Source organism: Physella acuta, unplaced genomic scaffold, assembly GCF_028476545.2.
Source record: "Physella acuta isolate Inbredline_101_S28 unplaced genomic scaffold, ASM2847654v3 ptg001111l, whole genome shotgun sequence".
NCBI lineage: Eukaryota > Metazoa > Mollusca > Gastropoda > Physidae > Physella > Physella acuta.
Window position 1 is genome coordinate 242,848 of NW_026732628.1, and position 63,759 is coordinate 306,606.

Consider the following 63,759-nt stretch of genomic DNA (forward strand, 5'->3'; position numbering starts at 1 on the left):
CGGTCTGGAGTATTGATAACATAGTTCAAATCATTCAATCTTGAATGAACCGTGAAGGGTCCACAGTACCTTAAGGATAAAGCATTTTTAAGGTTAGGCACGAGAACAAGGACTTCCTCACCTGGATTGAATGTTCGTTTTCGAGAACTCTTATCATACAGTCCTTTCATCCTCACTTGGGCCTTTCTTAAGTTCTTGTGAGTTAATTCGCACACCGCTTTCAATCGGACGTGAAAATCGTCAAAGTTCTCCACTGGATGGTTACTGGTACCTGTCCAACGCTCGTGGATCAGCTTCAGGGGACCACGGACAGAATGACCGAACACAAGCTGAAAAGGAGAGTAACCTAGAGATTCCTGAACACAGTCTCTAGCGGCGAAGATAATCCATCGAACAGTTTCATCCCACTGGGTGTTACTTCTAACGAACGTTCTCAGCATGGTTTTTAGGGTCTGGTGAAACCTCTCAAGGGCACCTTGAGACTGAGGGTGATAGGCTGAACTGGTGACGTGGGTAACGCCTAGCTTGGCTAGCGCTTCCTGGAAATGATGGCTGGTAAAGTTGCTGCCTTGGTCGGTTTGAACGATTCTAGGTAAACCGAAGGTAGTGAAGAACCGGGTCATGGCTCTGACTACAGTCTTTGCCTTTATGTTCCGCAAGGGGAACGCCTCGGGAAAACGGGTACTTGAACACATAAAGGTGAGTAGGTACTCGTTGCCCGCCTTGGTTTTTGGCAAGGGACCGACACAGTCCATGATAATTTTGGAGAAGGGTTCTTCTAACACAGGAATCGGATCCAACGGGGCCTTAGGAATATTCTGGTTGGGCTTCCCGGCCAACTGACAGTTCGTGCATCTTCTGCAGTAACGCGACACATCATTTCTCATTTTTGGCCAAAAAAAAAACAGTTCTTTGATCTTCGCTATTGTTTTCGTGACTCCTGGGTGCGCCGACATCGGGTGGTCATGTGCCAGTTTCAGTATTTCCTGCCGATAAGGTAGAAGGACCCACAGCTGGTTTTTACCCAATCATGGTTCGGCAGGTAAGGCATTCACTGGTACAGAGCGACGAAAGAAGAGGTCGTTCTCGGAGAAATATTCCCCATCGTCAGCTGAGAGTGTTTTTTCGACCATCGATTTGAGTTCCGCGTCGACTACAAGACCTAAATAGGTCACAAATTAAAAATTAAATTAAGTTAAAACATTAATTTAATGCACTTGACTCTATTTTATTTCAACGGTCAAATAAACTATGGTTTACAGTAACGGATGTTACCGAAACTCAACAAACATTACCCAATAATTTCCGACGCTATATCGTGATTTGACCAAAAAAGTTTGATCTTTCTGCATAATCTGAAATGACCAGAAATGAGTCCCAATCTCTACTTAACTACTTAACTCAAACTTAACTAACTTCTAGATCTAGATTCTTAGATTCTAACTACTTTACTTTATTAGTATTAGAATCCAGTAGGCTACTAGAATAGATCTATCTTATCTGACTAAATCTCTAGATCTACTAATAAATTATAATTATAGAATCTAGATCGATCTAGTTCTAGAAAATCTATATTCTAGGGCAATATCTAGATCTAGAATCTAGTGCTAGGGAGGCCTACAGGTAAATCATCGTTTTAGGTACGTAAAATCGCCCGCGACTAGAAATGTGAAAAACAGGTGACTACTTAAATTTTAATAGTTCTTTCATATTTTGAGGCGGATTACGGTTTTGAAAAATACAAAAATGTTTTCTTGTTTCATTTATGTATCTGTTTTTAAATAATCAAATCAAAACTATTCAGTATTAGACGAAAAGTAGCGATGTTTCCAACAGATGCAACCATGCTCATTTACTATTGCAGCCATCTTGTTTATTTTTTCTTATTGTAAACTTATAGTGCAAAATTCAGGGGAAGCCACTCTAACTTTCAGATGGCCGCTTTTTATATAGCAAATCCTGCTCGCAAACACTGCTATTTAAAGTTAATTTCTTGCCTATATTTATATATTTAGCCATTGATTTTGGTTTATTATTCATTTCATTTATCTATACTATTTGACACAAATATAAATATATCACAATATACTTCTATTAAAGCCTTGACAATGAGGTAACTTTTTCGTACATTACTAGCCGCGGGCGATTTTACGTAACTTAAACGATTGATTACCGGCCTACTACTAGTACATCTAGATCTAGAACTTGTAGTGGACGTCCTACGAGTAGGATCCTTTATTTTATTACATTTACTATACTATAGGCCTGCTATTTACTATTTGTTTACAAACTTACTAAATAGTAACTATTACTAAATAATATTACATGACACATGAAGTATTTAATTAGAATATTACTTTTTATTAGTTTGTAATTGTAATATACTTTTGGGTAGGCTATAGGCCACTATAGACTATAGGGTAATTAATACTGCTAATAGTCTATATGCCTACATTTATAGTAGGAAACTTTATTTTATTACATTTACTATACTATAGGCCTGCTATTTACTGTTTATTTACAAACTTACTAAATAGTAAATATTAGGCTACTAAATAATACTACATTACACATGAAGTATTTTATTAGAATATTACTTGTTATTAGTTTATAATTTTAATATACTTTTGGGTAGGCTATAGGCCACTATAGGGTGATTAATACTGTTAATAGTCTATACATTTATAGGTAATCTATCATCATTTTAAGTAAGTAAAATCGGCTGGCTAGTAATGTGAATGGAAGGTGACTCATTAAATTTTAGTAATTGTTAGGAGGATTTATGTTAGTTCACATCCAGTGACTGATTAAAACACCCAGTGCTCTTGGTAGTTTTACGTTGAGTGCAATCTAAAAATAGGTAGCCTATCAGGAGTATAGTATAGATAGTATTGGTAACTATTAATTTTAATAATTTATAGGCCTAAATCAAAATTATAAAAATTCTAGCCTAAAAAAAAGTTTCATCACAAATACATAATTGAGTTATAGAGTGATAGTAAGTAATATAACTAAAGAAGAGTGTAAATTGTCAATATAGAATTTTTAAATTGTCATTATCTGTTATAAAAAATAACATATAGAAACTTAGATATCATGACATATATTAAATAATCAATTAGTAAACTAACTATTGAGCGTAAATTTAAATGTACAGATGATATTTATTAGGCTTTTAAATTAATTAATTTATTTTTTGAATAATGACCACATAGCATAACAACATAATTGGGCCTAAGCATTACTTGCAATTGCATTTATCATAAGGCAATTATTTACTACGAGCCGACCCACGGCATATCATATGCCGCTATTTAGTTGTTTTATTTTCTACTTTTTAGTAATCCATAATTTGTGAATTCGACAGTACCAATGCTGCCACTGAAAATATTTGCTTTAAAACACTATCAGTAGGTCGTTAAGAACGATACTACCCCCACCCTCTTTTCCCCCAACCCTCCTTTCCTCCAAACCCCTACCCTACACCCCCCCCCCCCTGTGAAAGCAGCCTCCTCACAGTTACCTCCCCTAAGTTTAAAATAGTTTCAAACTAAATTATCTGCCCCTAATAGCCGTCACTAAACCCGGCTCTACTAATGTAAACATTTAGCCTGAACCACAGCTCACCAGATCATGTAGGGGTGGGGTGGTAGGGAGCGCACTTACAGCTTGTTTTCTAGCGTCTCCCAGAAGAGAATTATATATATAGATTATAATATAATTAACCATGTTTATATTAAGCTGCTTATCTAAGAGTAACTACTAAAAATCTAGATCAGTAATGGAGCCCAACTATTGTAAAATTTAGACTGTTTAGCACTGAAGAAAGTCTTGTTGTTAAATATCATTGTTTGTGTTTCCCTGCAAGGACTAAAAATATTTCTCATTCAGACTTTTATTAGAAGAACCTTAGTTGTCAGTAACATTTTCTGTCATTTCTAATATTGCAAGAACTTTACATTTTTAATTTAAAGTAATTAATATTTCTCTTTCAGCTCTAAATGTTTGATCAAGTGGATACCTCTGATTAATTTAATAACTCTAGTGTTATAGAACAAACAGAAAATGAGAGAGCAAGTAGGTCACTGTGACATCTGTTCAAGACCATTTTCATCTTTTGAAAGATTACAAAAACATTGGAATAAAAAGCACACGGAAGTGCAAGCCATAAGCTGTTGCTTTTGTGATTTTATAGTTAAAGAGGAGCCATTGTTTGCTAAACATAAAAAAGAATTTCATCCAAAGGATAGGATGGCGTGTGAGTTTTGTGCATATACCACAGGAAAATGGAGTAAGCTGAAAAAACATCACACCCATGTTCATGTGGCTTTCTATAAAGAAAACATTGCTGCTGAATTACTAAAGAAAAACTTCAAAAAGAAAACAGTGTTATCTTCATGTAAATTCCCAACAGAATACAAATTAATTTCCTCAAATTGTGGAAATGTTGAAGTCAGATGCTCAATACTGAAGGAGAAAGAAAATGTATCATTAACTAATGAAAAGATAGCTGAGTTTTACCACAATAAATTCAAAACATGTGACAAATTGCAGTTAAATCATGAAAATAAAACAACAGCACCTCAAAAGTTACAGTTATATGAATGTGCCCTGGAGAATTGTAAAACTTGTCAACTATACCATAATGGTAAACAGAGAGGCAGCGAGCCTCCAGCAGAGAATTTTGTGTGTGACATTTGCCAAACAAGTTTTAAATCCTTATCTCATTTGGCTTCTCATAAAATTGTGCACACTCCCTTGAAATGTTACATATGTTGCCACTGTGATAAAAGTTTTAACATTGGAGATGAATATGATCTACACTTGACAAGACATTTTAGGTTTAAACCATTTAAATGTGAATTTTGTGAAAAATGTTATGCAAATAAACGTTATCTTAAAGATCACATGAGATTGCATACTGGAGAATCAATTCACAAATGTGAGAAATGCAATTACATAACGCCTCATCTGTCTCGGCTAAAGCAACATCAAAAGATTCATCTAAACCTTCAATCAGTTGTTGGTGTTGAAAATGTACAAACTTGTGATAATTGCCAAAAAAGCTTTGTTTCTATAGCTCACCTTTTGTCCCATCAATTGATACATACACCTTTGCAGCTTTACATATGTAGTCATTGTGACAGAGGCTTTAACTTACCAGATGAATATGACCTGCACCTTGTAAAGAGACATTTCAGGTACAGACCTTTCAGATGTTCATTGTGTGAGAAATTTTTTACCAGCCAAAATAATTTAAGAGTTCACATGAGCATACACACTAGGGATTTAATGTATAAGTGTTCAAATTGTGAATACACAACAAATGATAAAACTACTTTCTCAGAACATAGGAGAGTTCACTTGAACAGTAAGCCTTTCACATGCAATGCTTGTGACTATTCAACAGCTTCTAGAAGTTCTCTAAGAGGTCATTTAAGGACTCACTCTGGTGAGAAGCCATTTTGTTGCAACCTATGTGACAAACGATTCAGTCAACATGTAACTTTAATCTCACATAAACGGCATATTCATCTAGTTTAACCATACTACTGAAGACACACTACGAACAGTGTTATGATGTGTAGTTAATCAAGGTATGTTGGTGTTGGTGTGAAAGATATAATGATGACATAATGATGAAAGATAGTGACGTTTTGTGTAGAAACTGGTTGCTGTGTATTGTGTGTGAGTTAATCTTAGTCTTGGTGAAAGGGTGTATATGACCAGTGTGACTCAGTCAGTAGCGTGAATTGTGAGACATCCATGTGGATGACGATTATAAGCAGAATGTGTATAATAAATATAAAAAAACACCTATTTTCATCTTGTCAATAAAATGTCACCTGTGTCGTCTAGACTTGTAATGGTACAATGACTGCCTATGTTGTCTGATATTCTCACATGGTAATGAACCAAGTAGTTCAACCCTCTCACAATCGAAAAATATATTATAAAACTGATGTGCTTGAAGAAATGTAAATTTATGCTGAAATTTTTTTAAATTTTTTTATTGACATTGGTGTAAAAACACTGATGTTTTTTTTTTGCATGCCTCCAATTCTGTTTATACCCAATCACAGCTAGATGAGGGGGGGGGGGGGGTTGTAAAATGTTTAAGCTGCTCAAGTTACAGCTATTTCCAACAGTGGGCTTGTGTTTATTTCAATACCATCATACTGTAAAGTTTTTTTTTTTTTTTTTAACTTTTTAAAAGTTTTTTTTATATCTGCTTGTCACATATCAAGAAATGTATTGTGTTATTTATTGGAAGTCTGTGTTACCTTCTTTCTATTTGAAGCTTATCTGAAGTTTTGTTAACTGTATTTTCTTATATAACTAGTAATCTGATTTATGTAAACACATTTACTAGTAATAGTTAAGCCGTACAGGCTTTTATGTTTTTTTCTTTAACATATGATAAAGCTTTTCTATTGCTTATGATACACATTGAAATTTATTGGACACATAAGAAAATAAACTTGTTAATTAACAGTTCTTCTGAAATATCTGCAGCTATGTAACACCTCGTCAATCTCTGTTGAGGCTACATCATAGGATTAATTTAAACCCATAACAAGACAAATGGTGTTGAAAAATTACACACTATATTCTTTATGTCATCTTATCAACTTTAAATGTAATTATCAAACCAATACAGCATTTTGATAGTAGTGACAGTTTAATTTTGGATGATGACTGTTACACTTGCTTTTCTTTTAAACTCTTAATATTATTTAAGTTATTTATTTAAGTTCCTGTAAATTATCAAACTTTATTTAAATTACCACAAGTTCTATCAATTTTAAAAAGCATTAGTATTTTGCACAATTAAGGTCTTAATGTTTTGTACTGGGCTTTATGCATCAGTAGAAGTGATGTCACAATTAGCAGTCTTTTAACACTATCTTAACCAAATTCTCCTCTTTATTTCTAAAGAGCTAATTATTACACAAATATTTATTATTAATTTATTATTTTTTTTTTTTAAATTTACATTAATTTGGTTTTAAATTGTAAATTAAATAGTTAAATTCTGTCTAATCTGAAATATATGCCTATTTCTGTTTTTTTTATTTTTATTTACCTGTTGGATTCTTTAAATTTGTTAATTATGTTTATAAATTTTGACATAAATTTTTTTCTCAGCTGTAAACATTATTGTTGAGATTCATTCCTAATTGCGTTTGTGTTGAGGTTGTATTTTTCATATTGTATGTGGCCAGCTATTAACTCTTTTGTTAAATAAACTAATAGTATTTACAAAATTAAGTCTCAAACTTGAATGCAGGTTAAATTAATGTATGTGGCATGTGGTTAAATAAACTAGCAGTATTTACTAAAATAATTCTCGAGTTTGAATGCGGGTTAAAGTCAGTAGAACGTTCCAGAGTTTACCCAGCTCAGATGTGTACCTGACTCACATTATGGAAAGCAAAGACGGCTAGGCATAGTGCTGACCACACTATCCCTTTAGGTGCTGAAGTCTCTGAAAAATGAACTCTACTTCATGTTCTTGGACACGAACGGGAAAAGAAGATGATGATGATGATTCACATAAAGACTAAGAACAAATGACCATATTTCATTTGATGAGACTAAACCTATGTAATTGACCATATTATCTATCTACCTTCCCTAGGTCAGTGCAACCGTGGTGAAACCCACGGTGGTTAAATCTCATCCTTAACCTTAGTCTAAATAAAAACACAAACCACTAAAAATAAAACAAAAAAACGTTAACAATTTACAGAATTTATTGCGTGAAATAAAATGGAACAAAAAATATATAAATTAAGTCAAATTCAAAACATCCTAATGCAACACTAAACAATCACCAAACAAACAAAACACAACGTTCAATGGGATATTATGTACCTTCGGTACCTCGGAGTCTAGGCTCTGAAAACACAGACAACCATCCTTACCAGTATTGCCACCGAAACGCCATCTAATATCCGCACCAAACATCAAACAAAACAATCCATACAAATCAAGCCAAGTTGCACAAACAACTTCACTGGAAGGGGGAGGGGAGAGAAAAAAGAAAAGGAAAACATAATAAAATGCATGGAAAAATATATATACATCAATATACATATGTTTAAATACTACTGACTACTACTAAAGATATTTAAAGCCTCGAGTAAAATACTAATCCCTACTACTACCACTAATCCTAGAATACTAAATCAATTCTCAAAACCACAATAAATCACTGTCTAACCAAGAAATTAGCCAATTAAAAATAACGTGCAATTAAAATCATCATTATAGAACCAATTTATCCTACACAATGAGCAGCACGAAGCCATTGGTCTACCTATACAACATCCACATTGATAACAATAAAGTTAACACACCCCGCTAAGGCCCCAAATAGAGGTAGACACAAAGCAAGTGACTCAACAAGACGTTGTAAGAAACATCACACACATTAATTTTACAGCAACCTAAAACTCGAGGCAAACTAAAATACACTCATTACTGTCTAAGACAACCACAACAAAATTACTTGTGACTGAGCCCAACTTAGTCATTGTGGGGAACCCACAATAACAATACTTTAAAATAAAAAAGTAAAATACACAAACACACTCAAACCAGTTTGGGAAACCATCCTAAACATAGCGACCTAAACCACGTGGTCTAAAACACGCCAAGGGTTTTAGAAAATACCAAAATACATTTCAAATCTTTCAAAAAAAGAACACACCACGAGTATATAAGGCAAGCCGATGCCCACTATCTCTTTTTAGACGAAAAAGAAAGAAAACGAGAAACATCGGCAATCGCTTTCATACAAATCACACATATACAAATACAATAAAAAACACAAATACCTTCATGCACGAGGTGAGCCCACACAGAAACTGACCTGATCTACATCTCGCCTCGGGTCAAAAGAAAGAAATTATCCAAGCGGTAAGTTTTTATACTGACCGCTTCGTGCGGAACGGGAAACCCTGTAGCCGCTGTCAAGGGGACCATTCACGCAGATTCGCACACAATAAAATAATACAAAATAAGACATCCATTCACCCGCTCACACTGACATTAGTAACAAACAAATGTTGTCCGACACTGACCTTACCTAACTTGCAAGTACAGGCTTTAGAGCATCACAAGAGAGTAAAATACACCCCAGCATTCAAACACATTGGCCTCATTGGAATGTACATAGAGAAAGTGTTGTTAGAAAAACAATAATAATAAAATTTTACACACACTTTAGCCATTTTATTTCTTAAAATTTTCATGTTACAATTTCTAATGATTCACTACATTAGAATTTACTTTACAATGCTATTTTCTTAATAGTAATATTTTTAGTAAGGAATACAGAATCAAATAATAACTAGCAAAAACTTACATTATGTTGAAATTAAGATAACAAAATGTAACAATTGCAGCTCTAGTCTTTCTTTTCTTCAAATTTATAATTTTTATGCTGTTTTTGTAAAAATAATTAATGTAAATTTATGACATTGAAATGTGTGATTAATCTTAAAATGGTATGGCCTATATGAATATGTGAAGAAAATTATTTTATTATCTTTTCAATCACATAGTATGCAGAGAAGAGTCTGAGATTTGGCATAACGTTCATATTGAGGTGTGAAGAAAGATAAAAATCTATATATAACATGTTACAAATGCATTTAATTTAATAAAATAAAACATTTAGCAAAAGTAAGGAAGTGACCATAAGCCTTAGCAATGGTTGGAGCAACATGAAGCTTGGGGTTAGTTCCATAAGACATGTAAATAGTGGGGAGGGAGAGGAAGTTTTTACATGTGGTCAGTTTGAGTTATACATTGCATCCAGTAGAGTTTGGTCATAGGATTTGTGATTCTATACCTCTCAATATAATGATTAAAGGCATTTAGCAAAAGATGAAAAAGTTTTTACAAAAAAATTGCTGTCTGCTCAGAAGTTTTGTAAATAATACATTGAAATTGAACAGTGTGTTTTATTTTAGTTAGCTTCTGTTATTGTTAATGTGTAATTGGTTTGATCAGAATTGGTAAACTCCCTTGTACCAATGAATGTGCATTGTCAATTTTATAAAATTTGGAAAGAATAGGCAAATTAACAGTGTGCCTAAAAAAACCATGCGGGTGTAAAAATAAAACCCTGGGTCTCTAAAGTGATAGCTTACTTCTTCTATCATACATATTTACAAATAACACAAAAAGAAGTAGGATACATAAAGAAAAAAAAGTACACATGCAGCTGAAATAATAGAATAAGTATATTTTTTACAGTATGTATAATAATTGTCAAGGTATACTCTTTGACTAAAGAATCTTTTCATAATACAAATACAAAAATGTATTAACTATGACCCACTTTTGGTTAACCACTAGTTAAATTTATGTGCAGAGAAAAAAATTATAAGAAATTTTATAATAAAATTTGCTATAGATATTATGTTAAAAAATGACATTTAATTGCTTTCAAGTCATGATGAATTTCTTTGACAAAAAAAAGAAAACATTTCCTTACCAACATCATATTCCTCTGTCTTATTTATAGAATTAATTTTTTAGAGTATTTAAATTAGATATTTAAGAAAATCTTTTGAGAAAAACATAATTTAGACTACAACTTCAAGAAAATCTTTCATGACAAATACCACATTCATGTAGCTTGTATCCTGAATGAACTTTTTTATGTGCACTAAAATAAGAATGTTGAGAAGCCATTTATAGCCAAAAAAAGTTTTGTAAGTGTAGTTAAATAACTACTCTAAGTAAATCATTTAGGACAAACATCAAATTCATATGGCTTTTCTCCCAAAAGAACAAAATTCTCTCTTAACAAATCCAAGCAAACCTTATAGGACAAACATCACATTCATCATGATTCCTGTGGCCTTTCATCTGAATGAATCTTTTTATGTTTTCTTAAATTAGAACTTTGAGAAAACCTTTTATGACAAACATCACATTCATAAGGCCTTTCTCCTGAATGAACATTTTTATGTTCTCTTAAACAATCACTTCGAGAAAACTTTTTATGACAAACATCACATTCATGTGGTTTATCTCCTGAATGAACATTTTTATGTTTTTTTAAATGAGAATTTCTAGTAAACCTTTTATGACAAACATCACATTCATGTGGTTTATCTCCTGAATGAAACTTTTTATGTGTTCTTAAATGAGAACTTTGAGAAAACCTTTTATAACAAACATCACATTCATGTGGCCTTTCTCCTGAATGAACATTTTTATGATCTCTTAAATGAGAACCATGAGAAAACCTTTTATGACAAACATCACATTCATGAGGGCTTTCTCCTGAATGAAGCTTTTTATGTGTTCTTAAATGATCACGTCGAGAAAACTTTTTATGACAAACATCACATTCATGCTGTTTATCTCCTGAATGAACTTTTGTATGTTCTTTTAACTTAAAACTATATAAACATCTTTTCAGACAAATATTACATTCATATTCAGAATGAACAATTTTGTGTCGCAATAGAACATTCTTATCTGCAAAGATTTTATGGCAAACATCACAATCATATGCATGTTCTACTGTATGAATCTTTTTATGTTGATTTAAGTTAGAACTTTGAGAAAACCTTTTATGACAAACATCACAGTCATATGGCTTATCTTCAAAATGAACATTTTTATGCATATAATTTTTAGAACTTTGAGAAAATGTTTTATGATAATAAACAATTTTATTTTCGTTGTCCCCAGACAATTGTAGATTTTCTTCAAGTCCATTTTCTTGTTTATTCTCAAAAAATAAAAATTCTGTTGTGAAATCTTGTTTTAAATATTCAGTAGTTGGTTTTAAATTTTCAGATGTTGAAAATTCTGCTGATGCAGCAGGTTTTTTATTAATTTTTTCAATCGAAAATGTATTATCAGGCTTAACATCTTGATAAGTTTTAAATGACATGTTAGGTTTTATATCCTGGACATTAAAAAATGATAATTCTGGTTTTATTATGTCATTAGAAGAAGAAAATTCTGAATTAACATCAGGTTTAACATCTTGAAAAGTGTTAAATGACATGTTAGGTTTTATATCCTGGAAATTAATAAATGTCAATAATTCTGTTTTGATGTCAGCAGAAGAAGAAAAGTCTGGTGTAACATCAGGTTTAACATCTTGAGTGGTTTTAAATGTCATGTCAGGTTTTATATTCTGAGAATTATAAAATGACAATAATTCTGTTTTTATGCCAGCAGAAGATGAAAATATGGTCAATAGATCTGGTTTCAAATCTTCAGAAGATGAAAATTCTGTTAGTTCATTTGACTGTATATCTACAGTAGATGAAACTGCAGCTAACACATCTGTTTCCACCTCCATGCTGGGCAGCTTCTTAGATATGAACTGATGATTAAAAAATGTAAATTTTAAACTGGTGATAAAATAACCAAAACAACTTATTACTAATAACATTGCAAAATTTGCAACACATGCCAGACTTGTCTGATTACTAATGATTACTCAGTCAGATGTTATTTTAAAATAGACAACCAGTAATGCAAAGCAATCAGGACTGCAGATTAATATCTTGAGCTTTCAGTTTCTTAAAATTCTTTTTAAAAATAGAAATACTAAGATATTAATAATAACAAAATCTAAACATGATTTGCTTTTGTAATAAAAGTTTTAAAATTAATTTTAATTAAGTTCTAAACTGTCATAAACAGCTTTATAAACATTTGATTTCTTCAGGCAGCTTGGCACTAATTTGCACTTAAACTTAATGTTTTTTTAGTTTTTAGACAATATTTGTACACAATAGGACTTGTTCTTGTTCTCTCTCACTTAAATTCAAGTCCTGTTAGCCGGGGAGAGATAAAAAAAATTGAACTAAATCAATTGTTAAGAACAGGATTGATATTGATAACAAAAAAACATGGCAGCTTCAAGATTTAAAAATCAACAACAGCTCCCATAATGCAACAATTGTAAAAACTTTCAATGCTATTTTATTCGTATGGCTGGGAACTAATATATGTGCATGTATAAAGTTTTGTGTTTATGGATTTATTAATTTGTTTACAGGTAGTGCAATGAAGGCTAGGGGACGTTATTGTTACTCTACTCAACTGGCGCAGCTGCTTTAAACTACGGAAAGAACACAACACTAATAGTGTCATCTTCCAATTTTACAGTATGAAGAAATGAACTATTTGATTTAGATCTAGATTCTATAAATCTACTTATCAAGATGTACACTATGAAATATATAAAATTTTCTATGTCAAAAGAATACAAATTACTATAAAAAACAACATAATGACCATTGAACAGCAGGATTTTTAACAGAATCATTTAAGTCTCCTAATCAGTGTGTGCATTTAATATGGTGTTGTGTTGACTAATAATGTATATAATTTGGTTTTAATTTTTCTAATAGGTATTGGTAGCGTATGTTATTTTAAATGTGTCGGATTTTTAGCTATTTCTTTGCTTTGTCACTAATATCGTTCAAGGTTACATTAAAATAAAATGATAAAAAAAATCAATTAATAGACATTTTATTATAGTATTAGACATTAGATCAATATCTTTCTAGATCTAGATCTAATCTAGTATGGTTAAAGAATCTTGGGTTATTTCATTATTTGTAGTATTAGTAATTTAGTATTGTATTACACTATTTGGCATTAGGACAGTAATATTAAAAATAATTAGATAATTACTAGAACTAGATCTAATTACTAAATTAGTCTAGTATATTTATTAGTTAAAGATTAGAGGTAATCTATCATTTTAGAGTAATTAATTCTGCTGGCGCTAGTAATGGTAGTAATGTAGGGATACGGTAACTAATGAATATGAATATATTATTGCATAATGATAGTGTACTAAAATACTTAAGATAATTGAATATTAAACCACAGTTAAGGGTTAAATCAATAAAAATTTCCAGAAATTAACGTTTAACAACGATGTTCCAGATACTAAATTTGCTAATAAAAACAGCAGCCATCTTATGAAATGGAGGTGTTGAGAAAGATGACGTATTTCTTTTTTTAACAGACGAATAAGAAATAGATTCTATTTCTCCGACAAACTTTAGGTTGATCTAGGGTTTTTTTAGAGGGAGATCTCATTATAGAATGGGTGTTTTTTGTTGTTATTATAATGGATGGTGGGGATGGGTAAACATCGACCGCTGAACAAAAAAATTGGAAACTGATGAAAGAAGGAAGCAAACAAAGCAAAAATGCAACAACCATGTAGTATACTAATGTAACTAATTAAACCTATTTTATAAACACATTAACCATACTCAGAAAAAGTGGAGGCCTAAGACTAAGCATATTGGGAAATTTTTCCTAATTATCATAGAATGATAAAATGGACACAGATTAATTCTATACTATACCCCATTGATAAAAATACCAAATTTATCATTCTAGGCCTAATAGTTTTTTGTATATGAATTTTCAAAGTTATGTGTTTAACTTGTTATGTTTCATTGTACACTGAATTTGAAATGTGTGATTGGCTTTAAACTTGCATACCAATGTTGCTATTAAAGATATAATGATAAAACTTTGCACATTTGTGCTCAAGGATATAGGCAATAGAAGTCTACAAATAAAATAAAAATTAGAAAAAAGATAACTAGAAATAATGAAGTAAAATTAAGGGGTGTGGCACTGTTCTATAGTGACTGCCATAAGAGGATTTCCAGACTGCACAGCAAGGTTGCTATTCCATATACCATCATGAAACTTTAAATATTAGGACTAGAGAATGTATAAAATACAAACATGCAAGTAAAATAAACAGAGCTAGAGGAAAAGTATAAATAGTGAACTTGAATATGGTACAGCACAATTAGACTAAGATGATTAACTACAGGATAATATATTGTACTTCTTTGCACTATAAAAATAAAGATTAAACTTTACATATTGATTCTGGTGTAAGTAATAAGAATGCTAGTATACATATTGTACAGGTAATGTATTGAGTTAGAACTTACAAATATAGCATAATGATCAAGATACTTAACGATTTGCCATAAACATTGTATTTGTGTCAGTGTATGACATGGTAAAATATTATTAATTTAGAAAATTTTGGTACTTGTTTCTGATGAAAAGTGTTGAGATGTGCTAAAACTCAAAGATTGACATTTCACAGTATTCTTATTAATAAAATGTTTACTGAAGTTTATGTGTCCTTTGATAAATTCTTAAAATGACATTAATGAAACTGTTCATGTTTTCTTTCTATTTTAGTTGCATTTAACTAAAACTGTTATGCAGTGCAGCTTATAAAATTGGGCATTATCATTTATTAATTTAGACCCTTTATAGATCTAGATAGGCCTGTCAGTATTTACATTTAGGCCTAATAGTTTTTTTATATATTAATATTACACATCTCTAGACCCAGTTTTCATTTCCATTTAGATCTAAATTCTATTTTATTTTAAATTGTTTGCAATAAATATAGATTTATTTCTACTTGAAAATGCCTTTATAATCTATTTATCTGCAATCGTTAATTCTAGTTTGCAGGATCTTGTTACTGGTATTAAGAAGGTTAATAAAAATCTGGCTAATTTAAAATTTTATAATTTAGGCAGCAATTAATTACATTCTTTCCATTTTTAATTTAATAATTTAGTTATAGATCTACAGTATATTTATTTTAAAGCCCATTTTATTGTAACAGTCCATATAAAAACAAACAGCTATTAAAAAACATAGTATGCGCATATCTATTAATATCTCGTAACTCAGCCGTCATTATGAAATTACGCATGCTTTCTTGTTCCTACCCTACGAGTTTTATCGCGCTACTCCTCATTGCCCCGTGCTTAAAAACCCTTAAAATTGACATTTCTATTTATCCGAATGGTTGGCATGCTATTGAGACCTATTTTCATGCAATTTAGATGATTATTTAAATCTGAAATTTAGTTTTCAATGCGCCAGCTAGGTAGCGTCAGCATTTTGAATAATATTTGCTATTATAGTTGATTGCTTTGGGTATTGGACATTGTAAAACGGGAGCTAATTCATTTATTAGTATGTATAAAAGATGAAATACAACTCAAATATTCATATCGAATACATTTTATTTTTTGATTCTAATGGCGAGAATTAACATGTTAAAAAATGGCAAATTTAAACAAGTACGATGAAAGAGTTTGGATGTGGTCATACAGAATCAAAACAGCGGAAGTTGAAATGCCTAGCCTAAGACTAATGTCTACAGACAAATAACTAGGCTTAAATGGATCTCCCCTAAATGATGTCATACTTTTCCAGATGATTTCCCTCTCCCTCAATAGTCACTCAAAGTTAAAAGCAAGATGATGATTTAATATATCGCAGTTCTACTACTATACCCCAACCCTTAATCACAGTTTCTAATGAAAACGAATAGCCTATGTTCTTCATAATTGTTTTTATTCTATAAAAATATTTTTAAAAAGATATTTTACCTCTCCCTAATTTTTAGTTCAATGTCATTTAGATCTATGAGGCATGAGGAATATAGATGCCCTTGTAATTTACAAGTTAATCAGCCAAAAGGGTTTAAATGTTGGACCTCCCAAAAGTTTTTGAGGTCTTGGATGTTCATACATAGCGTTTATTTCAATTTAAATCAAAGACAAGAAGGTGGCCCACTGTCCTACTTATTTTAAACAAGACAGCTAGGTATATTAAACAACAAAGTCAACACAATATACATACAAATACTCTACATTCTAAATCTTTTTAGAAAGATGGTCGCTGTTTTTATTTATATATAGTAGGTTGAATTATGGATTTTTTAAAATAAAACATTATGTTATTTCAAATACACCATTAAGTTCCTTACCCCTTAAGAGAACATTTGACACCACATTTAAATATCTAGCTTACTCGGTTGACGAGAAAAGAGAGAATTTGAAAATTATCTGAGAATGGAAAATGAACGACAAAACAGCGTTCTTACTCCTCGACCGGCATAACATGACGTCGTGGACTTTTGTCCACGAGCTTTTAATTCCCGCCATGGTAATTGCGTCAGCTTAGGTTATTTACTCACCGGAAAATAACAAAAAGCAACTGGTTGATAATTAAAACTAGATCTAGTTATTTTATTATTTATTAAATTCTATTCTACATGTTATTCATACCATTTTATGAAGTAATGAACACCTGCAAAAATCAAATGGCCATAATAAATATTTTTATTTCAAATTCTAATTTTAAATAATAAATATGCTTAAAATAATATGATAGTAATAGTTAAGATAGTTTATAAATACAAATACATTTTACACTCAATTCACATTATGGGGATGATTATATTGAGTCAACAGTGTGGCAGCTGAGGTTCATACATGGTATTAGTGTCTTTTTTTTTTCTTACATTACATTTTTTTTTCATTTTGAAGACATGACGTATGTTATTTTTTTTTCTTTTAAAAATCTCCAAACATCGTCACTCGCGTGATTGCTTGCTTATGTTTACTATCCTGTGGATGAAAAATCCCACTACGGTCGCGGGTTCACCGTGAGTTCAGTACACGTCATAGAATGAACACGCGTACACGAGATGGTCGGTGTCTTCACTTCTCCCCCCCCCCTTCTTCAAGCAAATTAAAAAACAGACCTACTTCCCTACTTCTGGTCATTTTTTTTTTAAAGTTCGGTCATTTTTTTTAAAGTTCACATATCAGACATGCTAGACAGCCAGCTGTATAAATTTTTTTTTTTTAACTAGATCTACGTCTAGCTTAAAAAAATAAATAAATAAACGCTTAAAATGCCCGTAAACAGATTATTTAGCGCCAAAAAAAAAAAAAAAAGGCCGCTGAACGAGCATTTTTTAAAATATGCAGCAATGAAAAAGGCTCAATTAAGTCTAAAAATCGCCCGTAATTAGGCCTAGCTCTGAAAAAGGCCACTGAACGAGCATCACTGATTTATATAAACGAATAGGCCACGCAGCGTTGACGAGGTTAACCACCGGTCACGAATGCAGCAACTGTCGGCCCACAGTGAAGAAAAAATCAATATACTAATAAAATTACTAATACAATAATAATGTCCATAATTTTACTTTTTCCGCACATGCTACAATTGAATTATAATTAAAATACTAGACTTAACAGTTCATTCCGTAAAAAACAAAAACTAGTTGTTTCAGTCTGGCAACTAGTGTAGCAATGACGTCATGATACTAAAAATAGCGGATAGAAATGTCAGCGTGGGTACCTCATTTTGGGATAAGATTTTGGAAACCAGAATCAATAATAATGTAAATATACAAGGTAAATATCTCAATTATATAATAACTTAGAGTCTGTCGGGCCGTTTTCCCCGGAGGTCGGTCGTTTTTAGCGGCGGTTCAGTTTTTACGGAGAGCGCTCCACTAGAAATCCTCTCATTATTTACAACAACAAATATCTCGATTTTTTCTGGCATTCTAATCCATTTTATTAGCATTTTGCATTAAAATAATGATGAAAAATTGCGAGATTAACAGGTTTTTCATTTGTCGTGGATAGGACCCCTAAAATAAACGTAAAAACCGTCAGAAAACGACGCGTGACGTTTCAGGGTCAGAGGTCAATCCAGCCATCTAAGCCAAGAAACGGCCTAATATATAGAGGAGCTTACACTTTTCGGACACACATAGCGAAAAAACGCAACGTAAAAATTCCATGCGGTCTCATTCAGTAACCGCTTAACATAGAAAACAAAAAAAAGTATCATATCTATCCGCAACCATTCTACTTTAATAATGTGTGTGTCATTTTGTATTCATACGCATAGAACTTAAGCTATTCTTGTTATATTGACTGGGGGGTCTTAACGTGTGTTCGAACACATGTAATACAGTTTTACATGTGTTCGGACACCTTTACCCGTCATCGGACATAGCACTTTTTGTTCATTTAGAATAATTTAAAGTCAATTTAATGAATAAAAACATATATTATATGCATTTATATTGTGTTATTGATTGTTTGTGAGGTAATTTTAATAGTATAAAACCTTTTTCCCACACTCCCAAAGTTCATCCCATTCAGCCATTGCGGCTCGCGCAGTACGCTGCTAAGCCAGCCAGGTCACATGATTCCCCCTCCTCTTTCGCATTCCACTGCCTTCTTGACCTTATTTTGACCCTTTCCCTTCAATAACCAGCCCCTTTTATGCTCTAAATTCTTATTTAATAATATTTTTGTGTTGCTGTCCGCTCCCATGTAAGGCCAAATAAGTTAGCGAACACCCCTTTTTTATTGTTCAAGCACGAAAAAAACCCATTAACCTTGACATTTACGATGTTCCATACATATATAGAAGCTATTTATAGTGTAACCTTTTAGCTAAGCATTGATTGGTTCAAGTTTTGCCCCTAAGTCCAACCCTAGGTCACTTCATCCGGCTGGTGTAAAAATAGAAATGTGCGTACCATGCAACGTTAAAAAAATTTCTAAAAATAATTCTTGAGAAAGGAAACGGAAGTACTTGACACGGAAGTGTTCATAAATGAACAGTTTACGTGCAGGCGCCGTGGTTTCGCGTGAGACATGCTAATTAAAGTTTCTATGAGCCAAAAACCGACGAAGTGTTCGGTCCTACGTAATTTTTGTTGTGTGTCCGAAAAGTGTAAACTCCTCTAGGCCTATTTAATTATTTATCTCAAACACCTTGCTTAAAGTAAAGTTAGTTTCATGGAATTTTAAATTGTTTTTCAGTTTTGGTCCTTGATGATTGTTACTTTCAATCAATTAATGAATTAACTGTGAAATTTTGTAAAATTTGACTTCAATAAGATAAGTAAGTATAGGCCTAAGCCTATACTCCTATAGTATTTAGGGGGCCTAGATTCTAGTACTTAATAGGCCTACTTAGGCCTATTTAAAATTTAATTAAATCTTCTATTATAATCTACTAAATCTAGTATTAAGTATTATAAGTTATAAGTATTCGTGTCTAGTCACTAGTCTAGATCTAGTCTAGATGATGTCAACATTGTCTAGACTCTAGATCTATTCATTAGTATCATTATTCATCAGTTACTTCTTCTCCCTCGCATTGATTACTTATAATACTTAACTAGATTAACTACTAGAGTACTAGATCTAGATCTAGATCTACTGCCGCCGAATTGATTACGCTAAATAAATAAAATCTAAAACGATAGATTACCTAGATAGATCTAGATCTAGTCCTAGATTAGAGATAAGAGACCTAAGTAAGTATAAGTATTAAGTATTAAAATAAGTATTAAGTAAGGTAAAACTCCATTTTAGTTAGCGTATTTTATTCTCTGCTTACTTGTCGTTTACCTCCAGTTGAGCGTATTTTATTATAATAACCGAAACACACCAAAACATTAGGAAAACACGATTTATTTAATTGTATTGTATTTTTGTTTTCACAAATGAATAAAAAGGAATATTTTTTTTAAGGCATTTGTCTCATGGTGAAACGGATACACTGTTAATTATTCAGTGTGATATTTTTGTATTTATGCTATAAATGTACAAACTCTGTGTTTTTTAAATTTAAAAGTTTTACCAAAACTGAACATAATATTTTACTATAGAGTTGTATGTTATTTAAATTCATAGTAAATCTACCATCCTTCCCAATATTTTGATATAGATCTATGTATCAAGTATGATTTTTTGTATGAGTAAATTTCTGACTTTTAAAAAAAATAATTGTGTGGGGTTGTCCATAAATGACGTCACACTCGTAGGGGAGAGGGGGTCCGCCATTTTGTGACGGTAAGTGACGGAGGGGAGGGGGGGAGTAAAAATCGTTTTTAAAAAGCGTGACGTCATTTATGGATGACCCCTGTAATAAATGTGTAAATTTGTATTATTTAGCTGTTCGTTTTACTATTTAAATTCATGCATCACGAATTTTTTTATCAATATTAGTTACATTAGCCTATTTCTGTACAGCCTTAAAAATGCGAAATGACGTATGAAATTTAGTGTCTATCACTATTTTTTTAAAAATGGCAACGTGAGTTGTCACACTTTCTCTAACACTCCAAGCCATCCCTCACCAAATTCCACCAACCCCCGCCCCACTTTTGGCAGCATTATTAGGGGTCATCCATAAATGACGTCGTCACGCTTTTTTGACGATTTTTACTTCCCCCCTCCCCTCCGTCACACGTCGTCACAAAAACCATGATCCCTCCCCCCTAAAATAACGGCACACCTCAGCCTACACCCCCCCCTAAAAAATGCAGTTAAATTGTTTTTTAAAACATCGATATTTTTCTAAAATCTTGTCTGAACTCTGTCAAAATAGAGTATTTTAATCAACTCCTATTACAATTTATTAAAACTGTTTTCTAAAACGCGAAATAACGTCTAAAATTTGTTTACTAACATTGCTTTTTTATAATGCAAAAGTGTGACGTCGCACCATCTGAACCCCCCCTCTCCCTCATCACACACCGTCACAAAATTACGGACCCCCTCCCCCCTACTAGTGTGACGTAATTTATGGACGACCTCTTATGCCTTTTAATACTTTTATTCTGTTTAGTTGAAATTGGAACACTTATTTCTACAAAGTGTGCATCTCTATTTTTGTAATCAACGAACAAAGCATTTCAGCCAGTCTCTTTGTTGTTTTTATTCATTTGTTAAAACAAAAATACAAAACAAATAAATCAGTCGTGTTTTTTAAATATTCAATTTTATTCATTTATGAAAAACAACATTAAAATACAAATAAATAAATCATGTTTTCCTAGTGTTCTGGTGTGTTTCGGTTATTATAATAAAATACGCTCAACTGGAGATAAACGACAAGCGGAGAATAAAATACGCTAAAATGGAGTTTTACCTTGGTGTTATCCCCTTCCTCCCTCCCCACCCACTCTCTCTTATATTAATATTCACTAAAAGTGTATATTACTGACATTAGTATAGATGTAGGAGAAAAAGAAAAATCATCGTTCATTAGATATAGGTAGTAATTTTTTTTCTTTGAGACACCCACCTTTATTATGTCACGTAGCTAACATCTGGCTCTTCTCACTTAGGGCTATTGGGCTCAGACTTTGTGCTTGGATTCCCATCTCGCAATCATCTAATGGTCAACTAGACTATGGAGCTATATATATTTTATAGTATTTCTCTCTAACTTGGATGCGTGGTCGGTTGCTAACAACAATATGGCGCCCGGACCGGACGTCTGATTTCCGGTGATTTTTCGGCCAAATTCCAGAGACCTTCAACTAATTACATTTAAAAATGTTTACCACGCGCAAAATGGCGGGATTTCCGTGTCATAACAACAAACCATAAGTGGCAGGGTTAGATATGCCAGAAAAGCATTTTAAAATTTGGTTTGGAGAACGGAGGCTAAATTCAAAAGTTGGTTTCATTAAAATTAATAGAATTTAAAAAATATCAACAGTATAGGTACAGAAATGAGCGAGAACGTAAAGCATTATTAGTTTTATCAGTCTATGAAAAAAGAAATCAAATATTGTGAGCTGTTTTTTTATAAGACCGGCGTCCGTATCACAACCAATTTATTTTTATTTTTTAAAAACCACGTGACCGCTATTTGGTGATCACTAGTGAGGAACTCTTGTGCATGGAGTCTAACCTGATTTGTGGTTTTCTTTAGCTTCAAGCTTAAGAAGAGTTGTCATGGAGAGATGTGTTGGACATGGCAGTGATTGACAATAAATATTAAATTAAGTAATTTAGTTCAAAACGAACTAAAAACTCCAAAGTTAGTGCCTAATGGATTAAATATGGGTAATCTATCGTTTTAGCGTAATCAATTCGGCTGCAGTAGTAATGTGCGGGAGAGGTAACTGATGAATATATTTGTTTAAATAAGTATATTTAAGTCAAATTTTACAAAATATAACAGATAATTGATTAAAAATAACAATCAGTGACCAAAACAATTTAAAATATCATGAAACTAACTTTAAACTAGGTCTTTGAGATAAATATTAGTAGATAAAAACAGCGGCAATCTTTCCAAATAAAATTTAGAGTAGTTTCCCTTGATACAAATGTCTATTCGTATGTGTATTGTGTTGACTTTGTTGTTGAATATACATAGTTGTCTTGTTTAATATAAGTAGGGCAGAGGGCCATATTCTTATCTTTAATTTCAATTGAAATGAAGGCTATGTATGTATGTACATCCAAGATCTCAAAACCTTTTGGGAGGTCCATCATTTATTAAACCCTTTTGTACTGATGAACTTGTCAATTATTAGGTCGTCCATATTCTTCATAAATGACGTTGGACTCAAAATATGGGACGGGGTAAAATATTTTTTTTTTTAAAATGATGAAGAATATATTCGTTTTCGTTAGAAATTGTGATTACGCGTTCGGGTATAGTAGAACTGCGATATGATATTAAATCATCATCTTGCTTTTAGTGACGATTGGGGGAAAGGGAATTCATCGGGAAAAGTATGACGTCATTTATGGACAGGACCGGCGCTACCTATAATGCGAACTAGGCTGTCGCCTAGGGTGCTGTCCGTAGGCGGGGACGGGGGGGGGGACGGGGGGGGGGGGGGCGCCAAAATGGGTTGGAAAAACAAATTGAAAGTTTGAGGGGGGGTACAAATCGTAAGCTTGTCCCCGGGAGCCGGGAAGGGTCGCTACGCCTCTGATAATACGGGGGCATGAAAAAAATTGCAGAGGGGGGGGGGGCGCTTTTATTAACTAAATAACCTGGCGCCGGCACTGTTTATGGGTGATCCATTTAAGCCTAGTTGTTTATTTTGTCTGTGGACATTAGTCTTTGGCCTACACTTTTTCTGAATTAAGATTATTGTGTTTATAAAAATAGTTTTAAATTTTAATTAGTTACATCTGAATACCACATGGGTTTTTTTCTTTGCCTTCTGCTTTCATCAGTTTTTTTATTTGTTCAATAGTCGATGTTTACCCATCCCCACCATCCTTTATTACAAAAACAAAAAACACCCACTATGTAGTGATATCTCCCCCTAGAAAAAAAAAACTAGATCAACCTATAGTTCGTAGGAAAATTAGAATCTATCACTTATTCGTCTGTTTAAAAAAAGAAATTCGTCATTTTTCTCGACCCCGCCGTTTCATCCCCCACTAAGCACAACGTCACCAAGTTCTCGGCGCGCGTGACGTCATTTGTCATTTGGCTAATGTTAAAGAAAGAGATACCGCGTAATTAAAAAAGTCAAAACAGGCAGTATTGCGTTGAGACTTTAGCGACGTTTAGTCTGACGAATAGATCTAAATGACTTTAGTACGGTAAATTATATTGGTGTTTAATTTATTACAGAGGCATGATGTTCTCCCTCTACTATACGAATTCACGTGCTTTTAATTTCTGCAACCTGCTGCCCTGAGACGATCGGCTGTAAAATGCCTGTGACACAGCGGCTTCCGTAAATACATTTAGACTCCCGGTCCCACATATAAACTTCGTCTGTCCATTAAGCTCCACGCAAAACTTGTGATTGATATGTGGACATAAGCAGCGCTAGTGGTGGTGTCAACAGGGACCCCCTCCCCAAGCTCAGCTCTTAAAGGTGCTCCGCACTTCATAAAAGACAAACTTGATGTTCAGACATCGTCGGACTCGGGCGTTTAGCCGACTGCCGTATTCCTAATGCACCGTCCACTGCTAACACTATTTCTATATTAAACTCAAGCCTATACTGAGCTCTGGCTTTTTACATTAGCTGTTGTCGTATTAAGGGTTGATCTTTTGTTATGCCCCATGTCGCGAAACTTCTGTTTTGTCCAATTTTACCTGCAAGCCAATAATTGACTTGGATTCTTGTCGAATATCGTTGCCAGGAGCTAGTTGGTTTGAGTCTTATTGTCAGAAGTTATTTCATTTGGAGTCAATGTAGTGCGGCCTATTTTCGCCGGTAGGCATTTAGTGGCAGGCCCTTTTTGGCGGGGATGATGTGCTGAGGTTGTTTACACCTCTAAAGACAACAGGCTTGCAATAGTTATGATCATTCGTTATGAGCAAAGGTATGCATGAAAACGAACGCTTTATGTTCCTCATTTTCATTGAGCACAGCTTTATAGAAGTCTTCCGTAATTGACGTCACTCATCCCCCCCCCCGATCACCCCTTCATTATAGGTCATAAATTGCAGTCCTGCGTAAATTGACGTCACATTAGAATAGCATATGTGACATCGTTTATGGACAACCCCATATAACTCATTTTGGGTATTTGGTATCAACATTTTGACAACAAAGGTTGTTCAAAATGTGTATTGGAGGTTAGGACGACATCTACCATAAATGACATCACGCACTTAAGGGGTGGAGTAACTGATTTTGAGACGACGTTTTACGCGGGAAAGGGGAGGGGTAAGAAACGTGAAACATTATGTATTTCGCCTAATACAAAAAGGCCGAAAAAATTCTTTTTCGTTTGAATTATGGCTTAACTTAACAGGCAGGGCAAAAAGGTAATGTTCGACATTACGACTATTTCGTGACGGCGAAAATGGGGGGAGGGGTGGGGGGTTTAAGGTGAAGAGAGGTAAAAAAAACGTGACGTCATTTATGATTAAATCACTAATTAAAGGAAGAAAGCATGAAAATAGCAAACAAACAATAACACAAGCAATAACAATTAACTCAAACTAATATTTAAATAAACATTAGATATGTTGTGGTAGCTCTATAAAAATAGGGAGTTTCTTAATGTATAAAATTGCATCTCATAATAATAATTCTAGAACTGATGTTTATTGTCAGTCAATTAAATTGTTTAAAGGTCAGAAAAAAAAACAACGCATGCTTTGTATTTAAACACAAGACAAACGTATTTAATAGCAAACATCAATACATTTCTATACAAATAGAAATGAAAGGGAAATGACTCAAAATAATATTTTCTTAAGATGGCCGCTGTTTTTAATAGCAATTTTAGTATCTGGAACATCGTTGTTAAACCTTAATTTCAAGACATTTTTATTGATTTAACCTTTAAATGTGGTTTAATATTCAATTATCTTTAGTATTTTAGTAGAATATACTAAAATATATTCATATTTAAGCCATATTTATTAGTTACCTTATCCCTACATTACTAGTGGCGACCGAATTGATTACGCTAAAACGATAGATTACCTAAATATGGATGTCTATTATTCAGTGGTCATGTTTAAATTGATAATTGCGTAAATTCTAGATTTAGTGAGAAAAACTAATATATAATCATACAAATATTACAAGCCTTTAGCTTCTTGCTATATAAATATAGGTTATTAAATTGAAATTTAACAAATCAAATGACAACACTAATAATTAAGAACGAAGAAGAAGAAGAAAAGACAATGATTGAATTTATTTATTTCACAACGTGTAGGTCTAATAACAAATAACATTCCATGAGGTAACATTGTCATGTGAAAATCATTATAATAAATTAATGAATGTAAAATGTTCTGTAATAAACCTATTTTAAGTTGTTTTTTTTAAAGTTTAGATTTGAAACCTAGTTTAAAAAAAAGGTATTGATCTTTGCTTAATAAAATAACGGTTAACAATAAATAGTAAACCATCAGGCAATGTGAATAGATAATACATTTATATGCAGAAAATTTACAGTTTGTAAAAGGAAATACTAAATCAGAAAGTAAAATCAATTATAACTAAAGAAATGTTCCTGCTTTTTTCTGCATAACAGAGGTCTTTTATGTTTTTTAATGGAGGCGATTTAGTTTATTGTTTAGCAGGAACTTATTGATTAAAAAATCCATCATGTAGCACTCAATAAAAAATAAACTTAGTACAAATGTTTGTATATTATTGACGTGCCATAATATTATAACACGATCACATGCTGTGCATTTGTTTCTTGTGTTTGTTTAAGTTACCAAGCTTATTGCACCTGTACTCACATTGACCACAACAGTATGGCTTCTCCCCTGTGTGAGTTATTAAATGCCTAGTTAAAGAAGATTTGCCAACAGCTGCGTAGTCACAGGTATCACATTTAAAAGGTTTTGTGCTAGAGTGTTGTCTTTTCTTATGTTGTGCAAAACTGCTGCTTGTGTTCGATGTGAAGTCACACTTGTCGCATGTGTAATAGAATTCTCCAGTATGTTTCCTCATGTGAACTTTAAGACACTTTCTCATTGTATATGATTTTTCACATATTTCACAGTGGAACGGTCTGAATTTAAAATGTGTTCTTATGTGCGTATCGTAATCCATGTCATTGTTGTATCCCCTGTTACACATGCTGCAAATGTAGCATTTTAGGCGAGTGTGTACTAACTGATGCATGGACAAGTGTGCTGTTGATTTAAACACATAATGACATACATCACACAATTCTGATCCATTTCGGTTTGTTGCTTCAGAGGGTTTTGTGATTAAATGAGTTCTGCAATGGGCTGCAAACATCGTATCTGAAATTGATTTGAAATCACAAAGATCACATGTATACCTCTGACGAGAATTATGTGTTCTCATGTGTTTGTAAAGACCATCCCTGCTTGAAAAATATTTTTCACATTTGACACATTTAAAAGGTTTGGGTCTATAATGTGTTTTAATGTGTTTGTCATAAACACTACCACTGCTGAAGATCCTATTACAGTTGCTACAAATGTAACATTGCATTGGCGTGTGCAATACTTGATGAGATGACAAATGGGCCGCTGAAAAACACACATTTTGGCAAACATCACAAACAAATGTCTGAACTGCAGGTTTTTTGGTTCTTTGTTTTGATAATTTTACAACCGGTTCAGCTGTCAATTCAGGCTGGATTAAATTTTCTTTTTCCTCTAGAATCGTACGAGGTAGTTCTGAAGGTGAGACAGATTCTCCTGATGATAAGTGCATTTTGGTGTGATGTTTTTTTATTTTTCGCCACTTCCTACTTGTGTAAGCGCAATATTCACATCCCAACCTATCCTCAGCGTGGAAGTTATCCTTATGCTTAGAAAACAAAAAATCCTCCTGAGTAACATATTGACAGAAACAACACTGTAGTGTTTCAACATCAGGGTGCCTTTTTCTCCAGTGTTTAGATAATTTCTTTATAGAAGAAAATTCTAAAGAGCAAATCTCACAATGATGAATATCTGCCATTTTCTTACTGTATTTTTTGCAGTGTGGACTTTTAAAAAATGATGCGTTCTTTAACTGAAAAAAAAAAATGGGAATGATCAGTTATTCAAACACTTGTATTTATATCTTTTTCTTGAGCCATCCAGTAAAAATTTTTGGAATTTTTTATTTAATCTTTCTGTTGTTTAAAGTTCCTGATTAATTTTAAAAAATACAAAAAAAAAAGAAAACTCAGATAATTAAAAAAGCCCTAATAATTTAAGGCTTAGGCCTACTTATGATTTACTTAGAACATGGGCCTACGTAGGCTACTAAGTAGTTTTTATAGGCTAATGATTAATAGTGTTAAATAAATTAATGCATTTTTATTTGTAGGTTCTAGACTACTAGTTATGAGAATGTAATCAACATTATAGAAAAATACTAAATAATAAGTTTAGGCCTAGGCTAGTTATTTTAATTTTACCAGACTATTTTTGTTAATGGACACAACCAAGAAGAGATTGAAATTATTTGAAAGGCCCATTAAATATTTAAAAAAATCATATACTATGTTTTTAAAATAAATATGGTGAGGGTTAGGCCTATAAAACTTTTGATGGTTTGATTTCAGTTGGTCATTACAAAAGATTAGATGTAAGCCCATTTGGGATGATTATAGATTTGATTTTAGTATTTTTACTTATTTTTTAGTCACTTAACAAAATTAAAAAAAAAGCCAAAAACTATTAGTTCATTAATTTACAATTAGATCTAGATCTAGTCTAGATTCTAGATCTATATTTTTATCACAGAAAATGTAAACAAAAAATAAATATAGCAGATCTCTATGTGGCAGTATGTGGTATACTTAATTATAATTAATAGGCCTAGATCTAGTACTTAATAATAGCTGACATTTTTCTTTCAATTTAAAAACCTTATCATCTGCGAAGTTTAGAGTACAAATTACTTACTATGCAACTAATCATAGTCTGAAGTGACTACTAATAAATAATACTGTAACTATTACTATGACAATGTACTTCAATGTAGCCTACTCAAAGATGTATTTTATGGTATGAAAATAGCCTAACATTTATTCTAAAAATATTAAATGTCTGAATGATTTCTTCAGGCTTAAGTCAAAAGTCAAAGTCTAGTAAAATTTAAATTATTCTTAGTAAGAATCTTACTATTAATACTTTAATTAATAGTAATACTATACTATACTATCCTACTCAGTCAAACACATTGATTGGAAAGTCAAGAGTAGGTTCCCTTAGATTTTATTAGCGATGCGATCTCTCCGATTGAAGTTTATTTAAATTTAACAGTAATTTTAAACAGTAAATTTGTATCTGTAACCTAGTTACGGTAACTAAGTTAAAATCCTGCGCTTATTAACCTGTTTGTTTGTTTTTAAATTTCATTTGAAATCTATTTAATTTGATAAGGTTAACTAGGCTACAACGTAACAATGATATATTGCCTACATTTAATCAAAATATATCCAAATTATTAACAGAAGTCTTACTAGTTGTCGTTGTAGTAGTAGTAAGAAGTAGGCTATACTAAAACTATACTTATACATTGGCTAAGAATATACTCAATATAGAATATAGATTATAGAAGATAGTCTGGATCTATTTTTTTTATTTTAAAATTTTCAGTTAAACTAGTTCTATGATAAATACAAAATAATATAAAATAATATAAATACTGTAGGCCTAGCTAAACTAGATCTATAGGCCCTATAGAACTATGCAAATTGTGAATAATGAAAAATGATCTGCCTCTGTGTTGATTAAAAGCCGTGAACTGTTTTATATTATAAAAATAACTTCAACAGCTTTTCCTCGGCGTTCAACTTAATTAATTAATCTATTAATTTTTGCACATAAATTTGTAGTTCTTGTTTTGATGCTGCAGAATAAACAAAAACAAGTACTAAACGGACTCTAAGGGTAGCAACTGTTGTATGCCTATTTTTTTTTAAATAAATAAACACGGCTTACCTCCCTTTTGTAAATACATCATCACCAGCCCTAGCAGTGTATTCGTGTATAAAAAAAAAGTAAAAATTCCCCTTCTATGAGGCAAGTGAAGTAGAGTTCACCTGTTTCTGTGACCTCGGCATATGAAAAGATAGTGTTTTCAGCACTATGCCCAACGTGTAAAATGGTTCGTGTAATTATTACACCCTGTTTTCAACACACAAGAACCTTTGAGTTGGGTCTTCTAACGCCTTCTAACGATGACTGTGATGGAGATTGAGATCAGTGTTTCTTCCAGACTTTTTTTTACCGGGTGGGGGGTATATATTTTCTGTGTAAATTATATTTCGTTCGTGGGGGGAGGGGGGGGAGGAGGGGGGGGGGGAGGAAGTAGACATTTTTCGGGGGGGGGGGGGGGGGGGACCGGCGCCGCAGAGATGCTTGGAAGAAACTCTGGTTGGGATGGTGTTAAAATATTACTGGTTGGGTCTAAACACTCAACTATGTTCATTGGATTTTAGAAGCTCAATCTTTCTACATCTTTGTCCCGAGTTCCATGGCTAAGGAAGCAAACCCCAAATAAAAGAAAACAGGCTGAAATCGGGATCAGCGGCCTATATGGGGCATAACGAATTGACACGTAATACCTTATCATTTTATACACTTTTTTTTTTTTGCTGTTTGCGTCTAAGGCAGGCACTAGTTTGAAGCGCCATAGTAGCCAATTATATTAAATTATGTGTATGGTATTTAACCTATATATATATATATATAGGCGATGTTATACATACATACATACATACATATATATATATATATATATATATATATATATATATATATATATATATATATATATATATATATATATATATATATATGTATGTATGTATGTATGTATAACATCGCCTATATATGTTTATTTGTGTGTATGTATATAGGTAATAATGTCTGTGAGTATAAGAATTTGTGTGTCAAAATGAACTATAATACAACAAAGTAAGTGACGAAATGAGAAAAACAGTGCTTTTAAAATCTTGTCTGCGTCTTCACGAGCGTTCACATGCGTGCATCAAAGGGAACTAACTCCAGAATAAAAGGAATTAGAACAATACTTTTTTTTTTTTTAAAATGTGTTCACATAGCCCCAAAAAATATGAAAAAAAAAAAAACCCAAAAAAACAACGAAATAGGAAGAACAATGTGTTGGTTTTTTTTTTTTTTTTTTTTTTTTTTTTTTTTTTTTTTTTAAATACACATCCTACATCTAGCTAAAGCTCCGGGTTTCGTCTGTAAACTTTAACCGCAGACGATATGTCGTGTTCCGCCCACCCTCCCCCCTTCCCCCAGTTAAACAACGCGGAACGGGGTCATCGCAAGACTTGGGGCAGAGTTGCGCCTCCTGCCGCCGTGCTTTGGTCCCGTACCGGAGCTGGCACGGCACGCAGGGTGGCCCATTGAGGGGCGGGTGGAGTGTGTGCGACTCTAGAACCAAAACTGGGGCTGGTGTTTTTTTTTTACAGTGGTACCAGGGATTGGTAGTAATCCACAGGTGTTCTGAAATATTTCAGGTAAGATTTTTATGTATTGGAGATTACTGATTTCATGTTTAGAAATAAGCTGTTAACTTATGTTTTCACGTAAGATTTTTATGTATTGGAGATTACTGATTTCATGTTTAGAAATGAGCTGTTAACTTACGTTTCAAGTGAGATTTTTCTGTAGCGGAGGTTTTTTTATTTTTATTTTGTGTGTGTATGAAATAAGTTTTTAGGTAAGATTTTTATGAATCGGAGATTACTGATTTCGTGTTTAGAAATAAGCTTTTAACTTATGTTTTTAGGTAAGATTTTAAAGTAGTGATTACTTGTGTGTGTGTGTGTGTGTGTGTGTATGAAATAAGCGGTTAACTTACGTTTTTAGGTAAGATTTTTTATGTAGTGATTACCTGTGTGTGTGTGTTTGTGAGTGTGTGTATGTATGAAATAAGCTGTTAACTTATGTTTTCAGGTAAGATTTTTATGTAGTGGAGATTACTTTTTTGTGTGTATGAAATAAGCGGTTAACTTAAGTTTTTAGGTAAGATTTTTATGAATCGAAGATTACTTATTTCATGTTTTGAAATAAGCTGTTAACTACATGTTTAAATTTTATCGTTGTACAAACAGTTAATCTGGATCGTCTTGTTAATTTTCATAAAAAAATAAACAGATGTTGTAATCCCTTAATTATAAACATAAATATAACTGTTTTATAGGATCACCATATTACATTTAAATTACATAAAATTTCTTGATTTACAATTGATAAAACATTGATTGAAAATGCATATTAGAATAAGAGCAGTATAGGCCTACTTATATTTCTGCCTTACTCGACTGTCAAAAAATATGTTATTTTTTCTTGTAACTTACTAACTATCTGCATTATGTCTAATCAGACGTAGATCAACATAGAAGAATGGTATTACGTTAACAAACTAACTTGTTGTAAAGAGATTGTGACATTCTTTGTTTGTTTTTGTTGTGGACAAGGCAACACGCAGACAAATTTTAGTTTTGAAGAGTTGTAGGAAAGATGTAAAATTAAGTGTTAAGTCTATGTTTAGAAAAGTTTCAAACAATTTACTTATCAACAGACTTTTATCACCAAATGTTACACTAGACTAAAGTAGCCGCAAAGTATGAACTCGATAAACAAAATCAAGCTGAATTTTACTGAGAATTGATCAATCAAAATTATTGAGGGCAGTGTAAACATTCGAGGGGTGTGGGTTGGGAGTGGAACACCCACATGGATCTTAAAATAAAACGTGTCTCAAGTTAGGTTATAGATACATGCGAGGGTACGTTTAATCCGGTTACGATTGTTCATTTCACATTTTTATAATACACATAATATAGTTCTGATATAGGCCTATATATATATATATATATATATATATATATATATATATATATATATATGGGTCTACGTGTTAACTGACAAGTTTTAACCCACCCCTTACTACTTACTTCATTAAGTTAGAACAAAACTATTTTTAACAAAATTTCGGACTATACTTTGACCACACCCTACCTCCACACCCTCTATGCACACAACAAGACCTCAATAAAAATAAATTTTAAAGAAACCCAGTAAATACGAAATGAATCTAAGGAGAATGTACTTTTACATTCATTCAACGATACGCCTGGTTTTAATTAGTAAACGACACCTAAGTCAAATCACAGTTTTTATACGAAATAAATCTTTAAAAAAAATAGCACTTTTACATTGATTCAACGACATAGGCGTAGCGAGGGCGGGGCGGGGGTACGGACCGCACCGGGTGACACCAATTAAGGGGGTGGGGGGTGACACCAAGGCGAAAAATTGCAACATGTACAGAAAAAAATCTTGTATTTGCCAGTTATATTAATGATCAATTTAAGTTGAATAGTCTTTCAGGTACAAATAGACAATTATTACAAGAGGGTTGGGGTGAAACTATGACGTAACGTGCTAACTAGAGTAAAAAACAATGCTACTTCCAACAGTATTATTAACAAACCAAAGATAAACATCGTTACTATTAAGTCTGCAGTGATTAAAGCTTATACACATACATGCATGGGTATGTGGCATATGTTTAAATTATAGGATTACGTTGGGCGTTATATATATATATATATATATATATATATATATATATATATATATATATATATATATATATATATATATATGTATATATTTATATACTTTGTTTCTTGTGGGGGGGGGGGGGTTGACGCCACACCGGGTGACACCCGACAGCGACGCCACTGTTCAACGATAAGCCTAGTTTAAACTTATAAACACCTAGGTCAAATCAAAGTTTTTAACTTACACATTCACTCTCAGCACCGCCCAGTGTGTAGTGAGATTTGGTGCTTTGTAAACAGTAGACTACACCGTCTGTGTGGTAACTTGAATATAGATTTTACAGTTTTTACTGAACGAGGCTAGATTTAGGTTGGATTCAGTGTTAAGTACTGGATTAAGATTACGGTCAACGTTGGAGTTATGCTCAGGATTTTTGTTCCAGTGAGTGTTAGTGTTAAGGTGGAAACATAATAAAAATAGAATTTTTTTAATATATTTCCTGCTTTAATTTTAGTTCGTCCCGAGTGTCTATTTTTTCGTTATAGTTAATCGGTCTTTTCTCCGTGTCGGCATTTAGTCCATGTCGGTATTTTATCAATATCAGCCTTTTATCAATGTCGGCCTTTTTTTGTGTCGGCCTTTTGTCCAGATCGAATTATGTCCACATTCGGCGTTCAAAATGTATCAAAAACAGCAATGGAGGTAGACGCGAGATTAATTTAAGATTACAAAACCAACTGATAAAATAATCCACACTTAAGATACAGAATAATTGTAATCTTTTACAACAGCGAACAGATACATAATGTGGAAAATGTGTTTGCAATTATTGTAATGATCAAAAAGGGAACAAAAAGCAAGGGGAGGACACACCCCAACATCATCTTGGTACGGCTAAGTTTTATAACTAACATTTTAGGGCCATGTGTTTTGGATTTGAATCTATTCATAGAGTAGATGGGATTTTACAGATAAGAAAGAATTGATTGTGTTTGTTGATTTAAGGGCTAAGCCGTATACAGGTGATCGGTACGTGATTGCTGTACTGTAAAGTTTACGTCTAGGCAGAGGCGTAGCGACCCTTCCCGGCGCCCGGGGACAAAATTTTCGATTAGCACCCCCCCCCTCAAACTTTCAATTTGCACCCCCCTCAACCTTTCAATTTATTTTTCAAACCCATTTTGGCGCCCCCTAAGCTCGGCGCCCGGGGACATATGTCCCCCCCCGCCCCCCCCCCCCCCTCGCTACGCTACTGCGTCTAGGGATAAACATTAGACTAGGTTCAGTTCGTCTAGCGTCTGAATAAGGTCTGAGGATTAGGCCAAGGTTAGGGTTACTGTAAGAAAAACGTTAGTGTTGTGACTTCGATTATAGATATGGTCATTTCAATGTTAGATATTGCTTAAGGCGAGGATAGCAATACTCTCGGCGCCTAGAGGAACTACCAAGTATATATATATATATATATATATATATATATATATATATATATATATATATATATATATATATATATATATATATATATATAATATATATATATATATATATATATATATATATATATATATATATATATATATATATATATATATATATATATATATATATAAAATTTGTTTATAGACTTTAATAGAATTAAAACTTGTATTAGATAATTCTGTTCGAGTTGATTCCCCTTTGATCTGTAGCCTGAGTTAACCAGCCGTGTTAAAGCTACACATTCCTCTGATCAGCTGCACAATCTTGACACACATCTGACAATCGTGTCGCACTCTTTCACGGGCTGGCAAACATTCGTCGCTGCCAAGACAGGGTACTGATACACACGCATACACACACATACATACACATACACTGTCACACACACTGTCACACACACTGTCACACACACTGTCGCACGTATAAGTACACACACATACACACTGTCACACACATGCACATACACTGTCACACACACACACAGTATCACACACACTGTCACACACAAACACATTGTCACACACACACACTGTCACACACACACTGTTACACACATATGCACGCACACCACGCACACTGTCACACACACTGTCACACACATATGTACACACACCACACACACCTTCATACACTGTTACACACACCTACACACTGGCACACACCCTGTGACACTCACATGTACACATACATATGCACACACACACTGTCCCACATATATGCACACACACACCCACACACACACACCGTCCCACATATATGCACACACACAACACACACACTGTCACACACACTTGCAACGACGCACGTCGTACTTTAACACAGCACGAGAACAGTATTCTTTTTTTTAAAAACCACAACGCTTGGTTAAACACGGATATATACTTACAGCTAATCATTTCAACTGCAAAGCGGATGAATTGAAAGGGGAGTTAAACCTTTGCAAGGGTGGCTAACACATTCAAGACTAAAACTTTATGTGAGAAATAAACACTTTATTTCGTTATTTTATTTTTGATCGATACTGAAGCATGTTTTTCATTTTCCGCGCGGGGCTGAACAATAGTTATCGTTACTGGATTGTTTACTGTTCTAAGGATTACATTTTGTTTTTGTATTAATTAAAAACTTGTTTTTGGTTTGTATACATAACAGTCCTAGTTTTATTGACAGTTCAACCTATATTACTCACACAGAATTTTTTAAAAATAAATGTTTGGTAACTATATTCGATGTTTTTACATTATGTCTATATTGGTGTTCACATGGATATAATGAGTCAAATACACAAAGTAAACAATATTCAACTGAATTTTATATTACTATCTTGTTCTCGATTAGGGCTGAGTTGTCGTTCAATAGGAAGTAAAACATTGAGTGGACAGCTTTAATTGTACAAATTATGAGTAAGTAGAAATGATCATAGTGAGTGTTTTCATACTTCATATTTAATTTATCATCTTTTCCCCGTTCGTGCCCAACACACATGGGACAGATGAAGTAGAGTTCATCTGCTTCAGAGACCTCGGCATATGAAGTGGTAATGTGGTCAGCATTTGTTTTCCCTGACATGAGATAGGTATCCATTCTACAGGGACATTCTACTGACTTGAACCGGATTCGAACTCGAGGCATTTGGGTTAGTAGTCTAGCTCTCTAGTGCCGTCCAGTTGCTATTTAATTACATTAATTTAACTTGAAATATATATATATAGATATATATATATATATATATATATATATATATATATATATATATATATATATATATATATATATATATATATATATATTACTAGGTTTCCCGAAATATTATGACCCCTTTTTCGTGATATTATGTGTGGATTTATGTTTAAGAAATATTTCATTATAAGATTTTTAACAAAGAACACGTTTCTCATGAGCATCGTGTGTCTAGTTGTGTATAACAAAAAATAAGAAGGTTCTAGAAAGAGTCTGAGCTTCGTGTTTATATCTCGAAATCTCCACGATCCGAATCATGTAAACTTTGGCCCTTACAAGATTGACACTGGATGATGTTTTTTTTTAAATATACATGTCACAATGTTGTAAAAGTTTAGGTCATTCTGACCTGACGTAACTACCCGGAGAGTGTCTGGTTCCTGGCAGGAAGTGGTGTAGTGGGGTGGGCAGGGGAACAGATGATCATGTTATGTCTGTAAAGTAGGTAAACAGTGCCGTGCATAGAATGAACAAAGACTGGCTGGCGTTTACTTAAGGTAGTTGTTGTGATAAAAAAAAAGTTTCATTCAGCGCGTTGCTGGTGTAATGGTTTTTGTCTGACGTTGGCTGGTGTTTCTTTTTTTTTTTGTATTGTAAATTAAGTTTTTCTTTTTTCAAGGGATTGTTGAATCACAAATTTACCTCTTCTCTATTCTAGCTGTATCTGTATAACAAATTCTATGTCCTCTCTACTCCACCAATAGTTGTATAAACACCGTTAGCTCTTCTGTTCTCAAGGGATTGTTGAATCACAAGTTTAGCTCATCTCTACTTCAGCTGTTGTTGTGTAACAATTTAAGCTCTACTCTAAGTTAGCTGTTATGTAACTTTAGCTCTTCTTGACACTAACTGTTGGTATTCAACGACTAAAGCTCTTCTCTGCTCCAACGTTTGTTGTGTAACAACTTTAACTCTTCTAAATTCCAACTGTTGTTTTCTAACAGCCTTAGCTCTTCTCTACTCCAACTTTTGTTGTCTAACAACTCTAGCTCTTCTCTACTTCAACTTTTGTTTTCTAACTACTTTAGCTCTTCTCTACTCCAACTGTTGTTCTTTAACAGTTTTAGCTCTTCTCCAACAAATGTTGTATAACAACCTTTCCCTTCTCTTTACCCCAGCTATGAGAACCAAACTACAATGCGCCTCTGTCACTGTCTTCATTTTGTCAGTGACCAGTTTCATTGTCATCATTTCCTACACATCAAGGTGAGTGATGAATTTTATATAGATCCAGGTGAGTGATGAATTCTTATACTTCAGGTGAGTGATGAATTTTTATACATTCAGGTGAGTGATGAATTTTATATAGATCCAGGTGAGTGATGAATTCTTATACTTCAGGTGAGTGATGAATTTTTATACATTCAGGTGAGTGATGAATTTTATATAGATCCAGGTGAGTGATGAATTCTTATACGTTCAGGTGAGTGATGAATTTTTATGTATCCAGGTGAGTGATGAATTTTTATGTATCCAGGTGAGTGATGAATTCTTATGTATCCAGGTGAGTGATGAATTTTTATACGTTCAGGGGAGTGATGAATTTTATATAGATCCAAGTGAGTGATGAATTCTTATACTTCATGTGAGTGATGAATGTTTATACATTCAGGTTAGTGATGAATATTATATAGATCCAGCTAGTGATGAATTTTATATAGATCCAGGTGAGTGATGAATTCTTATACTTCATGTGAGTGATGAATTTTATATAGATCCATGTGAGTGATGAATTCTTATATTTCAGGTGAGTGATGAATGTTTATATATTCAGGTGAGTGATGAATTTTTATACATTCAGGTGAGTGATGAATTTTATATAAATTCAGGTGAGTGATGAATTTTTATACATCCAGGGATGATTTTTCTATACAATCAGGTGAGTGATGTCTTTATTACCTACACACCCAGGTGAGTTATGTCTTAATTTCCTATTCATCATGGCATGTGATGTTAACACTTTTATACAGGGTGTGGTATGTTAAACTGTCCTATTGTCCTTGTGTATACCAACGACACGATCCCTATCAGATTTCAACATTTTCTATTCAGAACGAACACTCGGGCGCAGTTTGAAAAACAAGAACTCGACGACTACTTACGGAACCGCCCGAACAGCATTCGGGACTCGATCAGGAAAAGACAACTCTCCTCGTCTCGAGAAAGAAAAAACGGCAACGCCACAGAGATTTTAGCCAACAAGAAACGCGAGTTATCGAACGTTGATAGGGCGGGGGTAGACGAAGATTATAATTTTGATACAGGGGAAAAGACGAGTACAAAAACTCAGATTGTCGTGACAGCGAAACAAACTACAAATGGATCCAGTTTGGTAGGTTGATTTTTTTTTTGTAAAATAAAACACGTTTTTATTGGGTCGTTTGAAGGCTCGAATTGGAGTATAGGCTTACTACTTGTTCACACTTTTAAAAATAGGTTTTTAAAAAAATTCTTTAAATAAAAAACATTTGGGATAGTTTCACCAACAGTTTCAACAAAAGCTTCACACAAATGTTCACCTAAAGTTTCAATTAAATTTTCACCTAAAGTTTTACCTAAAGTTTAAACTAAAATTTATTTAAAGTTTCATCTAAAGTTTCACCTAAAATTTTACCTAAAGTTTCTATAAAAGTTTCACCTAAAATTTCACCAAAAGTTTCACTAAAGTTTCACACAAAGTTTCGCCTAAAATTTCACCTAAAGTTTCACTTAAAGTTTCACCTAAAGTTTTACTTAAGTTTCACTAAAGTTTCACACAAAGTTTCACCTAAATTTTTACCTAAAGTTTCACAAAAACTTTCACCTAAAATTTCACCAAAAGTTTCACCTAAAATTTCATCTAAAGTTTCATCTAAAGTTCACCTAAAGTTTCACTAAAGTTTCACACAAAGTTTCGCCTAAAATTTCATCTAAAATTTATCCTAAAGTTTCACCTATTGTTTCACCTAAAGTTTCACCAAAAGTTTCATCTAAAGTTTCACCAAAAGTTTCACCAAAAGTTTCATCTAAAGTTTCACCAAAAGTTTCACTAAAGTTTCACCTAAAGTTTCACCAAAAGTTTCACCTAAAATTTCACCTAAAGTTTCACCTAAAGTTTCACCCAAATCTCACCTAAAGTTTCACCCAAATCTTACCTAAAGTTTCACCTAAAGTTTCACCCAAATCTCACCTAAAGTTTCACCTAAAGTTTCACCTAAAGTTTCACCCAAATCTCACCTAAAGTTTCGTCTAAAGTTTCACACAAAGCTCACCTAAAGTTTCACACAAAGTTTCGCCTAAACTTTCATCTAAAATTTATCCTAAAGTTTCACCTATTGTTTCACCTAAAGTTTCACCAAAAGTTTCATCTAAAGTTTCACCTAAAGTTTCACTAAAGTTTCACCTAAAGTTTCACCAAAAGTTTCACCTAAAATTTCACCAAAAGTTTCCCCCAAATCTCACCTAAAGTTTCACCCAAATCTCACCTAAAGTTTCACCTAAAGTTTCACCTAAAGTTTCACCTAAAGTTTCACCTAAAGTTTCACACAAATCTCACCTAAAGTTTCACCTAAAGTTTCACCCAAATCTCACCTAAAGTTTCACCTAAAGTTTCACCTAAAGTTTCACTAAAGTTTCACACAAAGTTTCGCCTAAAGTTTCATCTAAAATTTCACCTAAAGTTTCACCTAAAGTTTCACCTAAAGTTTCACCTAAAGTTTCACACAAATCTCACCTAAAGTTTCACCTAAAGTTTCACCCAAATCTCACCTAAAGTTTCACCTAAAGTTTCACCTAAAGTTTCACTAAAGTTTCACACAAAGTTTCGCCTAAAGTTTCATCTAAAATTTCACCTAAAGTTTCACCTAAAGTTTCACCTAAAGTTTCACCTAAAGTTTCACCCAAATCTCACCTAAAGTTTCACCTAAAGTTTCACCCAAATCGCACCTAAAGTTTCACCAAAAGCTTCACCTAAAGTTTCACCTAAAGCTTCACCTAAAAGTTCACACAAATTTCACCTAAAGTTTACCTAAAATATCACACAAATCTCACCTAAAGTTTCACCTAAAGTTTCACACAAATCTCACCTAAAGTTTCACCTAAAGTTTCACACAAATCTCACCTAATGTCTCACCTAATGTTTACCCAACACAACACAGCTGATGCATACAGTGTTAATGTAAAACCCGCTCACAATAAACTTTCGTTTTATTCAGATCAATCGCGTTTTATGTGCACAGAACATTTTATTGTCCCTTATTCCATCTCGATATGTGAACAAAAACATGAACTGGCCTTCAAACCGCTTTAAGAAAAATGGATTTTGCGTAATGTAGAATCGATTTATTGTTTATTGTTGTTAGTCTGTCAGGGGTTCTCAACCCTGTGCCCGCGGGAGCCATGGCGCCCGCTGAACGATTCGTATGTGCCCGCCTCTCACTATTCGACAGAGACAGAATTTTTTTCATAAACATTATTTTAAAATATGATTTTTTTTTCTTCATTTGTTACAGTTTTAATTTTTTTTTGACTTCCTAGGTTTATTAACCAGACTGCACTATTTACGTTTTGTAAATACATTTCTCTGTGTGTATGCAATTTGAAAAAAAATGCCAAATAATTTTATTATTTTGAAACATTTTTGTTTATTATTTATTAATACATTATGACTAGATCTATAAAAAAAATTAGAAAATAAGAAAATAAATTATCGGAAAATGACAAGTTATGGAAGGAGTTTGTCGATTTAAAATAGGTGGTGCCCGCCACCCTACCGATATTTTAGAATGTGCTCTAGAGTAAAAAAAGGTTGGGAACCCCTGGTCTAAGTTCTGTTGTAACATTAGTCATAGTTGTGATAAAAGTAAAGTTCCCTTTACAGGACAAATGAAGTAGAGTTCACTTGTTTCTGTGACCTCGGCATATAAAGTGATAGTGTGGTCAGCACTATGCCCAGCCGCCTTTTACGAGAGTTAGGTACCCATTAGAGCTGGGTGGACTCAGGGACGGTCTACTGACTTGGACCCGGATTTAAACTCGAGACTAACGGGTTAGTATTCCAGCTCTCTACCGCTAGGCCACTCCGTCCCATCATAGCTTTGATATACTGTTTTAATTTGCTCATAAATATATTATGACGTATGTTGAGCAAGGATCTCGTTCAGATAAATGTCGCTTAAAAGTTAACACCCGCCTACCAAAAAAAAAAGTATTGTTAAAATAGGATATGAAGAGGCAAATAATGAGTTGTATTTATAGCATGCGATTAAATGTTCACATGGTCTAAATAACCTTGACCTTAACCCTAAACCCTAACCCTAACCCTATCTCTAACCCTATCCCTATCCATAACCTTGACCTTGACCTTGACCTTGGCCCTAACCCAACCCAACCCAACCCAACCCAAACCCTAGAGACGGATAAGGAGTTGTATTTAGCGTGTCGCGCAGCTTTCATAATAAACTTTATTGCCATGGTAATCATGGCCGTACCTTAAACCTGTATTCCTTTCTTCCGGTTGAAACAAGTGTTTATGGCGTGCGTTTAAATATTCGAATGTCTAGACCTCAGAAGTAAATCAAGTTTCGTGCATTAAATTGGAGCTGGCAAAAAGTAACGGGTTGTAAACGTTTTCCCGTTGACTTTTGGCATTAGTGGTGGGGTTTATCTGAAATAGATCCTTGAGCACTGTATTAAAACTGGTGCCCTGTCAAAACGGCCCGGGACAAATCGGCCCCGTCAAAACGGCCCCGTTAATACGACCCCGTCAAATCGACTCCCGACAAACCGACCCCGTCAAAATAGCCCCGTCAAAAGGGCCCCGACTTATTGGCTCCCGTCAAATGGGCTCCCGTCATATTGACTTGCGACATATAGGCTCCCGACAAATGGGCTCCCGACATTTAGGCTCCCGACAAAAGGGCTCAAGACAAATGGGCTCCCGGCAAATGGGCTCACGACATTTTGGCTACCGACAAATGGGCTCCCGACATATTGGCTCCCGGCAATTGGGCTCCCGACATATTGGCTTTTGACAAAATGACTCCCGATATATTGGCTCCAGAAAAATGAATGATATGACCACTATTGGCATAAAAGTAACTATTGTGTCCTACCTCCAATACCACCATAACCTCTTTTTAATGCCCGAATGAAATTATTTTTTCATGAACCAATATTAATTCACAAACAAATCGAGCCCTTAACAGCTAAATTCCACCAATTCTAAAGTTTTGATAATGTTTAATTTACAACAGAAAAGATCTGTTGCTTAAAAGCGAGCACAGAAGTGTAAATGTATGATATACATGATGTTAACATGATAACAGCATTTTGTTTTGATAACCTACAAGCACAGTGGCGTAGCGAGGTCGGGTGTCACCCGGTGCGGCACTTCGTATTGTCACCCCCTCCCAGGAAACAAAGCATATATATATATATATATATATATATATATATATATATATATATATATATATATATATATATATATCTATATATATAAAAAGCAATGTATGTCTGTGTGTGTGTGTGTCTGTGTGTCCTTTATGCATTACTACACCTCTCATCACATCGCCGTGAAACTTTGGGAAGTTGTTGAGAATATTCCTGGGGAGGTTTCTGCGAAAAAAAAAAATTCAAATTCGCAGGGGTGGCGCCCCGGCAGGGCGCGATTTGTTTTTCTCTATATACGGTATATAAAAATAAAAGTCTATTTTGATTTCCCACTGTTCATCCGATAGCCATGAGACTTTGGGGAGTTCATTATACCACTCTAGGGAAGGGTTCTGTAAAAAAATAATTTTTACTTTCGCAAGGGCGGCGCCAGTGGAGGGTCCGATTTTTCTCCATTTACGGTATATAAAAATAAAAGTCTATTTTGATTTCACACTGTTTATCCGATAGGCATGAAAGTTTGGGTAGTTGATTAGAAAACTCTAGGGAAGGGTTCTGTACAAAAATCATTTTTATTTTCGCAAGGGCGGCGCCACGGGAGGCTGCGATTTTTCTCTATATACGGTTTATAAAATTTCGTTTTTTTTTTTTCGTTTTCACACCGTTCATCTGTGTACCAAGAAACTTTGGGGAGATGATTAGATCACTCAATGGTAGGGTTCTGTGAAAAATATTGTTTAATATTGCAAGGGCGGCGCACCACCGGGGGGGGGCGATTTTGTTTCTCTATATACGGTATATAAAAAATAAAACTCGGATGCGGTTCACCCGAGTACCATGAAACTTTAGGAAGTAGATGAGAATACTCCCGAGAATATTTCTGCGAAAAAGAAAACTAAAGTTTCTTACGGGCGGCGCCATATAGGGTACAACTTTCGTCAATACACGGTTTGGCGCCCAGAGTTTTAGAGCGACTAAGTTGGCACTTGGCATCCGTTAATCGAGCGTCCTGTATAGCGAGTAGTAAGGGGTACTACCATATTCAGCGGTAAAACTACAACAGGCTTCTAAAAATAACTTTGTAACGCGAGGAAATCCTGTACAGTTTCGTCACCTTGCGAAAGATGAAAAAATAACTGTTTGAATATGAGGAACCTACTGTAGAGTTTCGTCACTTTGCGAATGATGCAATAAGCATCTATTATTAGACGATCCAGGCCGAAATTGAGACCGAGCATCTAATAATAGACCATTAGTAACGCTAGCATATTGCATCAGTCGAACTGATGTTTAAAACACGTCAAATAATTTTTGTATGTGTTAAAGAAAAAAACCCTGTTCATTTGTGTCACTTTATGACGAAATCTGCATCATTGTATGCTATTTGGCACGCAGGGTTATCCTATGAGCACGATGGCGCCTGTTAGTTTTAAGGAGCCAGGGGCCTTACGCTGCGCCTCTGCGGTAGTGTAATTGGGGGGTGGGGGGGGGGCTCCTGATAGCGCCCCTCTACGTCCCTGACATATGGGTGGTCACCGAAGTGTGTTCTAACTAATTATTTCGGTGAGTGATTAATATACACTCAAGATTTTCATGCGGTAGTGTAGGAAAACCCGTGTCCCGATAATTATTATCCAAACGCAGGCAATGTTGACATTTAAATAACACAGTTTTAGAAAACAAGGTCGGCGTAGTCGAGTCGGTAAAGCTCATGGTTGCTAAACCGAAAAGTCGAGTTCTAACTCTCGGGCAGATAAGGCTCGTTAGCTGGGGACAGCCACTCTTCTAGGAGAGACAACTCCAAAATTAAAACAACTTCTGCCTTGTAGTTTGTTCTTGGTTGGACAAAGGCTATGGAAGCAAATCCAAAAAGAAAAGCAGGCTGAAATCGGAGTCAATGGCCTCAATGGCGCATAACCAGTTGACACGTAACGCTTAATTGTGTTGGAGGCGTGGTCGAGTCGGCAAAAAGCTCATGGTTGATAAATTCGAACAAAGTCTTGAGTTCAAACCCACTGGATGATAAATCTCGATCCCCTTCAACACTAATAATTAAGAACGAAGAAGAAGAAGAAAAGAAGAAAACAAGGTGATGCGTCTAAGAACATATGATTGGTAAAGCATTGATGATATCCTTCTAATATATTTCGTCAGACTTTATTCTATCCCCGCGGCAACGCGCGGGGGACGGGTACGCTAGTATATATATATATATATATATATATATATATATATATATATATATATATATATATATATATATATATATATATATATATATATATATATATATATATATATATATATATATGTGTGTGTGTCGGCCTACATAGGCTTAAAATTTATATATATGCCACATACTGGTACACGTACGTGTTTAAGCTTTAATCACTGCTGACTTAATAGTAACGATGTTTATCTACAGTCTGTTTATAATACAGTTGGATGTAGCATTGTTTTCTTTATAGTTTACGTTTACGTCGTGGTGTCACACCCCCCCCCCTCTTGATATAATTTTCGATTTGTACTTAGAAGACTATTTAACTTTAACTAATGGATCTGGAAAATGGCATTTCATTCTATAAATGTTACAATTTTTTGCTTTTGGTGTCACCCCCCCCTAAATGGTGTCACCCGATGCGGTCCGCACTCGCCGCCCCGCCTTCGCTACGCCTCTGCGTTAGGCTACAGAGGAGTTAAACGAAGAGATCAACTTCTACTTACGATGGATATTTTTTAATATATAAATATTCTGAAGGCAACATTTTGTATTTTATATGTCCTGATTTTGTATTTATACTATATTATTATGCTTGCCTACTACTGCTAAAAAGTTTATTTATAGGCTGATTCTCTCAATGTCTTGCACGACAAAGTGATATAGCCTGTAGTGTTATTATAACGATTGGGCTCTGTTTGACCCACAAACACTGAATCCCACTGCCGAAACGGTGGGGGGGGGGGGGGGGGGGGGATTTTTGGAACTTTTAACCTTTTTCTTTTTTAAAATTATTTATATGTAATAAATATTAAAATTCCATTGTAAAAGTTTTAATTTTTTATGAGGGAAAAGGGCCCCTATGTGCCTTGGGCCCCCATGCCTTGCTTACGCTAGCTTTACGGTAACTACGCCACTGTGCCAGTGGTCCTTTTGTCTGGAGCCAAATTGACAGGAGCCTTTTTGTCGGGAGCCAAAATGACGCTAGCCTATTTGTCGGGAGTCGTAATGACGGGGGCCGTTTTGTGGAGAAACTAAATGGCGGGAGCCTATTTGTCGGGAGTCGTAATGACGGGGGCCGTTTTGTGGAAAAAACTAAATGACGGGAGACTATATGTCGGGAGCCAAAATGACGGGAGCCTATTTGTCAGGAGCCTTATTGACTGGAGCCCTTTTGTCGGGAGCCTATATAACGGGAGCCTATTTGTCGGTAGTCTAAATGACGGGAGCCTATTTGTCGGGAGCCTATATGACGGGATCCATATGTCGCTGGCCCTTTTGACGGGGCCGATTTGACGGGGTCGTTTTGACGGGGTCGTTTTGTCGGGGTCGTTTTGACGGGGCCGTTTCGTCATTGGCCGAATTGACGCCGCACGATTAAAACTTCTCGTATTGTATACTACACCAACAAAATCATATTTTAAATTTCTTGTCTCACTGGGATTCGTCTAATCATATCTAATCCTGCTGTGTTTGCAGAGGCGTAGGGATAGGTGGGGGGGGGGGGAACTATGTCCCCGGGCGCCGACCTTAGGGAACACCAAATTGAAAGTTTGAGGGGGGGGGGGCGTAAATGAAAAGTTTGGGGGGATGTAAATCGAAAGTTTGAGGGGAGTGGGGGGTGCAAATGAAAAGTCCGAGGGGGTGGGGGAGTGCAAATGAAAAGTTCGAGGGGGGTGGTGCAAATTGAAAGTTAGTCGCTACGCCTCTGCGTGTTTGTACTATTTATCAAAGCAATTTTAATCTATACTAATCAATAAAACCAAATCGATTTATTTTTCATCGATTTCGTCTAATTATCCGGACGCACAGTTCTTTCCCCAGCACAAAGTCACCAAGACGTTTCGCCTCGTCGACCGCGGAGAAAACATCCAAGCCGGTACGGTGCAAGTCCACATCCCCACAGCCGTACACTACGACAACTACCCCGTGCCGTCCGGCTTCAACGTCTTCCTCAACGGCTGGGCGCGCCACAACGACAGCATGAACTTCAAATGCTGCTTCTTGCACTCCTTCACGCCCTCACCCAAAACCCAGAGCGTGACCTTCACCGAGGTCCAATCACAAGTCTACAATGTTTACAAACAATGGATCGTCGATATGCAAAACGCGGAGTTCACCTGTTCCCTTCCTCAAGAGTACATGACCTCTATTGGGAAATCCCAGTTTGATTACGTCACACTAGTTAAAGATTCGTGTCTAGACGCGCCGGGTGACGTCATGAGGATTGAGTACCCGAAAAAAGTTGCGAATTCCGTGGGGTTGTGTTTGAAGGTGTCGTACGGGAAACTTGACCCCGAGAAGGTGTTGGAGTGGTTTGAGTACTCCAAGCTGATGGGCGTGACCAAGGTGTTCACCTATTACTTTGACGTGGACCCGCCCGGGATGAAGGTGTTGCGGTACTACAACACCACCGGGTTCCTGGACCTCGTGTTGATACACCCGGCCAAATCCAAAAGTAAGTTCAGTTTGAAGCAGTGTTTCTTCCAGACTTTTTTCGGGGGGGGGGGGGGCACTTAAAAAATTCCGGGGGTGCCGGCGGATACTGTTAATACATAATTTTTTTTTTTCAATCTTCGAGGAAAGCCGAAATTTAATTATAGAATTCTAGTTCTTCTAGAAAAGCGAATCGGACGATGTGGTATTTAGTTGCCTTTATTTTTTCAATCAAATTCATTTTGAGTCCAACATGTAATTTGAGTTAAGAATTTAGTGGGTTTTTTTTTTTCGCTAGTTCTTCTAAGAAAACTGAAGGACAATATATTTTTCAATTATTTATTTTCTATCGAAATATGTTCTGTTGTGTATTAAGGATGTTAATTAATTTTAAGGTTTTCAATTAATTTTAAGGTTGTTAAATTACATAGCGTAATCTAATATTACGTTGAGTCTGGAATTTTTCGTTTTCTTATTTGTTTATATGTGCGTATTTGGATGGCGGGGGGGGGGGGGGGGGGGGGGGGAATGCGGTGGATCTTTAACAAAAGATTAACGAGCGCATTAGGATTTTTTTTGCGGGCAGCGTTTAGTATTAGGATTATTTGGATGAAAGTCTGCACTTAGTGTCATTGTTAGAGTTTTTAAAATGCAAAAGTGAAGTTTTTAGATAAGAATAGGATTAGCAAAGTCCCTTAAGTTAATTTTATCCAAAGATGTATACGTTGGGAGGAGGGGGAAAGGTTGCCTTCTCGCTTACTGCGAAGTTGTTTTTTTTTTCTCTAGACGTGTATGGTATACATGTCGCAAGTGTGCACTCGGTGTTAAAAAAAACCATAATTACACGTACCATGTTCTGTTCTCGCTGCAGACGGTAAAGATCGAGGATTCCGGCACCCCCGTTATTCCGAGCAGGCTTTTGTCGACGAGGTGATGGGCGTGAACGACTGCAAGCACCGGATGTCCAACTACGATTACGTCATCGTCATGGACGTGGACGAGTTCATTGTTCCACTGGGGGAGATGAGCACGTACCATCAAGTGTTGAAGGTAGGGTCGATAGGTTAGATACATTCTTGAGAGTGAGCATGTTTTGTACTATACACATAATGTAAATTGTTTAGGAAAAGCGCAGGGGTAAAGCTAAATTTAATCTATGCCTGCCTTTCTAAAGCAAAATTTAAATAAATAAATAAATAAATAAATTAATAAAAAATAAAATATATATATATATATATATATATATATATATATATATATATATATATATATATATATATAGTCTAATATATCTATTTATAACAGGTTGTTTTTTAATATATATATAAATATATTTATATATATATATATATATATATATATATATATATATATATATATATATATATATATGTATATAGTCTAATATAGCTATTTAAAACAGGTTGTTTTTTAGTACGAAATATTCATCATATTTTTTTAAAGAAGGGCAGGGGTAGGGGGTTGATATAAATTGTATTTAAAAAAAAATAGAACCTGAGTTTTTTGTTGTTTCTTTATTAGCCTTATCATCTTAATAGCATGTAATATTGTTTAAAACTATTATACTCATTACTTTTATTCATCGTCTGAATATAACACAATTTTCGTACAATCTAGGTATCTTTCTGATGAAAATACTACGAAACAAAATAATATTTTTTAAACAACGTAAATTGGTTTGAGAATTATACTTGAGTACAGACCTACACTATGAATAATATAAAAAGTCGAAACTTTTATTACACATCAACAGGCCGCCAGTACCAAGTACCCCACAGCAGGCGGATTCCAGATAGATTCGTACGTGGTGGTGACGTCATGGGGCGCCACGAGGGACTCGCCTCTGCATGTAGGTAGCATCTGTACTTTGACGTCGTTCTCTTTCTGTTTTTAAAGCGATCCTGTTTATGTAGCAATGTATATTTCTTTGATTTCTATATTTTTATTGATTTTTCTTTAACGGATCCTTTTTAATCTGCATGCTTTGTGTTGTTTTAATAGATTGTTTATGTAGGTATTTTAGTTCCATGTGTTTTTTTATTACTTTCGGTGCCGACATATATGTCAAAACGAAAGGAAAACAATACAGTTCGTCAGAAAAAGTTATATTAAAGACACCTCTTTTGGCCTAATGTTACTTGTCTTTTAGTCAAACCAGTACAAAAATGGTATTGCATTACCAAATTCTAGGTATAACCTATATCTAACTGAACGCCCGCCAACAAATATAATCTTTATGGAGTAGGTTTATCGGCGATACCGGCTTATTCAAGTAAATGTGCTGATCGGTAAAAAGTATTCTAATCCCTAGCCATTGTCATAATCTTGAGAGTTTACATACTTCAGCCACAAGCACTAAATTTTTCCCTAAACTGAACAATAGTCCAGACTCTAAAAAATGGTATTGTTATCCGTGATTTTTTGTGTTAGAGCATAGACCACACACTTTCCAAGCAGGCAGATTTTTAAGCCAAATCATTAAAGCAACCGCCTTCTCATTCTCGCCTGATATATCCAAAGTTAATCCTTTACACAGAAAACACCCTTTTATTACGAAATAGCGCTAATCTTTATTAATCTATATGTTGTATCATATTTTTTGTTATATGTTTTATTATTGTTATTATGTATTTTTAGTTTATTTTTTTATTGTGTTTCATTAAGTCGTATTGTGTTGTCATGTTTTTTAGGTATTGTTATGTTGTATTAAGTTGTATTATGTTGTATTACGTTGCATTATGATTCATTATATTTCATTACGTTTTACATGATTTTTCATATTATGTTGTTCTATATTGCATTATGATTCATTATATTTCATTATATTTTATTACGTTTTTTATGTGTAATCCTTATGATTTATTATATTATTTTGCATCATTATTCATTATCATATTATGTTGTATTATGTTGCATTATAATTCATTATATTTTATGATTGAATTGACCTACAGCTGACCCGCTACGTCAACCGAACCTCTGTGGTCAACTACGACGGGGCTCACAGAAACACCAGATGGGCTTTCATGCCACACAGGACGTTCTACGCCAGGAACAACTTCGTCTACGTTAGAAAGGGCTTTGCTGTGTAAGCTTACAGTTTTGTTTTAACGTAGACAATTTGCAAGCGGTTATCGCTGTGCGTTTTGGTTTATTTTGAAAATTTAATAGTTAACTCATTACAATGGTGTGTGTGTGTGTGTATGTGTGCGTACTTTGCGTGTGTGTGTGAGTTCTGCGCGCGTGCTTGCGTGCATTCGTGCGTATGTGCGTGCGTACATGCGTGCGTGCGGGCGTGTGTGTGTATGTGTGTGTGGGTGTGTGTTTGTAAACAGGAACTGTATATCTAATAGTGCTAAGGGGTCCGAAGTTATATCACATCATCGATGACCGACGTATTTCCTGGGACTAAAAATGTGTAATCCTTAGTGGTGGCTTTTAAGTAAATCGCCCCCCCCCCCCTCCGCCACCACATATTAAGAGGCCGCAAAGATATCGGCTAAGTAAGCCAGTTAGTGGACCACAGAAGCATTTTTATACAGGTTCAATCTCTTGGTTTTAGTCGGCGCTACAAGATCAGTTTGCCTTTATCAATTCTATATTGTTTACGTTTATCTATTCTACATTGTTTAATTAATCAATTCTATACTGTTTACTTTTTCAATTTTATATTGTTTACCTCCATTAATTCTATATTGTTTACCTTTATCACTTCTATATTGTTTACTTAATCAATTCTATATTTTTTTACCTTTATAAATTACCTTTATCAATTCTATATTGTTAAACTTTATCAATTCTATTTTTTCTACCTTTATTAATTCTAAATTGCTTACCTTTATCAGTTCTATATTATTTACTTACATCAATTCTATATTATTTACCTTTATCAACTCTATATCGTTTACCTTCATCAATTCTATCTTAATAAACTCTACTCCCCCTACCCCATCAGAGAGCCGATCCCCCATGACTTCTACAAGCTGTTCCACTACCGCTCCTGCAAGAGACAGTGGGGCGACTGCGCCAAGACGCCCAAGGAGACGGACAAGGCCATACTAAAGTACGAGGTTCCACTCATCAGCAACATCGTCAAGCTCCCGCTATCGGAGCTGCTGGATTCGAACCCGGCCTACGTGAAGAAGGTCACACAGTGGTGGGAGAACTACCAGAGGCGGAAGTTGTAGCCTTAACACTTTCGGTACTAGGAATGGAAGTGGTGGCTGTAACCCTTTAGGTACTATGAATGGAAGTTGTAAGGTTAACCGTTTTGGCACTAAGAGCGGAAGTTGTGGTTTTAACCGTTTTGGCACTAAGAACGGAAGTTGTAGCCTTAACACTTTCGGTACTAGGAATGGAAGTTGTAAGGTTAACCGTTTTGGCACTAAGAACGGAAGTTGTAGTTTTAACCCTTTCGGTACTAACGATGGAAGTTGTGGTTTTAACCATTTGGGTACTAAGAATTGAAGTTTTTTTAAAACTCTCTTGACTTTTATGAATGGGCGAGAGTTTTAAAAAGTATCAGCGGTGACAATTGGTGATTTAACCCACAGTAATCCAGAGTTAAAATTAAAATATCTGTGTTTCATTGACCTAAAGGGTTTGAAGGGCCAACTGCATTATTAACTCTATTGATTGTAGAGAGAAAGAGAGAGAGAGAGAGAGAGAGAGGTGGTGGGGAGAGAGAGGTGAGTGGGGAGAGTGATTGGTTAGGTAGGGGGAGGGGGACTGATTCATGTTCGATTTTGAATGTTTTACGTGTGAATCTCCACCATTGTAAATATCATGAGGGGTAATTTTTATTTTATTTTACTTATTATTGATTACATTAATCGGTTTAAGAAAGATATATCATTTTTTAAATTCCTTAAATAATATATAAAAATTCAATATTTTTATTTCAATGGTCTTTGAGATGAATATGCCTACATTGACGAAATGTCATAATGATTTCGTCCGTTTGTCGAAATGTTTGATGTTTTAAATGAATACATTCGCTTTTAAATGTTTCGTGTGAGAGAAGGTGTGTATGTACTGATGTGAGTGTGTGTATGTCCTGATTTGTGTGTATGTCCTGATGTGAGTGTGTGTATGTTCTGATGTGATGTGTGTATGTCCTGATTTGTGTGTATGTCCTGATGTGAGTGTGTGTATGTTCTGATGTGATGTGTGTATGTCCTGATGTGAGTTTGTGTATGTCCTGATGTCAGTGTGTGTGTGTGTAGGGTCAAAGTATCTAAAAATGTTGAAGATGTTAGTTCATCACTACAGTGTAGGTGGTAAATGCAGTGGCGTAGCGAGGTCGGGTGTCAACCGGTGCGGCACTTAATGGTGTCACCCCCCCCCCCCAGAGGCGTAGAGACCCTTCCCAGGGACAAACTTTCAAATTTTCGATTTGCACCCCCCCTCAAACTTTCGATTTGCACCCCCCTCGAGTTTTTCTCTATATATTTTGCAATTTTTTGCCTTGGTGTCACCCCCCTAAATGGTGTCACCCGGTGCGGTCCGCACCCCCCGCCCCCCCCCCCCCCTCGCTACGCCTCTGGGTAAATGTACAGTTAAAGCTGTCTTTAAATGTGTTTTGTTTTTCCCTATGCGCATTGACAATGTGTCCTTTAATACATTGTCCTTTTTTTCATTCGCTTCGTTATTCCGAATTTCGTATGAATTGCTTGTATAGTTTTTGCCTTAATGCGATTTTTTAAACCATGTTTCTAACTCCGATCTCACGATCTTAACTTTACGGGTAAACATCTTTTTTTTTATGTACACCGAATCCATTAAAGAAGAAAATATTAGAATAAAACAATTAAAAAACTGCTACACTTTTTATGCACAAAGTTAGACTTTCACCCATGCAAACCTGGTTACATCTTAAAAAACCTTGTTATTTTAGTTAATTTAGCCTTCTATTTAGAGTGTATCATATAGGATGACATTTGTAAGACCACTTCCCTCATTACAATTACATTGTGTATTTAATAAATATTTCACTTTAAAGCCTATATCCAACAATTCTTTCCTAGACCTAAAATTCTACATCCAACAATTATTTCCTGGACCATAAAGCTTACATCCAACAATTCCTTCCTAGGCCTTAAATTCTACATCCAACAATTCTTTCCTGGACCATAAAGCTTACATCCAACAATTCCTTCCTAGGCCTTAAATTCTACATCCAACAATTCTTTCCTGGACCATAAAGCTTACATCCAACAATTCCTTCCTAGGCCTTAAATTCTACATCGAACAATTCTTTCCTGGACCATAAAGCTTACATCCAACAATTCCTTCCTAGGCCTTAAATTCTACATCCAACAATTCTTTCCTACACCGTAAAGTCTACACCCAACAAAGTTTTTACAAGACTACAAGTCTATTTTTTTCATGGACAAAGAGATCGAAGTACAGCATTTTTTTACCTGAACAGTTTCTCTTTAATCTTTAAAACCTCTCTATAAAATATTCTAGTCTGAAATTAAACTCACTTTCAGACAGTGTTTCTTCCAGACTTTTTTCTCCGGGGGGGGGGGGGGCACTTGAAATTTTCGGGGGGGGCGGTAGACTTTTCTTCGGGGGGGGGGGGGCGGACACTGTTAAAAGTATATATTTTCTATATAAATTATATAAATTTCATTTTGTTCGGGAGGGGGGGGGGGCGGTAAAATTTTTTTTGGGGGGCTAAGCCCCCCCCCCCCCCCCCCCCCCCCCGAAGAGATGCCTGGAAGAAACTCTGCTTTCAGACTATACAAATCATAATACGGTTAGCAGTCATTTTAGCAATCTCACTGCCAACTATACGTTAATTAGCAATTACGCTAAAAAAAACATGCCTACACATATCATTGTGTAGATTGTTCTCTATAGTCGTTAACGTACATTTAGATGAAGTTTTGAATGTCGCCGATGTAAATTTCAAATAAATTACTACAAATAAGCTGTGTGATATTATAAATGTGATTTAAAATATTGCTCAAAGCAAGAGCATTAGCACAAACTATTCTCATTGTGTGTCTTTTTCTTAATTAGTATTATTGCGTCAGATACATTAAATACATTTTGATTACATTTATCAGCTATTTGGGAGGGAAAATAAAACTGTATATTGTTGAATATATACCACAATGTTATATAGTTATTAGCAATTGATGCTTATGTTATGTTGACTTTAAATAATTCTGCAATGTTGTGATTTGTTATTTATTTGAACTTTGCTCTTTTATAATGTTCACATAAATGAGGGGAACATTCCAAATTGAATTAAACGATATTGGCATTGGAGGTTTGTTATGAAACTATGTACAAAAAAGTGGGTTATAGATATAGTTGGCTTATTTATATTGTGTTCATAATATATTCTGATTGGTTATGTATTAAATATGTATTGAAATGAAAAAGCAGCTTTGTTTCCTTGTCACTTTTTAAAAATTCTTCTCTTTAAGCTCCGTATTTTAGGAAAGATTATTTAATCTTACTTAGGTCCAATGGATTGTTTTTTTTTCCTTTGCTCTTTCTGCTCTTCATGTTCCATTCTGATGTTGATATTTTGACCTATCCTGTTTTTTTTTTGTTTTTGTTTTTTGTAGTTTTGTATTGTCTTTATCCTAGTTTCTGTGAGCTTGCTGCATTTCCTCATATAGTTTGAGTTATGATCATACTATTAAAAAACAGTTCTCAGGCGTGGCTTAGAGGTAAAGCGCTAGACTTCTAACCCGAGAGTCTCGAGTTCGAATGCGGGTTTAAGTCTGTAGTACGTCCTGAGTCCACCTTACTCTGATGAGTATCTAACTCACGTGATGTAAGGTAAAAGTGGCTGGGCATAGTGCTGACTACGCTATCCCTTCATATGCCTAGGTCACAGAAACAGGTGAACTCTACTTCACTTGCGACATGCACCGTTTGTTTCGAAAAGGAAACGATATTTACATACTGATTAGTGCAACGACGTTTGTGGGTTGATTTTTTAAAACAGTTTTATACTGTACATTCCTGTCATATTTGTGCCACATTGTGTTTGTTTAAGTCTGCATTTCTGAGACCAAAGTACATCCTAGAGTCCATCCAGCTATGATGGGTACCTGACTTACGTTAGGGAAACCAAACGCGGCTGTGTATGGCACGGTCCACACTATTCCTTTTGTATGCCGAGTTTACATAAACTCTACTTAATCTGTCCAATGAAGTATTAGGTCAAGAAAGGTTAGCTTATTTGCGGTTTTACTTACTACTTATATATACAAAATCAACAAGGCCAATGTCAAAGGCATTGGCGTCACAAAGGGGGTGCGGGGAAGGAGGGGTGCGGTACGCATCGGGTAACATCGTTTTAGAGGGGTAGCACCAGGAAGAAAAATCTCAAAATTTATAGTGAAAACAATTGTTTATCCAGTTAATATAAAAAATTATTATAAGTGGAGAGGGGTGACACTAAACCGAAAATGTAAAATTGAGTGATGAGGAGGGTGAAACGCATCGTATGAAACTTTACTTTGTGGCGCCACTGTTAGAAGGTTACAAGAGATACTTGTATTCACTTGTTAGTGGAGTCTCTCTGGCATAATTTATTATTATTATTATTGTTTTTATTCTTGTCAAAATAACGTGCTTGATGTTGAAGAAGATGTATTTTACGGTATTAAAAAAGCAACAGAAAATGTTATTGAATCATTTAACTTTAAAAAAAAACAAGTCACTAAAAAAATTGTAAGCTTTATTGAATCATGAAGCAGGTGAAACTGGAAAAATCCGATAACTGCGCTCCTTGGGAATTCCCGGAAATACACACAAGCCTCAAGAAAAGTTTATCCCCGGCCTCCATGTCAGCCACGCCCACACCGCACGAGCTCGTGTTGAAGCCACACGCGAACACCTCGCAGACCTTGACCTCGTGACCCCGGGTCCTGTTGATGACGTTGACCTTGACCCGACCCTCCTTCAGCAGCCAGAGGGTGAGGCTGGCGGCGTACAGCCCGTCGGCCGGGGCGGTGAACTCCCCCAGTCAGGGGGTTGTAGCACGCCCCGGAGTTGCACCTCACGTCCTTGAAACAGGTGAGGGTGGAGCCTTGGTCGGTGTCGGAGAAACCTGAGCAGTAGGCTGTAAAGGCTGGAGTCCTTGTTCTCCTGATCTAATATGTAGCGATAATAAGTATATTATATACATATTTTATAATTATAATTATATATATATATATATATATACATACATATATATATATATATAATTATAATATATATATATATTACATACATATATATATATATATATATATATATATATATATATATATATATATATATATATATATATATATCCATATATATATATATCCATATATATAGATATGTAAAATTATACGTATATATATATAAAAGTATATATATATATATATATATATATATATATATATATATATATATATATATATATATATATATATATATATTTATTTATAATTTAAATAAAGTAAGTGTACCGGGAACTGTATCCTTCTCGTAAAGGTAAGAAACCATTTCATTTCATTTTCTCCAACTGGAAAGATCATGTTATCTTTTATTAACAAATTAGAAAAACGAACACACTGGAAGAAGTAATTATTATAAAGAAATATGCGTCTTTTTAGACGCGGTATACTTAGTCAAAATAAAAGATTAAGCAATAGATTAAGCGTATATTAATTAAATATGAAAACCTTAAATACTTACAAATTAATTAGAATTTAGGTTGGAGTTCAGAGTAAGTTAAAGTAAATAATGTGTGGGTATTATAGATACACAATTCCAACTAGTTAATATATACTATGAAATGGATATGATCGTTTAAATTATAAGTCTGAGTACGCTTTTTATAAGATTCTAAATTGAAATATTTTTCTTTATAAATTAAAAAAATATCACATTTTCTTAATGAGTATTATTATACAAGCATTCCACGCACCTTATCTTCGAAATCGTCCACTTGTTTACACACTTCAAGGACGTCTCTATGGTGATTGCGCGAGATCTCGTCAATACTCTCCGCCTCAGCTTCTTGCTGTGCATACACGACCTTCAACGATTCCTTTAACTCCTCCAACTTCTTGTTCTGAATTTCCGTTTTGTTTTCGCCGATTTCCGCAGCCCCCTGATATTCTTGAAGGGATTCGTGAAAGTGCGCGCAGACATGAGATAGATTGGTGATCTCCCCTTTTATTTCGTTCATAACGTCATCTCTGTTTTCTGTGTGTTTTTGTAATTCGTCCATCCTGGCAGAGTTTTGTCTGATTTTCTCGTCTTGTACCTGTACAGTGTTGAGGAGTTGTTGCACCATTTGGTGCTGGTTTTGAAATAATGTTTTGAGGTACGATGCGCTGTTAATTTCCCCATCAGTATCGTTTTTAAGCTTGATTTGGGGTTGTTGATGTAACTTTTCGATCATGTCTGTATAGTTTAAGTAAAGTTTAAGTAAAGGTTAAGTAACATTTAAGTAAAGTTTAAATAAAGTTTAGTAAATTTTAAGTACAGTTTAAACAAAGTTTAAGTATCATTTAAGTAAAGTTTAAGTAAAGTTTAAGTAAAGTTTAAGTAAAGTTTAAGTAAAGTTTAAGTAAAGTTTAAGTAAAGTTTAAGTAAAGTTTAAGTAAAGTTTAAGTAAAGTTTAAGTAAAGTTTAAGTAAAGTTTAAGTAAAATTTAAGTAAAGTTTAAGTTAAATTTAGTAAAAGTTTAAGTAGAGTTTAATTAAAGTTTAAGTAAAGTTTAAGTTAATTTTAAGTTAATGTTAAGTAAAATTTAAGCAAACTTAATTAAAGTTCACGTTGATTTCAAGTAAAGTTTAAATAAAGTTTTAGTAAAGGTTTAATTAAAGTTTAAGTACAGTTTTAATAAAGTTTAAGTAGTCTTGTTTAATCAGAGGCGTAGCGACCCTTCCCGGCGCCCGAGGACAAACTTTCGATATGCACCCCCCCCCCCCTCCCTTAATCTTTCGATTTGCACCCCCTTCAAACATTCAATTTCTTTTTCCAACCCATTTTGGCGCAAATAAGGTCGGCGCCCGGGGACATATGCCCCCCCCCCCCCTCGCTACGCCTCTGTGTTTAATACAGAAATGAAACAGTAAACACAATACGTGAACCAGAAAGTTTGATATCACCTTTTTTTCTATTTTTGCAATTCAAAAAGTAATTATAGTTACAGGATTTTAGGCGTTATTTTGGGTTTTGAAAAAGCTGTATTTGTAAACTGTAATAGAAATTTACGAATGCACTTAAATTTGCCCGAGTTCAGAAAAAAAAATTTAATCGATGCTTCAAAAAAAGTAATTTTGAGCGGAATTGTGGGTGAAAAATGGCACAAGACTGATGACTCCAGGGATCTTTGGTTGGTGGCCCATAGCCTAGCAGGACAGAGGACTGGAGATCTTTGGGTGGCGGCCCATAACCCCAGTAGGACAGAGGACTGGAGATCTTTGGGTGGCGGCCCATACCCCAGCAGGACAGAGGACTCTGGAGATCTGTGGTTGGTGGCCCATACCTCAGCAGGGGTGATACAGTGATGATGATGATGGAGGTCAGACGTAATTTTAAAGCTGGAGTCTAACTTTTTGGCGATGAGTGGCTAATTGGAGGGGGGGGGGATAAAACCGCGTCATATAAAGGGTGACAATCAGTCTTTAAAATATTTATAACTGTGGTTTCAACCGTGAAAATATTGTTTTAAAAGCGCACATTCGCTGAGCAAGTTTTAATACTGTTATCCACTATTCGATTCTTAGAATCTCAAACTTAATATACATTATTTAAACAAGTCGAACGATATTCGTTTCCAAAATCTGAAAAAAAAATTTTTTTAGACGTCCTATACAAATATTTACATTTGTTGAATAAGTAATTAGAGATAAGTACAATCCCAAAATTTTCGAACACCTTCCTCCCCCTCTCCGTCGTTGAAGGCCACATACAGGTAAATGAAGTTTACACTTCACATAATTCCAGCACAACACTTAAAAATGTGTATCAACATAATGTGGAGGATGTTTACCTTCTCCTGGTGAGACCAGCTCACCACCTGGTGTCACCACCTCCTTTGCTGCCTTCTGTTGAAGGTCAAGTGTGGGAGTCATCGGTACAGACATCGGTACAGACATCGGTACAGACATCGATACAGACGTATCTTCTCTGCCGTCCACTGAAATATAAATGGCAATACTATCTTTACATTATACTAATCATAGTGCTGTTCATGTGTCTTAGTAAGAATTTATATATATATATATATATATATATATATATATATATATATATATATATATATATATATATATATATATATATATATGTAGATGTATAGATGTATATATATACTTACACACACACGCAATTATATATGTAAGTATATATATTCATATATGTATATAGTTTATATATACATATACTCTTATATATATATATATATTTATATATATATATATATATATATATATATATACATATATACATATATATATATATATATATATATATACACATATATATATATATATATATATATATATATATATATATATATATAATATATATATATATATATATTGTTACTATGTAACTATACATAAGTAATTGTTGTGTTCGTGGGTTCTAACCACATTGGAGTTATGATCCACTTCCCCTCCGCACACACCAACATACACACACCACTGCCTACTTTACTGGATCTACTCCTCTACATTTCAAACGTGGTATACGAGATAATATTAAAACTGTTACGTTTTTTTTAAATTGAGCTATATTTAAAATACGACAGTCTTAGTCATGACACAATAGCAAGATCACTGGGATTAAAACCCGCAATATTTATTGCATTGACTGCTATCTGTTTCAAAATACTCCTGATATCTTGGTTAAAATCCGAACCGGATGTTTAAAAATACCATACGTCAACGGTTAATTGCATGGTGTTTGTTTATTGGGAGGGGGGGGGGGAAGTAACTTTCTCCTTCAGAACTTGAGGATCTGTAGCAGATGAAGTAGAGTTCATCTGTTTCATAACATATGTAAGGATGGTATGCTCAGCACCATGCCCAGTTGCGTTTACTTTCCCTAAAGTCAATCAGTCACCCATCAAAGTCTGTTGGACTCAAGGAAGTATAACAGACTCCGGGACAGTGTTTCTTTCAGTGGTGTGTGAGGGGGGGGGCACAGAAGCACATCAACACCCTCCCCCTCCCCTACCGAACGAAATAGAGTTTATATGGAATATATATATATATATATATATATATATATATATATATAGTTTTTACCAGTTTCCGCCCCCCACCCCAGAAAAAATTTACGTGCCGCCCCACTCCCCTCCCGAGATTAAAACGTCTGAAAGAAATACTGGTCCGTGATATTCGAACTCGATACTTTCGGGTTACCACCTGAGCGCTCTAACCGCCAGACTCCTCCATTTTGTATATCCTAGCTCTAAAATTCACTGTACGTAAATGCGATCCGGAAATCTAATCAGAACTTTATATACAACCAATGTACCAATACATGTATCAAATAAAGGCAATACACTGAAGCATGTAGTGAGGGCAACCAAACTTTATAACCTTAACCCTTACTTGTTATCACTGCGCATGTCTGTGTGACCTGAACGGAAGCGGTTTCAATTCCTCTGGCAGATGTCCGCAAAACTGACACGCCCCTCGCCCTGTTCACTCAACCATGAGCTCCCGTCATCCAGGACCCTGGAGGGAGAGAAAGCGAGAGAGAGAGAGAGAGATAGAGAGAAAGAGAGAGAGAGGGAGAGATGTAGTGTAGAAGGTGACTCTGTGTGTTAGTAAATGCTAGAAGCAGCTTAGCGTGCTACAGAGTTTCTGTCAGTTTGTCAGCCGTTTCGCTCCAGAAAGAGGAGGGAGCAGAGTTTCTGCCCCCCCCCTCCCCCCCCCCCCCCCCGAACGAAATAGAATTTATGTAGAAAATATATATTTTTAACAGTACAAAAATTTTCTTTTAGTCCGTCCACCCCCTTGAAAATTTCAAGTGCCCCCCCCCCCCCCCCGGAGAAAAAAGTCTGGAAGCAACACTGGGAGTGAGATGGGGCATATGAATCTTCCAGCTGTAGAAGGTAGAGGTGATCTTGCTCGGAGACCACTACCACCCTCCCCTCTAAGATATCACATCATCATCTTTTTTAATTTAGTGCCGAAGACATAAAAATCAGATAAAGAAGAGCTTTTCTGTTACAATTAATCCCCCCTCCCCCCTCGCTACGCCTCTGCCCTACCGCATTAGCTTTCCCTAACGTGAGTCAGGTACCCATCCAAAATGGGATGTTCTACGGACTGGAACCTGGGATCCGAACTCGAGACTTTCGGATTAGTAGCCAAGCGTATAGATGCCTATAAGAAACACCGACACATAATCATACCCAGTGTGGCTACAGCTTGTGTATTCTACAAGCACACTAAAGTGGGTACCTATCTCAAGTGAGGGGGGAAAGTAAAGGCGGCTGGGCAATGCGCTAACCGCACCTTCCCTTCGTATGCCGAGGTCAAGAAACACGTGAACTCTACTTCATCTGTCCAATGGATTGATATGTCTAAAGAGGATTCTTTTAAACTAGAAATACATTCTACCTATCAAAATAATACACACAGATCGCATTCATCTATACTATACACACAGTACTCCAGCGCTTTAAACATTACATAATAATTTCATTCACATGTTTATAATTCTACTCATACATATTATAGGCTTATAGGCAGTGTTTCCCCCAGACTTTTTTTTTTTTCTCCGGGGGGGGGGGGGTACTTGAAATTTTCGGGGGGGGGGGCGGGCGGGGGGGGGCGGTAGACTTTTCTTCGGCGGGGAGGGGGGGGGGACGGACACTGTTAAAAGTACATATACATTTCATTTCGTTTGGGTGGGGGGTAGACTTTCTTCTGGGGGAGGGGGGAACATCCCCTCCTCCCTTAACCGAAGAGATGTCTGAAAGAAACTCTGATTTTAGGACCGTAGATATCACACTTTCAGATAATATAAGTATATTGATACGATATACATTAATATAATATCTACAAATACACAGCAAAGCTAATCTATGGATAAGACAATCGTCTGCTGAAGTAGACAACAAAGATTACACGTTCAAACAATATGAACTTACGTTTTGAACCTGGGTCAACAGGGAACTCAGCTGTGTATGCTGATCCTGCAACCACTTAAGCTGGAACCTCACAATGGCGACTTGTCTGCCTGTCCTACAGTCCATCGGATATTGTCGTCTGCAAAAAAAATATTAAATAAATAAACTCGAGAGAAAAAGCAGTGGCGTAGCGAGGTCGGGTGTCACCCGGTGCGGCACTTAATGGTGTCACCCCCCAGAGGCGTAGCGACCCTTCCCGGGGACAAGCTTTCAAGTTTTCGATTTGCACCCCTCCCCCTCAAACTTTCGATTTGCGCCCCCCTCAAGTTTTCGATTTGCACCCCCCCCCCATCAAGTTTTTCCTCTATATATTTTGCTATTTTTTGCCTTGGTGTCACCCCCCCCCCCCCAATGGTGTCACCCTGTGCGGTGCGCCCCTGAGAATAAGCAATATTAAAGGTGACTTAAACTAAGATGTTACCATTTCTTATTTAAAGGGGGGAAAAACGTGTAGGCTAGTTGCTCATTTGTAATGACTGAAATAATCAAACAGGAGATACGTTAGATCTCAAGTAATTTAAAAGAATTTAAAATTAGCGCGTGTGGTCATTTGCTTCAAAGAACAAGACTCGATTTATAGGCGTAGCAAGGGGGAGGGCGGGTGGGGCGTCCACCACGGGCGCCGATATTAGGGGGTGCCAAAAAAGGGTAC

The 63,759-nt window shown here is 34.9% G+C and overlaps 4 protein-coding genes across 9 annotated transcripts; 2 read left to right on the forward strand and 2 right to left on the reverse strand.

Annotated features, from left to right (window-relative positions):
* Nucleotides 1-4,065: 4,065 nt before the first annotated feature.
* Nucleotides 4,066-12,371, forward strand: LOC131955855 (zinc finger protein 28-like). Its single transcript, XM_059320139.1, has 2 exons — nucleotides 4,066-4,942; nucleotides 12,217-12,371. Exons 1-2 carry the CDS (start codon nucleotides 4,066-4,068, stop codon nucleotides 12,369-12,371), a joined length of 1,032 nt encoding a protein of 343 aa, XP_059176122.1.
* A 14,007-nt stretch (nucleotides 12,372-26,378) lies between these two features.
* On the reverse strand, nucleotides 26,379-29,282 carry LOC131955870 (zinc finger protein 664). 2 transcript variants are annotated; one of them, XM_059320169.1, is made up of 2 exons: nucleotides 29,239-29,282; nucleotides 26,379-28,138 (listed from the first exon to the last, which is right to left on the reverse strand). In XM_059320169.1, the coding sequence occupies exon 2, from the start codon at nucleotides 28,082-28,084 to the stop codon at nucleotides 26,819-26,821; it is 1,266 nt and encodes a 421-aa protein (XP_059176152.1). In that variant the 5' UTR covers nucleotides 28,085-28,138; nucleotides 29,239-29,282; the 3' UTR covers nucleotides 26,379-26,818. The 2 variants fall into 2 exon arrangements, with proteins under 2 accessions (XP_059176152.1, XP_059176151.1); XM_059320168.1 differs by lacking the exon at nucleotides 29,239-29,282 and adding an exon at nucleotides 29,020-29,089.
* A 2,274-nt stretch (nucleotides 29,283-31,556) lies between these two features.
* Nucleotides 31,557-52,600, forward strand: LOC131955868 (uncharacterized). Of its 5 annotated transcripts, none has more exons than XM_059320162.1 (9): nucleotides 31,557-31,610; nucleotides 36,487-36,551; nucleotides 38,007-38,094; nucleotides 38,941-39,220; nucleotides 47,291-47,936; nucleotides 48,786-48,964; nucleotides 49,689-49,784; nucleotides 50,890-51,023; nucleotides 51,891-52,600. In XM_059320162.1, exons 2-9 carry the CDS (start codon nucleotides 36,548-36,550, stop codon nucleotides 52,120-52,122), a joined length of 1,659 nt encoding a protein of 552 aa, XP_059176145.1. In that variant the 5' UTR covers nucleotides 31,557-31,610; nucleotides 36,487-36,547; the 3' UTR covers nucleotides 52,123-52,600. The 5 variants fall into 5 exon arrangements, with proteins under 5 accessions (XP_059176145.1, XP_059176148.1, XP_059176144.1 ...); XM_059320163.1 differs by lacking the exon at nucleotides 31,557-31,610 and adding an exon at nucleotides 33,977-34,107; XM_059320164.1 differs by lacking the exon at nucleotides 31,557-31,610 and adding an exon at nucleotides 36,065-36,124.
* A 4,048-nt stretch (nucleotides 52,601-56,648) lies between these two features.
* LOC131955869 (uncharacterized) lies at nucleotides 56,649-61,637 on the reverse strand. The gene is made up of 5 exons (XM_059320166.1): nucleotides 61,519-61,637; nucleotides 59,949-60,095; nucleotides 57,870-58,351; nucleotides 57,409-57,464; nucleotides 56,649-57,060 (listed from the first exon to the last, which is right to left on the reverse strand). Coding segments are annotated over exons 1-4 (648 nt in total). The 5' UTR covers nucleotides 61,520-61,637; the 3' UTR covers nucleotides 56,649-57,060; nucleotides 57,409-57,446.
* Between the last annotated feature and the right edge of the window lie 2,122 nt (nucleotides 61,638-63,759).

Bases quoted from the DNA above. Each gene is read 5' to 3' on its own strand.
- LOC131955868 (XM_059320161.1), top strand. The intron at 47,937-48,785 runs GTAAGTTCAGTT...TTCTCGCTGCAG, and splicing joins ACACCCGGCCAAATCCAAAA to ACGGTAAAGATCGAGGATTC. The intron at 51,024-51,890 runs GTAAGCTTACAG...CTACCCCATCAG, and splicing joins GTTAGAAAGGGCTTTGCTGT to AGAGCCGATCCCCCATGACT.
- LOC131955855 (XM_059320139.1), top strand. From the start codon at position 4,066: ATGAGAGAGCAAGTAGGTCACTGTGACATCTGTTCAAGACCATTTTCA. The intron at 4,943-12,216 runs GTGAGAAATGCA...TTTTTATGCCAG, and splicing joins TGGAGAATCAATTCACAAAT to CAGAAGATGAAAATATGGTC.
- LOC131955869 (XM_059320166.1), bottom strand. The intron at 58,352-59,948 runs GTAAACATCCTC...TAAACTATACAG, and splicing joins GCTGGTCTCACCAGGAGAAG to ACATGATCGAAAAGTTACAT.